The 72,089-nt window shown below is 40.1% G+C and overlaps 2 protein-coding genes across 2 annotated transcripts; one reads left to right on the forward strand and one right to left on the reverse strand.

Moving 5' to 3' along the window:
* Positions 1-7,845: 7,845 nt before the first annotated feature.
* On the reverse strand, positions 7,846-14,100 carry LOC104231393 (uncharacterized). The gene is made up of 10 exons (XM_009784382.2): positions 13,966-14,100; positions 11,920-12,001; positions 10,238-10,312; positions 10,104-10,140; positions 9,731-9,814; positions 9,584-9,644; positions 9,351-9,457; positions 9,084-9,149; positions 8,298-8,438; positions 7,846-8,141 (listed from the first exon to the last, which is right to left on the reverse strand). The coding sequence occupies exons 1-9, from the start codon at positions 14,045-14,047 to the stop codon at positions 8,343-8,345; spliced, it is 690 nt and encodes a 229-aa protein (XP_009782684.1). The 5' UTR covers positions 14,048-14,100; the 3' UTR covers positions 7,846-8,141; positions 8,298-8,342.
* A 19,248-nt stretch (positions 14,101-33,348) lies between these two features.
* Positions 33,349-33,726, forward strand: LOC138880741 (uncharacterized). The gene has a single exon (XM_070160913.1). The coding sequence runs from the start codon at positions 33,349-33,351 to the stop codon at positions 33,724-33,726; it is 378 nt and encodes a 125-aa protein (XP_070017014.1).
* Positions 33,727-72,089: the final 38,363 nt, after the last annotated feature.

Raw genomic sequence — 72,089 nt, forward strand, 5'->3', positions numbered from 1 at the left:
AAAGACTTGGTAGTTATTATTTTAATTGCTTAAAGTGAATTGGAAGTGAGTCGGTCGGCCTTGTCTTCACGAGAGGCGCCATCACGATCGGGTTGGGTTTACGATTGTGACAGTGAATACAATGAAATACATGGAATACAGCGAGATACACTGAAATACAATTAAAAAAAAGACAATGAATACAATGAAATACATGAAAATACAACGAGATACATTGAAATACACTTAAAAAAGGTAATAGAATCTTCAAGTTGCTCAGCCCCAAACTTCGTCGTCTTGTTCAAGAACAACCCTAGTATCGCACCTCCCGTGTATGTTCCTTGAAAATCAGGTTGTTAGTGGGAGGCAAAGAAACATCGTAGATTTTTACAGAACCATCCACTACAAGAAAAGTGCTAATTACCTGAGAATTTTATTTGAGAATTTTATTCGCAGATAATACCTACGTATTTTCATGGGAAACATTAAAAATCCTAAATTTAAAATATTTTACATGCAAAAAATATTTTCCTAGAAAAATCCTTGGTAACTTTGGCGCCATTATGCGCCAAAAATATTACCTTGGGAAACGAATTGGCAAGTACATTTCCGTAGGAAAATCCGCATGTAAACCAATAAAGAAAATGGGAAAAAAATTCTATGTTAATCCGAAGAAAAAATCCGTAGGTAATTTTACATGCGAATTTAGTTGGGGATATTTTCTTGTGTATTTACCTGGGAATTTTCTTATTTGAAAAATTACTTGGGGATATTGTTGTTGCGAATTTATCTAGGAATTTTTTCTTGGGGATTTACTTGGGAATTCTCTTAGCTGGGGAATTACCTGGGGATGTTATTGCTGCGGATTTAGTTAGGCATAATTTCTTGGAAATTTACCTGGGAATATTCTTACCTGGGGAATTACCTAGAGATTTTGTCGATGTGAATTTGGTTAAAATATTTTTCTTGGGGGTCTACTTATTTGGGAAATTGCATAGAGATTTTATTATTGAAATTTTACTAGAAATTTATTCTTAGTGATATAGCTTGGGATTTGTCTAGAAATGTTATTACGTAAGAAATTAACTAGAGATTACTTGTGTGGATTACGTAGGTGTTGACCACTTTTTTTTTTAACCACTTCTATCTCTTCTAATTTTTTAAATATAAATTGAATTTGATAAATTTTATATTACTTCTTATGGTCATGTTATTTAAAAGATGGCGATAATAACTTGATTTTGTAAGACTGTTGCACGAAGATGAAATAAGATCTCTATTCTTCTTTATATTTGATTAACTAATATATAAGACCTTGAATTAGATATTATTTTTGATAATTTATCGTTTATTGCGCGATGAAATTTTGCTGCTTAACTTCAAAATTTATCTGTAGTGCATTTTCTTTTAGTTGATATGTCTAGAATACACAGTACCTATACAATCATTTTCATATAAAGTTTATAATAAAATAAGCGGATACGTGATAGATTATAATCTTTTAAGGTTATCTAAATTATTTTCATACTTAGCTACGTCATCTGTTATTTTATTTTTTAAAAACTAACTAGGATCAATATTTAATATTTTGAAGAGCTTATATTTTTAAATTTTATTTTATAACTCAAAACACATCATTCCGTATTAATTTTATCTATTATATATTTTTATCGATTATTAAGGTAAATATTATTAAAATGTTGACTCTATATAAGACTTAATGATGTATATATTCGGATTGAACATTGCAAGCCATTAAGTATAACATAGTCCGTCATTAAGTTTTAAAATAAATTTAATAAAAAAATAAGTATTATAAATTTTGCTATTTTAAGAACTAAAATTTTAATATGGTCGATAAAAAATGATATAACAAAACTAAGATACAACTATATCTAGCATATTTCAGTTAATATCATCAGAAAATATATTAAATTGTGCATAAGTGTACAATTTAATTTTAATTTTTAAGTAGAGAAAAATATGTTACATTTATAAAAAAATAACTAACTTTTTTTTATCTTAGGTATGTTATTGTTTTTACATGAATTTAAAATGATAAAATTTAATTGTAGTATGTATAAAATGATATTAGTTTGTAAATTTTAGTATTGGAACTTAATTTCAAGTGATCATATTATTTTACTTTTTACATCATCTCTTGATTAACTTCTAACATATTAAAATAACTTAATCTTGTATATATATTGTTAGGATTAACAAAAATAACTCTTTCCAATTATGCTGTACAATAATTCTTGTTAGTCAATATATTATTATATAAAAAGAAATTAATGTGGTATTCCAGTAATACAAATGAAACTTAAAAAAACTAAGAATATTATTAAACTAAAAATAATATAATTGTAATTTAATTCACTTGCTTTTACTTCTAAAAATAATTTTTTGTTTTATTTATGAAATCCTTAATTAATGTATCCTTTTCAAAACAAACCAATAATAATAATAATAATAATAATAATTTAAAATAGTACTACGTTGAAATTACAGTGGGGACATCTTCTCCCATATCGGCCAAGAGATGTGGACTTCTCCGCTTTATAAGCCCAGCAAGTTGGAATTGCGCTCGACGGTAAATGGCTTCTACCACAGAAGCCATCTTGTATTCTTGTGTTATTAACGTAATAAACAAATTTGTATATATATTGAGTAAGTTACAAAATGCAGGAGTGGATTGGTAATTGATTAGTGATTAGTGATTAGTGATTAGTGATTAGTGATTACGAAAACTAAAAGTGTGGGGTGGTGCCATGATATCTCAGTATGTGTGGGGGGCATATACACGTATGGTAGTCTTTATCATAAAAATAATTTCAATAACAAAAATATTATAGCAGTAATTTTAATTCTTTTTGTCTAAAATATTATATAGATTTACTTGGAAATTTTGATGGGGATTTACTTGCAGATATTTTTCTATGAAATTCCGCAAGAAAACTCCTACAACAACGACGACCCAGTATAATCCCACAAGAAAACTCCTAATTTTCATAAATTTTTTGCCAAAAATTTAATGGAATTTTTAGAATTTCCTACGAAAAACTCTGTAAGTAATTTACATGCGAATGTAAATTACATACGGATTCGAAAAGTCGCAGGTACTGTACCTGGGGATTTGTGAATTCCGCAAGTAATAATTACCTACGAAAGGTTTTTCCATCGAGATATTTTTCAGAAGGAAAATCTACATGAAACTAAATTTCATAATCCCCGAAAAATTTCCATGTAATACGTGATTTTCTTGTAGTGATTGCCGCTTGCGGCAATTACGAGGGAATCGTGAGTTTCAAACCAGCAAACGTCGTAAACGCCGTCAGCGGTGTCGTAAGCGGCGATTTCCGATATGGGTCCATTTGGAGTGAGTTGAAGAATGTGAACTCTGCTGTTACCAAGGATGCCGAAATTCTGTGCGGTGGCGACGACGATCTCATTGAACATAACAATACGAAAGTGACTAAGCTTTTGTTTCTCTTAGTTTCTGAGGGCACAATATTTTCTGATTTCGCCTGCTTTTCCAGTAAGGACTCCAATTTTGCTCATCTTTATCATTGATTCTCCAAAATCCTTGAAGAAAGTGGATGCAAAAAATTCCTGTTGACCGCTCAGAAGAACGATTGACGGAGGAACTGATGAGAGAGAATCCATGAGTTTGTATTCATGGAGAAAACGGTGTTGAGAGAGAGGAGGTGATCATAAATAGATATTTAGCTATAAAAATCAAAAGGTAGCTATGGAATATAATTTTTTAGAATATTATTTATTTAAAATAAATAAAGTATCAACCTTTGTTATAGGAGATAAAAATTCCAAAGAAAAAAGTGGAAATAGAAGAAACGAAGTAGAAATGACATAAGGTAGCCACTTTAAAGGGCTGTTATTTAGGAATTAGTCAGTACGTCTTGAATTGTAATGTTTCAGCTTAATTTTTTTAGGACAAAAATATCTTGAATTGTCCCAAAGTTACAATTTTTTGTTTAAAATATCAAAACAAAATAAGTACTAGTTAATCTCTACATAGCAACCCTGAGAATGACTATATGTGCACTTGCCCTCGAAACGGAATTGTACTCCCAAAAAAATAAATAGATGAAACCTCATTAAATAGTAACAGTATTAGAAAATTAAAGGGATGAAACCTCATTAAATAGTATTCTAACAATATCAGAAAATTATAAGAATGAAACCTCGTTCAAATAGTAACAAAATCAAGATAATTATTAAAAGAATGGAACCTCGTTAAATAGTATTCTAACAATGTCAAAAAAATTAAAGGTATGAAACCTCATTAAATAGTATAACAAAAATCCCGAAAATTATTAAAAGGATGGAACCTCGTTGAATAGTATTCTAAAAATATCCAAACATTAAAGGTATGAAACCAAATTAAATAGTAACAAAATCCAGATAATTATTAGAGAAATGCAACCTTATTAAATAGTAATGAACAATTAACTCTATATAAGCTATCCAAATGCTTCATCCTTTCATTATCAAAATTCAAATTTCAAGAAAAACAAAAAGTATGGAAAAATCTTCGCCTTTGTTTAAAGTTCTATTTCTCCTTGTGTTGTTTTTCATGGGAAGTGCAGGTACAATCTCTTTACTCTTTACACTTTTTATACAAATCAAAAATTAAAAATGAGAAAAGAAACCTTTTTATTAAATAATGTCACAATTTTTAATCGAATTATTGTTGTGTCTCAAAATAATTCAGGAGGTTTTGTATTCTCTCTATTTATTATTCAGAAGTTCTTTTTATGCTACGACCTTGTTTACTTAATCGTCGACTTATAGCATGTTTGCCTAAGTTTCTAAATTTCAGTTAATGCACTTTTGAGCAGTAATTAGTGGTTGACCAAATTTTTAAAAATATTTTTCTCAAAAGTGCTTTTGGGAAGAAGCTATATATATATATATATATATATATATATATATATATATATATATATATATATATATATATATATATATATATATATACTTTTTTTTGCTTCTAAAAAGCTGCTTCTGCTTCTATTCAAAAACATTTTTTCCTTCTAAGAATTTGGTCAAACACTTTGTAGGCGTTTGGCCATAAGTTTTGGAAGTTTTTTTTCAATTTGTTTTCTTTCAAATATGTGTTTTTTTTTATAGAATTAATCTACTTTTTGGAAGATTTTGAAAATCAAAACTTCAAATCCCAAATATAACTTAAGACCTTTTTTTAGGCCAAATCATGATCATTTCGGACTTTTTAGCTAAAAAAAAAAGAGAGAGAAAAAAAGTACTTTTTAACATGTCAAAACTTGCCACAAAATTCATGTTCAAACACATTTTCAGTTTCAAATCGAACTTCACCCAAATCAGTTTTTTCAAAAAATAATTGAGAATCTATGTCCAAACATGTCCTTTAACTTTAAAAATAGCACTTTTGGCCAAAAAGAAACTTAGTCAAATACGCTATTATTGCAACTTACCGAATTTTAATCAGTTATATTAATAAAACTAAGTTTGAGAAAGAAAAATAAAGAGAAACAAAAAAGAACTTTATTTTTTTTTGTATTATTTTTTTTCATTTTAATCTTAATTATTTGTATTTTTTTAATTGTGACAGATGCAAGGGTTTGTATTGGATTTAGCAAAACATACAAGGGACCATGTACAGAGAAGGTAGACGCTGGAAAATGTACAGATGCATGCAAAAAAGAGGGTTTTGTATTCGGACAATGTACTAGCTTTAGCCACAAAGGCCAATGTTATTGTGAAAGGCCATGCCCTCCCAATTAATTAATATCTCCCTTAATTAATAAAAAAAATTCTTATTACGTTAAAATTATGTAATTCTTTATGAGGCATAATTAAAAAATTAGCCTCTAATCTAATGTATCCTTTGATGATCAATTATAGAATGGTAGTATTTGGGAGCTTATTAATACTAATATATCCTTTCTCCATATTAATATTGTTATTATTATTTTAGTATTATCTGATTCTTCAACTTTATTGTTATTACTTTTTTTTTACTTTGATTATTTTTACTATTTTTTTCTATTAATATCTTTCTTTTCTTCATATTTCATAATAGCCTTGTTTTACTATTTTTTATATTTGTTTTTGAAAACGCTTTTCTTGAGCCGAGGACTATTGAAAACAACCTCTCTATCTCACACAAGGTAGGGATAAGGTGTGCATTGCGTGCTCATATTCACTTTTGGAGTCACTCGCCTTTAAATCACTTTTCGCCTAGGTAAATAAGTAAAAATTAGAAAAACATGAGAAAATAACTTGTAAATTTTCTATATATAAATAGCCCTTAAATCACAAAGTCCATGATAAGAAGCATACGAACAATATATTATCAATTGATCTAAAAAGAACTTACTCTATCGTGTCCGGCAATTTATTTTGTATCCTGATGTATCCCTTGATGATCAAGTATAGAATAGTATTTGGTAACTTTTTTTTTATCAGTATTACATTTTTATGGGTCCATCCTCGAGCACTGACGGACAGAGGGTTTGTAACTCCATGGATAATGGGTCCGACCACTACCATTCTTCATTTAAATATTGTATTTTCTATATATGGCAGATTTCAAATTCATGACATTCAATTCACCTAATTTCAACAACAACAACGCAGTATAATCCCACTTAGTGGGGTCTGGGGAGAGTAGTGTGTACGCAGACCTTATCCCTACTCTGGGATAGAGAGGTTGTTTCCAAATAGACCCCCGGCATCATTCCCTCCAAGAACTCCCCACCTTGCTATTGGGGAGACTCGAACTCACAACCTCTTGGTTGGAAGTGGGGGTTGCTTACCATCAGAGCAACCCCTCTTGTCAACATTTATTCAAATTTGGGATTAAGAAAGACAATGCAGGCCTTCAGAAATTATAATAACAATATATACATGGCGCACGTTCATTTCTAAGATTAGCATAAGTTTCAACACCCCATTGATATAAGATCAATCGTTCAACTAAGACATAAATTTTAAACCTGTTCGAGTCAGCTATATGAATTCTCTATATTCAGTCACTCAATCTGAAGTACTCCTGAGTTTAGACGAACCCAGTACCTTCATGTTGCATCTGTCCCTCGCTCTCATCCACAACTTCACAGGTCGAACCATATTTTTCATTAACCAATCCTCAGACCTGTGCACTTCTAAACCTCGTCTTTTTATCGCGTGGTTTTCTCTTTGCATGTTTCAAATATGCGCCTTTATAGGCATAGGAGGTAGCCTAGCTGTTGAATAAATGGCTCTAGCAATTATAATCGTCACGAGAGAATATGGTACTTGACTAGGGTTATATTCTTTTTAGGGTTGCATGAGACGATGTTGTTTTGGTCCAAGAAATTAAAGTGGTGAAGCCAGTGGCGAAATAATATGGTAAATTTTGGCGTCATTGCAGAAGAGGATAAGACGTGGGTTAAGAAGGTGGCTATAGCTATGAGTTTTGGTGGGTTGTGGTGGTGGAGTTTTGAGGGATGAAATCGAGTCTTTAGTTGTTGATTTTCTTGGTTGGTGGTTTGTATTATATGATTGTGGCAATTGGCATGGTTAAGGTGGTGTAGGCTCTCATTTGGTCAATATGTTTCATTTTATTTCGTGGGAATGTGGTTGACTCGGACAATCCTGGCTATTCTACGAAACTCTCACTGAATAATGGAACCCGTCTCTCTACCATTCTTCACTTAAATACTAGGTTTTGTCTACGGTAATTAGAATCAAACCTGTAACTTTGCCCCTAAACCATACATCACGCGCTACGCTCTTATCACTATAATAACGACCGGAGGCTTACACATAGAAAGATTTTGTCTCAGAAGAAAAAGAGAAACAGATAAACCACACATTCAGTTTCACTTAAGAAGCTGTTTTTTACTCCATTCACAGGTATGATTGCCATCCGGGGATCAAATGATGCCCATCACTTTGTAAATTGTTGAAATTTCAAAATCAATTAATAATTAAAAAAAAAAAAGATGTAGCATACATTTTGATTGTAACTCAAAAGAAGAAAGCAAAAAATCAAAAACTTGGTATATCCCCCTTGAAACAAATGTGTCAAACCATCATCAGACATGCAGTATATCAACTCAAAGTTGCAGCTTCCATGAATCGTGCAAGCAAAAATGGCGCGCACACTTCAAATACTATGAGGGAAAAAGAAGCTCAACTTAGTTATTTTCACATTGTTCATTTGTTTGTAACCAAAGAGTACAACAACAACAACAACAACTACAACGACCTAGTAAAATCCCACAAAGTTGTAACCAAAGAGTAACAATTGAAATTAATATGGGGCAAACCTGGTCCTGTTAGCATTGAAGAAGGAACTTGCTTTCATGCGGAGGTCAGTTTTGCTTTTCTTTCATCCAGTCTACAAAATTATCCAATATCACAGGCCATGCTTGATCTGTATCATAGTTTTTAAGGTCTGGAAAGCTAATCTGCAAAAAAGTGATGACGACGCCCACCAATTAGTGTTTGAAAAGCCGATTAGTGTTTCTCAAAGCACAAATAACGAAAGTTAACTAGATACATCTATAGGTGCTCCCATATGCGTCTGATCATAGTGCAAAAACAGTTGACAGAAACAAAAGAAGGATGCCAGAAAGTTAAATGAAATCTTTATTTCCGTTAAATTAGCATTTGAATAAAACTACTTGTGTGGTCCTCAAAGTTTGGCCAAAGTTGGAATTTGGTCTCCCTCCTCTAATCATATCACCCTGAATTACATAGTTTGAGATTGGTGTTTAATCAGTGCCTTAGGTCATTGGCAGGCAAATCGAATTCCATTTCTGGTGAAACATAAACTACAATTAGATGAATCACAAGTGCAAAACTGGAAGAAGAATGTCATAATGAATACTGACAAAAAGGAAGGAGAAACCGGAAAAAATGAACTAGGAACCGAGAGGAAGACTTGGAGTATCTTTTTACCATATAAAACACACACACACACAACATGCACGCGCACACGCACACTCTTTGGAAAACTACAGGCTTAAGTGGCATTATTATGAGTTGCCGCGGAAGAAAACAACTAGAGCATCAAGTAAGCTAGAAGGAGCTATACAGCAAAAATAGTTTACCTCTTGGCAAAATCGAAGAAAATTCGTCCATTGATCCATGTTGATAACTTTATAATCAGTCTGATTCTAGTATGACGGAAAATACAGAGAATCAGTGCTTTCAAATAAATTAATGAAACCTAAAGACTAACATCATTTTCATAACAATATAAAAGCCTAAACTATAGGATCCTTCAAGCAATTATATGAAGAGTTAAGCCTCTGAACCTAGGCACATTTCATTATCTATTGGCGTACACTATACAATTTACAAAGGTGAGTACTTACCTTGAGAAACTCAGTGAATGAGTCGACCTGACTCCGGAATTGGGACCCCAGAACAAGGTCAATCAGTAGACAAATGCTCTCAATGTCCACACACTTCTGCTTATCCTCTGCGAAAGACAAACCAGGCACATGTTAGTAGTGGATCAGCTAAATCAAGAGTTATGCACCATAAACGTCAAATAAAATATGAAACCTACTAGGCTAAAAAATTGCCTCTCAAAGAGACGTTTTACCGGTAAGGCAGTAACGAAAAGCGTAGCAATAAAAATCCTCAAAGTTTTCAGGCATCATGACCTGGATATGCAAATGAACCAAGCTCACCATTACGAATCTTGAAATCAGCCCAGCTAAGTTACTAAAGAGAGTTGACAATAACATACCTCTGCTTCCAATTTTGGCAGCACTTTTTTCAATTTGTTAATAGTATCAACCCCGAGATCTTTTAATCCTCTTTGCCATTCATCCTGACAATTGGAAAAGAGACCCCCGACACATAGAGAGAACTAGATTAGTCACTGAGGAAGAATGCACCAAGAGCATATCAAGGATTAAAAGCAAAAAGCCAAAACCAACTCAGATGAGAATTTAGTTGAATCAACAGAAAGAACAAACAAAATATAGGCAATCACAAAAGAACCAAATGCCAGACAATTCCAATGATACAGCATCCGTATGAATACATCACAAAAATAAAACATATTGAAATGGTTTATAGTCAAAAGAAAGCTGAACAAATAAAGAGCAGTAACTTACCTGAGTAAAATATCCCTGCTTTTCGGCTTTCATTTTCCTGATCCATGTGAATGGTCAGTCATGTATTACAGAAACACAACATTTCCTTAAATAACGACTGATCACAGAGCACATATTGGCAGCAGATGGCTTACCAAGCGAGCATCAAAATTCTGACATTAGTATGATCCACTCCTAGATCTGAGCATAGTGCCTCAATCCCCTCTGGACTGTGAAACAAAATATATAGAAACTCAATGAAGATTCCAACATCCTTTACGCCTCTTGTCAACACGCATATGCAAAGCTAGGTAAGTTTCAAATGTTAACTAAAAGATAGCGATGACACAATCTACCTCTGATACCATAATTGCAATCAATTGTTAAAACTTCATTCATAAATTTATCATATCTCAGTTAAATGCTAGGATTAAAGAAAGAAATACTAGATAAGAGGTAATTCTGATATTCTTTTTACTATCAGCTAATGCCTAGTTGACTGGACCAACAACTACTTGGTCTGAGTGGACCATAGTAATGTTGCTAATCAAGAACATCTATTTTAGGTAATCTTGGTTTCACAAAATTGGGAATCAAATCAATCGACTTCCAAAAAAATCCTAAGACAACAACAACAACAACAACCCAGTCAAATCCCACAAGTGGGGTCTGGGGAGGGTAGTGTGTACGTAGACCTTATCCCTACCCCGAAGGGGTAGAGAGGCTGTTTCCGAAAGACCCTCGGCTCAAGATAATAAAAAAACAAAAGGAGAGAATATTAGATTCACCACGGAGATCATAGGGAAAAAGGAACATAAAATGCAGAAGAAAAATGCAAAGCAAAAACGATAATTAGTAAATGGATCATGCGTCGAAAATAGAAAATAGTATGACACGACATTGCCCCTAGACAAAACCCCACCGGACTAGGCTCACAAAGGTACAAAATAACGTAAGACTCAACTGTCTCCTAGCCTACAACCGTAATACTCGACCTTCACAACTTCCTATCAAGTGTCATGTCCTCGGAAATCTGAAGCCTCGCCATATCCTGCCTGATCACCTCTCCCCAATACTTCTTAGGCCTCTCTCTACCTCTTCTCGTGCCTTCCACAACCAGCCGCTCACACCTCCTTACTGGAGCATCAGGGCTTCTCCTCTGTATATGCCCGAACCATCTGAGTCTCGCTTACCGCATCTTGTCATCAATGGGGGCCACGTGCACCTTCTCCCGAATATCATCACTCCTAATTTTATCCATCCTAGTGTGCCCGCACATCCACCTCAACATCCTCACTTCTGCTACTTTCATCTTTTGGATATGTGAGTTCTTCACAGGCCAACACTCAGCCCCATACATCATGGCCGGTCTAACCACCGCTTTATAGAACTTACCTTTGAGTATCGTTGGCACTCTCTTGTCACACAAGACTCCAGATGCTAACCTCCACTTCATCCATCCTACCCCAATACGGTGTGTGACATCCTCGTCGATCTCCCCTCCCTCGTGGATAACCGAACCAAGGTACTTGAAGCTGCCTCTACTTGGGATAACCTGTGACTCAAGCCTCACATCCACGTCCAAAGAATGACGTAATTATCAGTTGTTGCTTCCGTCAAAACTAAGTACTTAAGGGCCGGTAAATTATCGTGTATCCGTTGTTCGGCTAGGTAAATCATGGATCAAACAATTAGCAAAAGGTGAAATTAGTTTTAAAGTAGAAAAGCTTGGGAAAATAATTTGTAGAATTGCTATATATATGTAACCCTTAAATCACAAAGTCCATGAAAAGAAACATACGAACAATAATTTATCAATTGAAACAAAGGAACTCACTCGATCATGCCTAGCAACTTATTGGCATACTTCTGAAAAAGATTATCAACAGATATTCCGAACTTCGAAGTCTTGCCTAAAGCTGAATAAAACAACGAAATGGTCAGGAAACTATAAGTGAATGCAAAGAACAATATAATTGTAAAATACTAAGAAAGAAGAGAATAAAAATTAAACAAAAATTACAAACATCCAGCTAGAGAAAATTTCTTTCATGGAAAGAGAACTTGTTGAATCAACACATAATACAACATTCATGGTCTTCGACATTGTTAACAAAATTTTATTTAAAAATGAGCAGAATTTGGACCAGAACTTGCAAATTAAGACAGAAAACAATTTTATGCTTATTCCAAACAGAAATGAAATAAACAAGGACCAAACTGTAAGGTGGGACATCCAGAAGTTACATACTCAACATGTTTATACATAACGAAAGAATTTGAGACTACTGAAGCATGATAAATCTCACTTCAAATATAGAGTTAGAACAATTACCAGGAAACAATGTATAGAACGATGCACAGTAAGTAAAATCAACTTTCCACGCTTAGTTTACAAAAGGCACTTTACTTATAGTTCATTAGCTTCCAGCAATCCCATGTGAAGACCAGAACCTAGACTCAAGTGCCATATCTAGTGTTCTACAAGGGTGTTTTTGGATATCATTAACCTCAAACAAGCTATAGAAACTAAAACAGAGTATGGACCTGCATTGTGTAAAAAAGGGCAGTCTATGCGCGGGGTCCGGGGAAAGGCCGCACCACAAGGGTTTATTGTACGCAACCTTACCTTGCATTTCTGCAAGGTTTACAATGGACCTACATTGTGTCCTCGCGCATTTTTATTTACCTAATTTCAAGATTTATTCAAACTGGGGTTTAAGAAAAGCAATGCAGGTTGATCTTACGCTTCCTTCAGATATTACGATCACAATATACATGCATGAACATTTCTTAGATTAGCAAAAGTTTCAACATCCCCTTAATATAGATCAACCATTCAACTAAGACTCATATTCCAAACTGGTTAGGATCGGCACTATGAATCCTCTATATCCATTCATTCAATCCAAACTAGTTGGAGTTAGCTCTATGAATCCTCTATATTCATTCATTTGATCCAAACTAGTTGAAGTCAGTTCTATGAATCCTTTTATGAACGGTATGCCCCATTCGGGCCCATCTCATTCCAATGTCCACAAACACTCACTTGATATAAATGCAAGACGGAAATATTCAGTTAGGCTGTTTCTTGGGACCCAATCCCCATAAGCGAAAAACTTACCTGCATCTGATGTTTACACCAAACCAATAAATGTAAGTAGACACGTGCCTTTCACACACATTTATCACTTAATCATGTTTAAGTGATATACATTCTCACTTAAATTTTTAAGGGCCAAGGTTAAACTGCTTGATTTGGTGTGGGTAAGTATTTACTTACCCAAATACACATTTTCAAAAAAAAAAAAAAAAGTATAATATCCATCTTATTAAGCAAATCTTAATATTCAAACTACTTTGGTCGATTATAGGAATCCTCTATATTCCTATCCTATAGAGTTAGATACCCAATTGATATTCTTTTTTTTAAGTCCGAGAAACCCACTTGGGGCCAATCCATAGGACCAACCATAGCCTTGGAAACTCAGGAACAATCGCCCCCCTCCTCTACCTCTACCCTTCTCCACTTAAATACCGGACTTGTAGGACTCGAACATATGACCTAAGTTCCCTCAACCTTTGCCACTTGAACTGATCCCTGGGGCCACTAGATACCCAATTGACATTGATGCAACAATAAAAGTTTTTATTCTTTTATATTTCTTGGGACCCAAATCCACAAATACCCATTCAAGTACCAAGAAACAAGATAAATCCAACTCATTAAACAAAATTTGAAATTCAAAAGCTCCCCCACCCCCAATAAAAGAAAGAGCTTTCATCAGCAAGCAAATAAACCCAAAAACACTTAAAATGAACAGTAACTACTGATCACATATACAAGATATGGTACATAGAAAAATGGGGGAAAAGAATTTACCAGAGTTGACAGATTCAGTGCGGGAAGATTTGGCAGAAGTGGATTTGGGTGAGTCAGACTTTCTCTTAGATGCTCGAGGCATTATTGGCAGTACGATTTGAAAGCCTCTTAAGGGGGAATTTGGAGAGGTTTTTGCTTCAGAGAATGTGGAATATATAAACGTATAGGGGTGGGTGGGTTTGTGGGGTAGGTAGGGGGAGGGGGTGGTTAGGCTGTGTACCCACTGGGATGTGTAGAAAAGAGAAGGTTCCACCCACGGTAAAACTAAAAGGACAGAATAGAAGTTGGTGAGAAAGAAAATTATGGGAAGTAAATACGTACCCAAGTACAATTTTAGTAGGCTTTTGGCCATAAGTTTTTGGGTGTCCAAAACTGAAATGATGTATTTTTTGATACAAAATATGTTTATACAATTAAAAGAAATTACATTTTTACATAATATGTAGTATAATATTGTATTTTACTTTAACGAAAAGTTAGCCGTTAAAGTTTTAAAAAATTAATATTTTTATAGGAAAACGCATTATAATACTGCGTTTAAGGAAAACGCAGTATAACTATAATAAAATATAGGGCGGTCCTTCTTCTTCCCCAACTCCACGACAGACTCCATTTTTAAAAAAACCCAACCCCACCACTGCTGGTCCCTCCCCCCCTCGTGAATAAAAGATAAAAAAAATCTTGGGCCCCACCTATCACACAAAAAGTGAAGAGCGTAGGTCTCGCATACAACCCAAGCTTTGGATTCCTTCTTTCGGGGTCAAAATTTCGAATTTTCGATATTTCAAAAAACTTAAATCGAGGTATTTCGATTTAGTTTATGTCGAAACTCGTAGAGCATATGCATATTTGTTTTGTTGAATGTGTTTCCACGTTGCTTTATGTTATGTTTGCGATTAAATTTGTATGTTATTTTTACCCGGATTGAATTATTAGCCTTGGGACAAAAAATAGTTAAAACTTGATAAATAATTTTTATTGTTAATGAAATTGTTCACAAATATCTTTTATTGTTTTATATGTAATTTTGTGAATGCTATGTTCATATGTTTGTTGTTTTTATTTATTTTAGATTATTTATTTGCTTAAAGAAGAGTGGCTTTTTAGCGTAGTAAAATATAGAGCCTTATAGCGTAGTAAAATATAGAGCCTTATAGCGTAGTAAAATATAGAGCATTTTAGCGTAGTCAAATTAATTATCCAATTACACTTTACAAAATTAATTATTTAATTTATAAATAAACTAACAAATTAATATATGTTGTCAAATTAAATCAATTATCGAGCCTGGAACCCATAGATAATTACTCTGTCCAATTTTAAAATTAATTATTTTATTTATAAAACTAACAAAATTCTAAAAATGTTGAAATTTGACACACATAATAATTAAGGATAGCTTGGTGCTACTGGGCCTCAAATATCGAGCCTGGAACACATAGATAATTACTCTGTCCAATTATAAAATTGATTATTTAATTTATTATAACACACAAAATTCTAAAAATATTGAAATTGACACACATAATAATTAAGGATAGCTTAGTGCTACTGGGCCTCAAATATTGAGCCTGGTACCCATAGATAATTACTCTGTCCAATTACAAAATTAATTATTTTATTTATAAAATTAACAAAATTATAAAAATGTTGAAATTGACACACATAATAATTAAGGATAGCTTGGTGCTACTGGGCCTCAAATATCGAGCCTGGAACCCATAGATAATTACTTTGTCCAATTATAAAATTAATTATTTAATTTATTATAACACAAACACACAATTAATATTGTTTAAATTATAGTAGACGACATGGACTTGCCACATGTGCATCCTGGACCAGCGGCAGATCAGGTATTAGTGTTACAGGGTGAGCATAGGTCCTCCTATGTATGGGAGGGACATCTATTGGATTAGACTCTCCGCGCCAGGAGACCGGACGACTTGTGGGACTTTTTGAGGGAGAGAGTTTTCCATGCCCGTGTAGTCCATCGCCTGCGTGCAACGGGCTTCCTTAGGATTTTTGAGATTGGGCAGATGCAGCTCGACTGGTCTCTTAACATGGCGTTGATAGAGCGGTGGCGACCGGAGACACACACTTTTCACCTGCCCACTGGAGAGGCCACCATCACGCTTCAGGATGTTCAGGTTTTGTATGGGATACGTGTAGATGGACTGGCCGTTGCACTGCCCCAGTATATGAGAGCTATGATGTGTCCCTAGTAGTTGGATTTGCTGGGGCAGTATACTGGTTTCAGACCACAGGGTGAGGCTGCACTTAGAGGGGGCAGTCGTATTTCTGTGACAGCTATCAGAGAGCATATGGAGGTATTGCACCCCGATATTACCGGCGAGACAGAGGATATCCATATTGACCGGTACACGAGATTGGCGTTGTTCCTTCTTTTTGGGGTGTCTTGTTCCCGAACACTTCGGGAAATCTAGTGAGTATGCGCTTTCTCCATCATCTACAGCAGCTAGATGAGTTACCCCAGTACAGCTGGGGTGCTGCTATTCTAGCATACCTGTACAAGAGTATGTGCCGAGCGAGCATGGGCACCCAGGTGGACATATATGGTTTTCTGCCGCTTCTACAGGTGACAACATTTTCGAATACTCTGTTCATTACTCCGAGTTCTATATAGTCAAAATGACTCTGAAATTTTACATCAACCTTTTAACTTAGGTTTGGGCCTGGCAGCGGATCCTGCCATTATAGCTACCTCTACCACCACTAGAGCCGGGTGTAGCACCTTCGTTTCTCCCTCTAGCTACGAGGTGGGTTCTCCGGCGTGGGAACTACCAAGGGACTGATGCTCATCATAATCTCCCCCTTGTCAGGGATGTGTTAGATATGCTGGTGGCCGAATAGGTAAATATGTACCTAAACTTACTTGTTATAAATTCACTTGTGTTGCGCATACTCACTTTTATGTATTATTTGATAGTTCATCTGGACGCCATACAGCGACGAGTTACTAGCTCAGCTGCCCGATTATTACTCAGTCGACTGACTGCTTTAGAGCACTTCCGTCCCGATGATCTTCTTCGATGTGGTGGAGCATCATACCACAGAGTGTGTGCTTCGCCAGTTTCACCGTCCCCAGACTATACCAGGGGAGCCTGCATGGGTGCCTACACATTATCAGCGGGATGACCATACCAGGGTGGACGATGAATTTGTAGGATGGCTAGAGCAGCAGGTCCATATTTGAGACCAGCGAGAGTACCATATTACGCCACCACCTTCATATATCCAGGAGGCCACTATTGAGCTGTATACTTCATGGTACCGCCGTCACATCCGACTAATGATCGGGAACACCATTCATGTACTTGGCGATCGGTACAGACCATACGCCGGGAGGCACGAGGCACTAGTATATTTTTGTGGCTTATTAATATCTTATAATTGTGATTTAGCGTTATTTAATTAATACTTTAAATGCTGCGCAGGCTATTGGGCATCACATGTTCTACCAGTTGGGACAGGAGATGCATCAGCATGGCGACAATGCTGCAGTCGTTGGGTATGGCCGGCGGGTGGAAGAGCTGGCTCGTCGGATCCTGTATCAAGCGAGAGATGGCACGAAGCTGAGTATGCGGTGCCAGAGGAGTACCATCGGGGTAGGTTTGTCTCACGAGGCAGGGGTAGGTCATGAGGCAAGGCTATTCTACGAGGTAGGGGTACCCCACGGGGTCGCGGGGATGGCGAGGAGGTGGTCCCCAGCAAGGGGGCGTTGAGACACCTGTCGACCCACCTGTTGAGGTACATGATGAGGATCTTGGAGATGATCAGTAGGGTTATTTCCCTCAGCTAGATGAGCCTTCCAGCAGCATATCGTCGTACAGCCTTCAGCTATCTCTGCCAGCATCGCAGGTCACCCCGTCAGATACATTGTTGATCACGGGTACATTCGACGGAGATGTAGACCAGTTCTTTTTAGGCCCATCCACCGCAGCTGAGAATCGGCCGACCCGGGACGTGGATGGCGGGTGCAGGTTGAGTTATGCCTCATCCCCGACGATTGATGCGGATCTACCACAGGCGCAAGTATGTTTGTATTACTATAAAATTTCAATTTGTTTTCTTTTCCTTAATGATATGCAATAAATTAATTTTTAATTTTCTTATTAAGGCTTCGTCCCAGCCCATCACGGAGGCCACTGTATGCGCTGATGAGGACACTACGGATGCATATACTCAGGAGGCCGACGAGACCATGGTGAGAAAATGTTTTTGACTTAACACGTACAATACTAGTATACATTTTCACATGCTAAGCTTCGTACTTGTTTTGTAGGTTGCTGACGGCCCAACTACCTCTTCTACCGATCCTGCCAGTTATATTGTCGATGCTGCTGCGCATCCTCACATAAAGAGGCGACTTGATGATGATGATCCCGATAGTGTACCCGGGCGACAGGGGATGCGACTCAGGCCAGCAGCAGCACTGAAGCACACAGGTTGCGGGACTCATTGATTTACTTTTATTTGTACTTTGTGTAAATACTATATTATATAAATAATGGCAACAATTCTGTCTTAACAATAATTTTATTTTAACTGCGGTTGAACAACAATTTTATTTTAACAGTACAACACAAACACAAACATAGCAAACCTAACACAACACAAACAGTACAACTAATGAAAACACTTGACAAGGGAAACATAAAGATACACTACTATGCTCAACACGTACATGCCATTGTTTAGTCACGACCGCCTAGTATTCTCTACTCCAACCACTTGAGCTGGTCTTCCAGCTTTTTTTTCTCTTCTTCCACCTCCTTGAGTTTCGCCTTCAACTCCGTAATTTCTTGCTTGGATTGGCGCTCTCTGTCCCACTGCCTCGATCACACATTATGAAGATGATACAACTTGTCTTTGTAGTATTCCTGCTCACATAGTTCATCAATCCATACCTCAAAATTGCATGTAGGTACGTCGGGTTGCCTATAAAACTTGTTCATACACGCCCAGTAGCGGCATTCAGCTTCTTCCCAACAATCGTACATCATGCTTTTGTTTATGCAGTCACACTTTGGGACATAAAGGGGTTGTTGAGACATTTCTTAAAGAAAAACTTTGGTTTTATGGAAATACTTGCTATAGGTTGTTGTTAAGCGCAGAAAATAACTAGAATGCGCCCGTTATTTATAGGCAAGATTTCACATAAAACGTAGTATTATACCACGCTTTACATATTAAATTTTTCTGAAACAAAACAGCTTTTTCACATGGTTTTCAGCTTTTTCAGAAAGCCAAGACAACTCACAAAACGTAGTATTATACCACGCTTTACATATTAAATTTTTCTGCAATAAAATAGCTTTTTTGCAGTCGTTTCAGCTTTTTTGAGAACGACAAGACAACTCACAAAACATAGTATTATACTACGTTTTGCATATTACAAATGTAGTATTATACCACGCTTTGCATATAGTTTTTTTTTTAATTTTAGATTGGTCTTCTTTAGTAACACCAATAACTTGAATATTTGAACAATTCAATGAAGAAAATACTACATTATGTAAATAATGGCAACAATTCTATTTTAACAACATTTTTATTGTAACAGAATTTGAACAACAATTTTATTTTAACATGACAACACAAACACAAATATAGCAAACCTAAAGATACACATAACAAAAACAAACAGTACAACTAATGAAAACACATGACAAGGGAAATATAAAAATACACTACTACGCTCAACACGTACAAGCCACTGTTTAGTCACGACCGCCTAGTACTCTCTGCTCCAACCACTTGAGTTGGTCTTCCAGCCTTTTTTTCGTCTTCCACCTCCTTCAGTTTCGCCTTCAACTCCTCAATTTCTTGGTTGGATCGGCGCTCTCTTTCCCCTTGCCTCGTACACAAATTATGAAGAAAATACAACTGGCCTTTGTAGTATTCCTGCTGACAAGGTTCATCAATCGATACCTCAAAATCACATGTAGGCTCGTCGGGTTGCCTATAAAACTTGTTCATACACGCCCAGTAGCGGCGTCCACCTTCTTCCCAACAATTGTACATCATGCTTTTGTTTCCGCAGTAGCACCTTAGGACATAAAAGGGGTTGTTGAGACATTTCTTAAAGAGAAACTTTGGTTTTATGGAAATATTTGCTATTGGTTATTGTTAAACGCGGAAAATAACTAGAATGCGCCCGTTATTTATAGGTAAGATTTCACATAAAACGTAGTATTGTACCACGCTTTACATATTAAAATTTTTCTGAAATGAAACAGCTTTTTTGCAATTGTTTCGGCTTTTTCAGAACGACAAAACAACTCACAAAATAAGATGTATTATACCACGCCTTACATATTAAATTTTAAGAAGGATAATAAAGGATGCCTTGATTTTAATTTTTTTTTTTTGATTGGTCTTCTTTACTAACACCAATAAGTTTAATATTTGAACAACCATATCAACATCCCAATTTAAAAGGTCATGTTAAAAAACAAGATGTAACAAGATTGTGGAACATAATTTTATTTGATAAATATTGCAACATAAACAAGTACAGACACGTATTACAAAAAACAATACGAAAACAAAAGACTAGATGCATCCTTGATAGTTGGGTATATTCAACGAACTTGCACCAGGAGCTGGATTACCACCGCCACGCACACCACCTGAAGGACATTTACGACGGTCGTGTCCTGTTTGCGAGCATATGCCACATTTATGCGCATAAACGATGTCACCAACATCCATTTGGTTCCGTATACGCGTTCTCTTTTGCACTTGCAGCTTGCGCAAATAGTCCTTGTTACACACCATCTTAAAAGGTTCTAGCGGCCAATAATGCTCAGCACCTAATGGCTGCAACTGCCCACTATATGTATCTACGTATGCAGCAACACTGTATTGCCTATCAATATAGTTGGTTGCCCCTAAACCAACTTGTTGAAAGCACTTCAAGGCATGCGCGCAAGACATGTGGTAGATGGTCCATTTTTCACATGAACACAACCTACTGGCTTCATTCACTATCTGTAGATTATTCCCTCGGTGTCCGCGGATAATGGTCTTAACTTCAAAAACACCCCGGTTGTGATCGTACTGTAAAAATGAATGCCAATGTGCTCACCTCCTGTACCTTTCAAATCTTCTCATCGGTATTGGCATAAATTGAACACCCCTTGTCCATCAATGCCGTTGCAGCTCCATGTCTTTCAACAAACCTCTCCGCACTCTGTTTAAATGTCATGCAGACCATGGCAGTGACGGGCAATCAATGGGCAGACTTCAATAAGCTATTGAATGACTCCGACATATTTGTAGGCAGGGCTCCCCATCGTCTGCCGCCATCAGCATACAATGTCTACATGTGAAGCTCATGTCCCATTAGCCAAGTATAGGCTCGTGGATCTAACTACCGGATCGCTTTCATACGCCACATGAATTTGCACTAATGGTGCTCAGTTGCAGCCATCCACATTAAATCATGCAAGGCCTTGTCAGGATATATCTTCTAGAAATTGGCCTTCAGGTGCCTCACACAATAACGGTGGTATGCATAGGGTTCCTACCATTCAGGCAAGTGCGGTACAGAACTTAAAATACCACCATGTCGATCAGATATTAGACAAATACCTGAACGCTATTTGACAACGTGTTGCTTCAAGTGGTTCAAAAATATTTCTTCGCTTTCATTGGGACAAATGGCAAAAGCTAGTGGAAATATTTGTCTGTTGGCATCTACTGCAACTGCAATCAAAAGCTTAATATCATACTTTCCATAGACATGAGTACCATCTATGGAAATTACAGGACGATAATGCACAAAACCATCAATTGCTGGTTTTGAATGACTAGAACACATAGTTAAAAATATATTCGGGTCTGTTTGGACTCCGCTCACGCCTCCATTCAACAACAGTCCTGGGGTTAAAGTATTGCAGTGCGTCCATGTACCTGGGCATAGATGAAAAAGACTTATCCCAGTCGCCATAAATAAGTTCAAAGGCACATTTGCGACCGAGATATGCATTTCTTTTGGTTATAGTACAACCATACTCATGGTGGACGGCTGTAATACACTCTTTAATCTTGAACCTAATGGACACTTCCAAATATGGAATCAAGACAAGAGAAATCAAGTCTACATCTAGATTGTAGTAATTCTCATTGAATGTGTCCATTTCATATCTATGGGTGCTAATAAATTTACCCACTTTCCACAAACCTGATTTCTTCTTGCTGGCACGCAACATCCAGTGACAACCCATAAAGTCTCTATGGCATACAACCTTGTATACCTCCGTAGTTGACTCACTTACCGTTATCTCACAACACTCTCTTATGCTGTAGATTTTTACAGTCCTGATTAGGCGAGCTTTATCAGGGAAATACATGCCTTTTTCAAGCACCGTTGGTCTAGACTCATCCCACATCACTGATCGAAATTCATCATCATCCCTTGTGAGGGCATCCACATCCGGCATACTTGGCAAATTATCAAGGTAGGGAATATTCCGCTCATGAAAGGGCACGTGAGACTCGTACACTCTTCGTCTAACGGGAGGTGGAGGTGCATGCTCCCTCGCCAGCTCAGGTTCGGCATCCACTTACTCCTTATCATCATCCTCATCATGGAAGGGTGTGTCATCTCCATACTCATCGTCATTGTTGTCATAATCACTATCATCTTCCTAACTTTGCGCAATCGCCAAATCACGAGTCAGTACGTCGTCTATGGGCAACTATGTGAGGTCAGGAACATCAAGTTGCTCGTTTTCACTGCACAAAAAGAACAAAATGATAAGCTACCCAACTAGATAAATACTTTACATATAGCTATATCACTTTACTTACAAGTCGTACTATGTTGACGTTCCATGATGGATATTTTCTTATTGGTGATGACTCCCGGATGGACCACCGTGGTCCAATATGCTAGAACTACGCATATTCCAACTAGGGGAGGGGTCATAACTTGTAAAATTCATATACGGATGGTACCCCTATGAAAAATATGAGTGTTAATACAAATTCAATTAAAACATAAAATAAACATCGCTAAAGCGTAGAAAAATTGAAGTATACCAGTCGTCTTGTGGATTATATAAAGTCAAAAAATTATTTTGTGGCTGCTCATTCGCCGGTGGTGACAAGTTTAAATCAAGGCAAGCTCTTTCATCAGCAATCTGTCCGGCAAAAACTGCTCCAGAATAACCACCCGATGACTGGGGGTTATCCCTACTATGCGCACCCTCATTATTGGGAACGTCTTCAACCTTAACGTACATTTCCAACAATTTTATTACAATAAATTCCCTGTATTCATCGGAATCCGCAAAAAATCTGTAAGAGTTTCATCATCTTCGATGTTAAACTCAAAATAATAAGCAAACCCCGGCAGAGTCACTGAATACGGAAATCTACCGGTTACTTTAAGGTTCACCGAACGTTTCTCACACTCATTTTTTTACGTAACAACGATACCAATTTATCATACTCCATTGTAAGCGGCAATTAAACATGACACTGTGGAGGTGAGCTATACCTCACAGAGTTATTTTCCATTACAACCTCATCCCCCACCCCCAATATAATGAAACTCTTATTTTTGGCTCTTCAGACATTATAAAAAAATGCTTGATAAGAAGAAAAGAAAAGTATGAACGGAAGTTTGAAAGAAAGTTTTGAATGGATTTTCATAAAAATCAAACGCCTTTAAATAAGGCAAGTCCGAGCTTGGGGTGCAGATTTTTTTTATGTAAAATGTAGTATAATACCACATTTTATGTATTTGAATTATTGTTATGTCAGTTATCCGCATAACACTTATTGATGGGTCCAAAATTTAGTGTACAACGCAGTATAATACAATATTTTAGTGTAAAATGTAGTATTATAATATGTTTTACACTAAAAAAACAAAAATTCTCTGCAGTCCTGCAGAACTCTTATTATTAGTGGGCCCAATTTTATAGGGAAACGCAGTATAATACTGCATTTTCCTAAAATACTGTCACGACCCCAATCCCCGGTCGTGATGGCGCCCAACACGATGCTAGGCAAGCCCGACCAATTCGTCACTCACAATCCCTTATGTAGAATTCATTACCAATTAATAGGATTTAATGCCAAATTAACATGATTATAACTCTGTAGTAATAGATAAATAGTACGGAAAATCAATAAAATATCAATATAAATCCCACTGATCTGGTGTCACGAGCCAAGAGCCTCTAATACAAGTCTGTGTAGCAACCTATACATAGAGTTGTCTAGAATGCAAAAAATAAAGAGGATAAGGGGAGAAATCGGGTCCTGCGGATGCCATGCAGCTACCTCGATGACTCCGGAATAAGCTGAACAGCAGTAGAAAGCTCAAACTATGCCTCCGAGATACCTGTATCTGCATACATGGTGCAGGGAGTAAAGTGAGTACTCCAACTCAGTGAGTAATAGCAATAAATAATGACTGACGGAAAGAAAACTCGTAAAACACTACGCAGTTCTATATTAAAACAGTGAGAATATCAAAAACAGCAACTGAATGAAGAAGTTAGTTAAAAGTCCTTTAAGCCAATATTCATTTCATTTACTCCTCACGATAACCGAATTCATATTTGTACTGCTACGGAGTGCAACCCGATCCATATAGTATACTGCTGCGATGCGCAGCCCGATCCATATATATATATATATACTGCTGCGACGTGCAGCCCGATCCAAGAATAGTCGACTGCGCTCACTGGGGGTGTGCAGACTCCGGAGGGGCTCCTTCAGCCCAAGCTCTATACTACTGCGGTGTGCAGTCCGACCCATATAATATACTACTGCGGCTTGCAGTCCGATCCGTATAAATATACATACTGTTGTGGCGTGCAACCCGATCCATAGCATATCAAATACCCTCACAATGGGGTTCTCGACCCCTCTCAGTCAATATAGACTTGGCCTCTCGGGCACACTAAGATAAGACGGGGTTCTCAACCCACACGTTACTCTCATTAGGATTTAACAATTTCTAAAGCTGGTTCATATTATGTTTATCAGTTAAGAACATGACTGAGGGTATGATTTCGACAAGAAAAGTGAGGTCAACCAATACAAATGCCCCCTAAGGGTTCTACAGATCGGCACAAGGCCCCAAACATGGCAACCGACCCATAATATAATGATATTAATTAAGTCTCAGTCAAAATTACAGTAAAGTCATCAAACGGGATGAACCGAGTCCAAATCCCCAGTAGTAACAAACCCACACTCATCATACAGCGTGTGTCTCATCTCAACATAGCACCACGTTGTGCAAATCCAGGGTTTCAAACCTTCAGAACATCATTTATAACCATTACTCACCTCAAGACGGTCAAAGTCTAGCTCGCAATGCCCTTGCCTCTCAAATTAGCCTCCTCGTGCGACGAATCTGCTCAAAATCACAACGAATATGTCTCATTATGCTAAAGAGACAATACCCAATCGAAAACACTCGAAAAATATCAAAATTAACGAATTTGACAAAACCTGAGCCCCGGGTCCATGTCTCGAAACTCAGAATTTTTTTTACGTCATCGGGTTCCTTATCTCGCCACGAGTCTATACATACAAAAATCTCTCAAATCGGACCATAAATGGCCCCTCAAATCCCAAATTTAGAATTTCAATTTCAAGCCCTAATTTCTTACAATTTTGCTATATTTTCATGAATTTCAAGGATGATTTCACAATATAATCATGTATTTAGTTCATAGGACTTACCTCCAATCACTTCCCATCAAAACCCCTTCAATTCCCGTCCAAAGCTCTCAAGGTTGCTCAAAAATGGTGGAAAAATGAGTTTGGTTCGCGGATGAAATGTTTTTAACATTCTGTCTGGGTACTGTAGCTAACCCTATGCGATCGCGGCTCAATACTCTGCGATCGCATAGCATAAAAATCTGCAGCTCCAGAATTAACCCTATGCGATCGCATAGCACAATGACCTTAGCCTATGCGATCGCACACCTGCTCCTGCAATCGCATTGAACAAATTTCCATGAAAATCCCGGATTAACTTTACACTGTGAGATCGCATGCCTCCCTATGCGATCGTATTGAACAACCAAACAATCCCTCAAAAATGATTCTATGCGATCACAATGCCACTCTTGCGATCGCATAGAGCAAAAACCTACAGCACTGATCTGCAGATTTCTGCAACATCCTAAGTCCCAAAAATCATCCGTTAGTCATCTGAAATCACCCCGAGGCCCTCGGGACCTCAACCAAAAGCACCAACACATCTTAAAACATTATTCAAACTTGCTCCAATAATCAAAACACCTCAAACAACGCCAAAACCATCAAATTACATCGGATTCAAGCCTAAATTTTTTTAAAACTTCCGAAATACGCATTTGATCAAAAACCCGACCAAAACACCTCCGAATGATCTGAAATTTTGCACACACATTCGCCTAACAAAGCTACTGCAACTCTCGGAATTCCATTCCGACTCTCGGATCAAAATCTTACCTATCAACCGAAAATCGCCAAAACACCAACTTCGCCAATTCAAGCCTAATTCTACATCGGGCCTCCAAAATTACTTTCAATCACACTCCTAAGTCACAATTCATCCCCCGAAGCTAACCGAATCATCAGAACTGAAATTTGAGCCCTCTAACACATAAGTCAATGTCCGGTTGACTTTTCCAATACAAACCTTCCTTAAAGAGACTAAGTGTCTCATTTCTTATCAAAACCACTCCAATTCAACTCGTCCACACAAGACATTGATAATTAAGCATAACAAAATAGGTATTGGGGAAAACGGGGTGGTAACTCATGATACGATGGGTCGGGTCGTCACAAACACAGTATTATACTACGTTTTCCTTAAAAAAATAATTTTTTAATAAAACGCAGTATTATACTGTGTTTAACTTTAACGGCTAACTTTTCGTTAATGTAAAACGCAGTATAATACTGCATTTTAGTTAGAAATGTAACTTTTTATTTAAGCTGTATAAAGGTATTTTATGCCCAAAAAAGCATCATTTCAGTTTCGGGCTCAGTGTTTGGAAGTTTTTTTTCAAAAAAATATTTTATGTATGTGTTTGTTTATAGAATTAATCTGATTTTTGAGAGATCTTGAAAACTAAAACTTCAAATCCCAAATATAGCTTAAGACCTCTTTTTGGACCGAACTGAAAAAAGGACTTTTAACATGTTAAAACTTGCCCAAAATTTATGTTCAAATACATTTTTAAATTCACATCAAATTTTACCGAATCAACTTTTTTTAAAAAAAATATTTGGGAATCTATGTCCAAAAAGGTCCTTAGATTGTTTGGTTTGAAGACAGGTTATACTGAGCTTCAGACTAGTTATGTTGCAATTAGCTATACTGAGATTAATTATACTAGTATTATTTTTTATTGACTGTTTGGTATGTTATATTAATCTTGGGATTGCTAATTTTAATGCTTTATGTATAGGTCAAAATTTCTCTCAGTAATTGGGGCAAAGTAACATAGAGAAAAGAGTTAGCCGAGGTCGACCAGGAAATAGTGAGGCTCGTGATTGAGATGCTAGCGGTGGTGGAGGTCGAGCAACGCAGAAAGAGCTGTAACGGCTAGTTTATTATAACAAGATATTAAAGAGAATACTCTATTGAATATTCTCTGCACTTGTACTATTAGGGTTTGTTGGGCATATGTCCCATACAAATAGGAAAAAAGAGAATGACAAAATGTATGTGACATTCATTGTAATAAGGGAGACTTTACAGAAAGATTCTCTCACTCTTGCAAAGATACAAAGACCACCTTTTTTATCAAGATCCTTGTTTATGTTATTCAATATTTTCCCATAAGATCTAAGGATATTTCGAACATTCTAAGATCTATCTGTCACTCATCATTGTCAGGAGGAACCACCTAGTTCATTATTTATCAGGTGAATCCCTTCTTCTATTTACATAAGTGTCATTTATTGCGATTTATTGTTAGTTATATCTCCCTATTGCTAATACTTTTTTGGAACATTTAATAAATGTTATAGCCAACCCCACACCAGATCTGTCTAAATGTTAGCCTTCTATTAGAAATCCTTATGTAGGGATATTATCATTAAATATGTTTAATCCTTCAATAAACAAGTATAATCATTTAAACCAAAAGTTAATACTTTTTGGTTAAATAATTTGGCGCCGTCTGTGGGGATTTCTTAGTTAAATTTTTAGTTTCCTCTAAATCTATAATAATAAAAAGACAAGAACATGATCTTCTTTCTTTGTATGCACAGATCTAACATGGCATGTAACAGAGAAGAAAGAACGAGAGTAATGGGTGACCTCTCAACCAATCTCATGAACACCATCAATGAGATTTCTGAAGCAGATAACGAGTATACAACACCCAACGTCTCCCCTAGGCGAGGCGGATCACCCCCTCCTTACTATAGCATCACAAAGTCTCTCGGTAAAGGAGCTTCCACGTCTGTGGTGGAAGAGATGCCACCAGCAGTAAAAAAACTCCTTGAGGCTTGACTAACTGACACGCTAACTAGCGTCCTCCATAAGCCCTCTCAGGATACGGCTACAAAAAACGCAAGGACTTGCGTTATACCACCAGCAGATGAGCAGCGTGACCAGTTTCCTCCTCCAACGACAGGTATTACTCACAATGTCGTTAATAGTATAGGTGACAACACCCTCGCAGTCATTCTAAAAGGGATGGAGGAAATGGAGAACGAGAACAAAGCACTTCAGGATCAAATGAGAGAACATCAATAAAGGGTCGATAAGATACCGGGCACCCCAAAGCTCTTGCCGAAGAGAGATGCCAGTCGGTTCGTTGAGTAGGTGTATAGTGATGACGCTGCCCCATATGCCATACCAAAGACCTTTAAAATGTCGTCCTATCTGAAAATATATGATGGAATAACCGACCCCGAAGACCACATAACTTACTACGTCACCGCCGTGAAAGGCAATAATCTCGCCAAGGAACAAGTATCCTCCATTTTGTTGAAAAAATTCGGCGAGACCCTCACGGGAGGAGCGTTAACATGGTATTCACAACTACATGCGCATTTCCATTGAGACCTTCGAGGAAATGGTCGACAAGTTCGTAACGGCCCATGCTGGGGCCAAAAAGTCCAAAGCGAGAGTAAATGACATTGTTATTAAACAATCTCTGAGAGAGGGATTTGGGGACTTCCTCGCCAGTTTCAACCGAGTTAAGGATGACCTTGCCGAATGTATCGGAAGGGATGGCGGTTGAAGCTTTTCAGAACGGGCTGAGAAGAAATGGTTCAAGGGCAACGAGAAAGTTATTAAGTCGGTTTATGAAGCACCTCCCAACTACTTGGGATGAAATACACAATGCATATCGCATCGAGGTCCGAGCCAACGAGGACGACCTCAATAGGCCGACTCATCAATTGACCTCGGTACAAGCTGAATACAGAAAATATCGAAGAAATGATATCATGAGGGATCTCGCAGCTTCGCGACCAAATAGGGAACGACATCTACCATACATCAGAAGCGTCATTGTGCCATCCTCCCGCCACGAAGAGGGCCCACCCAGATCAGGGACAGGGACTCACCGGAATGAAAGAGGCATGCCCCCTTTATTATCCGCTCACAATTTTTATGTGTCGCCTACAGAAATAGTCTACGCCTTGGAGAAGCTCGGGCCAAAAGTGAAGTGGCCACAAAAGATGAGGTCAGATCTGAGTACCTGAAAGTCGGATGCCCATTGCAAGTTCCACCAAGAATGAGGACACAAAATCGAGGATTGCATTGCTCTAAAACAGGAGGTCGTAAACATGCTTCGACAGGTACATCTCAAAGAATTGCTGAGAGACCGGGGAAGGACCAACTTTCCAGAGGACGCGAATAACATCAGGGATCGCCGAAACTACCATCACCAACCTTCACCGTCCGCATGATCATTGACGGCAGCGTCGATGCTTCTATCAACAACATGAAGTTCACCACAGCCCACAAGCTCGAATGGTCGATCATCCACGAACGGTATGACGAGCTCGTAAAGAGTATCATCTTTGATAAGTCAGATACCGACGGTTTGGTCTTCCCTCACTATGATGCCCTTGTTATCACTTTATGAATCCTAGATACTGATGTGATACACATTATGGTAGACGATGGGAGCGGTGCATGCATTATCCAGTCTCGAGTACTTACACAAATGAAACTCGAAGATAAGATAGTGTTGCATCGCATCACACTAACGTGTTTTAACAATGCAATTGAGCGAACATCTAGAGAAATCACACTTCCCGTCCTGATCGGCGATGTTACTCTAGAAACCACCTTCCATATCATGGACCAAGACACAACGTACAACGCCATAATAGGCCGACCATAGATACACACCATGAGAGCCATCCCTTCCAGCTTATGCCAAGTCATCAAATTTGCAACTCTATAGGGAATATTCAACAGACGAGGGGAGCAACGCATATCCTGGGAATGTTACCATATCGCGTTGGATTGCACGATCACTTAACAAGTGAAGGACAAAGAAAAAGAGGCATAGCAATCAACATGGTTGAGGTCGATAGGTGATGATAGCGAGGACGTCATCAGAGATCCTGATATGATCGAAGCCGCGGGGTCGACCATAGAAGACCTTGACCCCATCCAATTATATAGCAACGATCACAGCAAGAAAGCTTATATCGGCTGCAAACTTCAGGAACCAAGTAAGTTTCATCAATTGTTAACTACTAACGCAGACTTGTTTGCTTTTAGCAATGCAAATATGCCAGGCATTCCAAAGGAAATCTCCACACACAAATTGAACGTTGATCCATTCCACCCCCACCCTTAGTGAGGCAGGTCCGACGTATGTTCAACTCCACAATCAATGATGCAGTATGCGAAGAAGTGGAAAAACTATTGGAAACCAGCTTTGTCAGGGAGTCAAAATACCCCCAATGGGTCGCCAATGTGGTCATGGTGAAAAAGAAGAATGGAAAATGGTGAATGTGCGTAGACTTCACAGATTAGAATAAAGTATGCCCCAAGGATTCATTTCCATTATCTCATATCGACCAACTCATCGATGCAATGGCCGGGCATGAATTGCTGAGTTTTTTGGACGCCTACTCATAGAAGAGGAGGAATAGGAAAAAGCTACCTTCATCACCCACCAGGGGACGTATTGCTACATGGTCATGCACTTCGGGTTGAAAAAAGCAGGGCTACCTACCAAAGGTTGGTGACAAGGATGTTCATAGATCAGCTCGGTAAAACGATAGAAGTCTATATAGACAACATGCTGGTTAAGTCAAAAATAAAATAAGATCACATTGACCACCTAAGAGAAACATTCAACATACTCAGATGGTAAAAAATGAAACTTAATCCCAAAAGATGTGCATTCGGCATGGCCTCAGGAAAATTTCTAGGTTTCCTGGTGCCGCAGCGAGGGATCGAGCTCAACCCTGATCATATCAGAGCCATCTAAGGGATACTAGAACACCTAACCACCAAAAATAGGTTCAGAAGTTAATTGGCCGTATCACTGCCCTTTCAAGATTCATTTCGCGATCATCGGATAGGTGTTACAAATTCTTCGCCATACTCAAAAAAGATAATGGCCTCCAATGGACTTCTGAGTGCGTTCAAGCCCTAAAGGAATTAAAAGCATATTTATCATCACCAACATCGCTCTCAAAACCAGAGCGGGCAAACGTCTCCTCATCTACCTTGCCGTATCCGAAGTGGCTGTGAGCGCAGTCCTTGTCCAAGAAAGTAAAGGTATGTAGTCTCCTTTCTATTATATTAGCAAAACATTAGTCGACACCGACACGAGATACCTTCACCTCGAAAAATTGGCTCTAACCTTAGTCGTAACTTCACGCAAGCTTAGACCATATTCCAATACCACCCATATCGGTCGTCACTATTTTCCTCCTAAGAAGCATTTTGCATAAACTAGATCTATCAGGCGGGTTAGCCAAATGGGCCATCGAACTAAGCGAGCACGATATCACATATCAGTCACGAATAGCGATAAAGTCACAAGTACTTGCAGACTTCGTCATCGATTTCAGCGCAAAAATAATGTCTGGAGTCAAAAGAGAAGTCGTCCATACTTGTCCCCAAACAGAAGACTCTGGGTCTTGTACACCGATGGCGCATCTAACGTATCGGTATCCGAATCGGGACTTGCACTCGAAGTCCCCACCGGTAAAGTGATTCGTTAATCCATAAGGTGCCCAAATATGACTAACAATGAGGTCGAGTACGAGGTCATAATTGCAAGGTTAAGGCTGGCGCTTAAATACGAGGCAAAATGGTTGATACTACGCTATGATTCTCAACTCATAGTAAATCAAATCATAGGGACTTTCCGAATCAAGGAATAGAGGTTAAAAAATACCAAACTGAAATCTGCAAGCTGCTGCCCGAGTTCGATGAATGTCAACTTGTCAACTCGACCAGATCCCTCGAGCACAGAATGTTGAGGTGGGTAGCCTCGCCAAGTTAGCCACAGCCACCAAAAACATTACAACCGAAGACAGAAGTGTAGTCCACTTTCTCAACTTATCGATAGATATAATCGAGGTAAGAACAATAAACCTAACTTGGGACTGTCGCAATCATCTTGTTACATACTTGCAAGACGGAATACTCCAGTTGATAAAAAAGAGGCTAAGAAATTTCGAATTCAAGCATCCAGGTACAACATCATTCACAACGACATGTACAAGAGAACGTATGGCGGCCCTCTGGTGAAATGCCTTGGTCCAAATCAAATGTGGAGTGTCCTTGAAGAGGTCCATGAAGGCCACTGCGAAGCTCATTCTAGAAATCGAGATTTGATCAGATGCCTCATACGGGCAGTGTATTATGCCTCACCATGAAAAAAGAGGCAGTGGATTTCGTGAAAACATGCGAGCAATGCCAAAAGTATGCCTTAATGATCCACCAATCAGGCAAACACCTCCACTCAGTCACATCCCCTTGGCTATTCATCAAATGGGGAATAGACATCGTGGGCCCCCTCCCAGCGGGGGAGGTAACGTACGATTTCTTTTGGTTTTAACTGACTATTTCTCTAAGTAGGTAGAAGTAGGAGCATTCACTTAAATACGCAAACAGGAAGTGATCGCCTTCATATGGAAAAACATCGCATGCCATTTTGACCTCCCCAAAAAGATTAGCTGCGATAACATACCCCAATTTACAGGAAAAAAGTTCGCCAAATTTTTTGAGAAATGGCATATCAAAAGAATACTCTCAACGTCATATCATCCCGCGGGTAATGGGCAAGAAGAGTCCTCCAACAAGTCAATACTAAACATCATGAAGAAAAAACTCGAAGACGCCAAAGGGCTATGGCCGAAAATATTACCAGAAGTACTCTGACCTATCGAATAATGCCAAAAGCAAGAATAAGAGATACATCTTACTCATTAGTCTATGGGACTGATGCTGTAATACCGGTCGAAGTTGGGGAGCCCGGTTTGAGATACTCCTACGAGAGCAGGCCGAGGAACGATGAAATCGAAAGACATGAGCTCGACGAAGTCAAAGAACGAAGGGATATGGTCTATGTAAGGATGATCGCCCAAAAACAACAGGCAGAACGCTATTACAACAAAAAGGCAAAAGCCAGACCACTCAAAGTCGGGGATTACGTGCTTAAAGCTAAAACACAAGCAAGCAAAGACCCACGGGAAGGTAAACTGGCAACAAATTGGGACAGCCTATATACAAAATCACAGCAACAACAAATAAAGGGTTATTTCATCTAGAAACAATGGAAGGAAAACTACTACCAAACAACTGGAATATCACCCACCTCAAGTACTTCAAATTTTAAAAAAGAGCGTCCCCCAAGTCATACTCTTTTTTCTCTCACTTGAGTTTTGTCCCAATTGGGTTTTTTTCTCAAGGAGGTTTTTAATGAGGCGATGAAGGGGACACTTCAAGTCGAAGTACGCACAGACAAAAGCATAGGACGGCTAGTTCATTGCTCAACCTCTCAAGCTCTCTCCAGATCAACCAATGAAGGGACTAAATAAACTGGGACTGGGACTGAAACGCCAGCCATCACCCGGAAAAAATGTAAATTTCTCCAAGTCTATGGATAGAGCTCAAATGTATGAATTTTATTCCTATTTCTCCAAATAGACAACCAAAGCAACATTGCCTTTACAACGTCGACCTCGTTCGAATTAACACCTAACCAGCCCTTGGTCGTAACTAAATATAGGTTATATTCGACCTCATTCGAATTAACACCTAACCGACCCTTGGTCATAACTAAATATAGGTTATATTCGACCTCGTTCAAATTAACACCTAACCGGCCCTCGAACATAACTAAATATTGGTCATAACTAAATATAGGTTATATTCGACCTCATTCGAATTTACACCTTACTGGCCATGGGCCATAACTAAATATAGGTTATATTCGACCTCGTTCGAATTAACACCTAACTGGCCCTCAGCCATAGTTCAATATGATATGTTCGACCTTGTTTGAACCAGTATCTACTGGCACTCGGTCTTAATCAAACTCAAGTTTTGGTTCAAACTTATTCGAGCTAAGCGACTACGACTAAGAAAATAAAGGCAACCAAGCAAAATCAAAAAGCATACAAACACGAACCAGAATCAGGTACAGGTAACAAACTGCATTTCGTACTTACTATATTTTTACAAAGGCTCGTAAAGACACCCACAAAAATGTACCAAGTTTACAGCAAAACAAAAAAGGAAAAGAAAAACTACTGGTCGCCGCTATGCCCAGCAGTGTCACCAACTTGCACACCTAGGTAATCTCTATATGTTCCATTGCCATTACCACCGCCACTAGGGTACGCATCCCCGTACCAAACATCCTTTTAGAAATGGTACACGTCTACATCCTCCTCATCGTCATCAGTCTCCAATGTAGCGGGATCATAACCACAAGCGACCTGCGCCTCACATGCCTTAGCACGAGCATCTTCGAAGAAGGCTTCTGAAATGGTACCCGCCCTCATCAGATATCTAAATATATCCAGATGGACCTCGGCGTGAATTCACTCCTCGTACAATTCTCGAGGGACATCAGGAAAACCAGAGGTGCGGGAAGAGGTCGGTCGAGCCGGAAAATTGGTCTTCTCGGCCTCAAGAGCGGCGACTAGGTCACAAAGGCTAATAGCCTCTTTTTCCAACTCTCTAGTCTGCTCATCGAGTCGCTCTTCCTTTAGCCTAGCCATCTCCATAGTACTCTCTCGTTCAGAACGAAGAATACGGATCACGATTTCCAATGCCTTCGCCTTCCTTGTGGCCTCCAACCGGGCAGACTCTGCCTTTTCAAGATCCTCTACCTTTTCGGCGACCTCACTACACAAAGAATCCGCTTTGAATTGACATACTTCGAGCTTGGCACGCAGTGAGACCACCTGGGCTTGGAGATCGTCACACTGGGCTTCAACCCCCGCTAACCTCGAGCTCCTCTTTCTTATTTCATAGTGTCCCCTCGAGAACGCTGCATTTTTTGATGACCCTCACCATCTCGTCATTTTTATCCTTTAGCTTATCTCGAAGAGCCCGAAAACTGCCGCTCTCACCAAATCACCTACAAATTTCTTTGTGCTTATCACGGTACTCGCGGTATTTTCACTTTAACTTCATAAAAATAGCCTTGTGCCTCTCCTCTCTCCGAACACTTTCAATTTCCAAAACCACATTCAAAAAAAGAAAAATAGAAAATGGAAAGTAAGAACGAAGTCTAAAACGTTGAACTTGGAAAAAGTCAAAAAACTTACCTTGAGAGCGAGGCTAGCTATGATCCTTGATAAGGTGGCGTCATCCAGCTTTTCAAGGGTTTTACCCTCCACGTCAGAATAGAGAGGACCAAGGGAAGGAACCATATTCTTCGTATTTACCAATAAATCTCGATCAATAGGGATAACAATAGTCCGCGTGGACCCCTCCCATCTCACCTCAAGCTGGGTAAACCCCTCCTGCATCATCCTCATCTCATTGCCATCGAAATGTGAGCCCATCTCGTAGACCTCCTCGGCAACGCCTTTACCCCTCACATCGGCTAACAAAGGAACATCGGTAGCCAGCCACGAAGTTAACGTCACATCCTCCTATAAATTCTCAAAAGCCTCAGTGGCCACTACATTAGTTTTTGCCGGCGCAGGCGGAAGAGCCACGCCCTCAACGACCTCGGATGATATCGGAACATCAGACATCAACTCAACATCATCCTCAAGTATTATGGTCGTCGTCTCATGGATGACAAAATCATCTATTACTGAACCGACTGCCTGGGAGACCCTATTGCCAACATCTACCAACATTCTCTTACGAGGCATCAAGTTTTCATCGTTTGGCGTCGATTCCTCATCCTCGTCTAAAAGGCGGTATAAAGGGGAAGTCAATGTCGAGTAAGCAGTAGATGGGGACTAAGCTCGAACAGACCTGGCCGCAGTCGAGTAGGGAACAGAAACGGAAGAGCGAGGCGGACCCAACCTCAGCTGTAAAAGGAATAGGCACCGAAGAGGAGGCAGTTTTCCTCTTACGTAATGAAGAAGGGGGAGCTTTCGGCCTCTTCGAAGGTCCTCGGCCTGAAATAGGAAGAACCAAAAAAGTTTCGCTACTAGCAAAAGCGAACCAAAAGAAGTAGGAGTCCAAGAGGCCAACAAACAAAGGACAACAAACTAACTCACCGATTAGGGAAGGAGAAGGGTCGAACCTCTTAAAGAAGCCCGACCATTCACGAATTCCGGCAATATGAGTAAGAATCCGGCCAACTCAATCAGAGATATCCCCAACTAAAGGAGGAGGCGCAGACCTCACTATATAAGAGGAACAAAAGATCAGAACATCGGTTTGAGCAAAAATATCAAAATGCCTCAAGAAAAATTGCACTTACGAGTATGGTTCTAAGTTTCGGGAAAACCATCAACATTAGCCACCATGTCTTCAGTTCTGACAAAGAAGAAGTTGTGCCAGAACTCATAATTCGCCTTGTCATCCATCTTTACTACTAGACACTTACTCCCACGATTGCGAAGATGCAACATCATCCCCCTAATGAAACTAGGGGTGAAGAGATGTATTAGTTGTTGAACCGTGATCTCGACCCCGGCCAACTCTGCGAACTTTGCAAGCATATTGATGAGCTTGTAGATGTATGGTGAAAACTGAGTCGGGCAAATGCCATAGAAGCGGAAACTTCTCGGCTAATAGGAGAAGGGAAAAAGTGTAACCCACATGGAAAGGGTAGGCATATAATGCACAGTACCCAGGGCGGTGGACCTGCACATTATCCCGCCCTGCAGGGACCAACTCGATACGAACAGGAATATTAAATTTTTCCCTAAATTCTAATAAGTCAGCTTCCTTCATTGCCGACTCGAAAACCTCGGGCTCAGCCTTAAACATTTTTGAGAAGTCACATCTGATTTTCCCTCTACAAGGAACTATCTCTTCCACCGTAGGGAAATCCTCATCCTCAATGGTAATAGAGACCCCCCCCCCCGCATTAGGAGGAAAAACCATCGCCAAGGGGATCAGGAAGTTTTCCTCATTAGGGCTAGAAGACACGTTAGCCATAGTTCTACGAAAGAGAGGATATTCGAAGTGAAGAAAGATTAAAAAGCAATTTGAGTGAAGAAGAGTAAGAGCAATTAAAATCTGCAGAATCGGTAAAGGAGACAAATAATGGGAGAAGAAGGAGATGTAGAGATTCGATACAAGTAATGCGTAAAGTAGGAATGAATACACCCACAACCCTATTTAAAAGAACTCAAGCATCACAACTGAGAAATCATGCCATCATTACCCAGCACTAATACCGAAGCGGCAAATGCACGGGAAATGATGCAAAACATCAGGAAAATGTGTCATAATGATGCATGATGTCATGACGTCATTCTGACACGATGTGACCCCAAAGGTTGCGGCTCACAAAAGGTCACATTGTCATCTCATCTGAAACGCCACTACTCGACTTGCTTGTCCAATTTTGCCAACTACAATAAACAGAATCCGCTCATCAAGGTCGTTTGAGGCCAACCTTAGTAAGCGGAGGGACTAACTGCATAGTTCAAAATTTGTCTCAGTACTTGGGGAAAAGTAACATCGAGAAAAGAGTCAGCCGAGGCCAACCAGAAAATAGCGAGGCTCGTGATCGAGATGCTAATGATGGTCGAGGTCGAGCAACGCAGAAAGAGTTGTAACGGCTAGTTTATTAGAATAGGATATTAAAAAGAATATTCCATTGAATATTTTCTGCACTTGTACTATTAGGTTTGTTGGGAGTATATCCCATACAAAAGGGAAAAAAGAGAATGACAAAATATATGTGACACTCATTGTAATAAGGGAGACTTTACAGAAAGATTCTCTCACTCTTACAAAGATACAAAGATCACCTTTTTATCAAGATCCTTGCTTATGTTATTTAACGTTTTTCCTTCGGATCCAAGGATATTTCAAATGTTCTAAGATCTATCTGTCACTCATCATTGTGAAGAGGAACAATGTCACGACCCCAAACCCTAACCTATCGTGATGGCGCCTATCGTGGTACTAGGCAAGCTGACATTATCATAACACTTTGAAATTTCATAAAATATAATTCAAAAGATTTTTCATAACAGAGTTTTCATAAAAATAGGAGTTAAACTCAAATACAATGCGGAAAGATAGCCCCAAACATCGGGGTATCACCAAGTCATGAGCAACTAGACCTCCAGTCTAAGAAAAATAGTGCTTACAATAGTCTGAGTCTAAATGTTAATATAGAAAAGAAAAATAGCAAGAAAGGAGAACAAGGACTACGAATGCCTGTCACACCTCCTTTTTCCACCCCCGCGAGGGGTGAAGGGAGTTTTTCCAATTAAAGGACAATCGAAACGGGATTTGTTTATTTATTTCAGAGTCGCCACTTGGGAGATTTAGGGTGTGTCAAGTCACCAATTTAATCCCGAATCGAGGAAAAGAATGACTCTGTTTAACAGTTCGCGAACCAGAAATCCGGATAAGGAATTATGTTAACTCGGGAGAAGGTGTTAGGCATTCCCGAGTTGCGTGGTTCTAACACGGTCGCTCAACTGTTGCATTTAGCTATTATCTAATTTTTCACATGAATAACCTATGTACTGATTCTACTTTTTACTGCTTTTACATATACATATTTATTCGAGAAAGTGAACGTCGTTTAAAGTATGTTTTCGGATTGCGCCGCATCAAATGAACCCGCAATCTTAGGCACTATTCAATGTCTTAGGATTTGAATTCGGGCCACATAAAATGCCCACCCATATTTAGGAATGTAATTTACTAAAGCCACATCTAAAGATTCTAGCGCGTTATTATCTTTTGGGAGGGCCGTGAAATTCGCTAAACGGCCCTTCCCGACTTCTAAAAATCTTAAACCTTTACTGAGGGCCCCGCAATTTTTATTTTTTTTATTTGGCGAAGATCGTCTCATTTATTTTAAAAGGGTAATCCTAAAGTAACTACATTTCTATTTTAATTTGTCTCTAAATTTTAAAAAAAAAAATCCTGGTTAATTACATGTTGGAAAAAACCGTAACTTATTTAATTAATAGGTTACAAAAGATGCTAACGAAAAATTGTACTCGAACTTGTAAAAATGGAAAATTATTTCGCGCCTTATTCCATAAGCTAATATTACTAAAAAAATGGAATTATGTATACAGAAAAACGTAAAAGATTGACTAAACGTTACTACAATTAGCCATTTTTAACTGTGGTAAGGTTAACTAAATGATCAAAGCTATAGACTAATTCATTAACCCTAATGGATCCGCAATTTAACTATACTAAATGCTTATTGAAACTACTCTACATTAGTATAAGTATGCTTAATCATAATAAATAAAATTATCGACTACGGCCTTTATTTTTTTTTTATTTTTTATTTTTATTTTTATTGGAACTACAATGTTGACACTACCTAACCACCTTACTTTCACATTTTTAGCAAGTCCACAATCTATCTATGTGAGATTATTTGTAACATGAATTATTGCCAATACTTATGAGATTATAATCACTTAAGAGGATTAATGGAAGTTAGTTTTAACCACCTAAACGAAATACTAATCGGGATTTGACTAAGTACTCTATCTCGTTTGTGGACTACTTGAATATATGCATGGAAACAAACAACTAACTAGAAATATGCTACTAACATGATCTACCCCATTAATCTAACAAAAGAATTGAAAGGTTCATATTATATCAGCGCATGACCATTTATACAATTCCTTCTCTTTTCAGTCCAATTATACAAAAATTAAAACAGTTCACAAAGAAAAACTAAATAGACCAAATTGCCTACTATCTACTTTATTGAAGCGGTTGGATTTCATTATTGCATTTCAACTTCAAAGCTTTATCACTACAAGATTCGAATGTGTACCTGGAATTCGAATTACAATAAGAGAGAAAAGATGTCAGGAGCAACAATGTACAGCAGTAGCACAACAACAGAATACCACAGCAAATAACAGCAACAAAACCAGCAATAACCAATGTAACAATGGTCAGAACCAAACTGAAAACCCCGGAAAGCTTGACTGAAAATCAGTAGTACTAAACACGATCCACAGAGGCAGTAACAAAATTTTGATTTCAGTAGTAAAGAAAAGGACATCACTTTCAGTTTTTAGCTCTCAAAGACTGACTTTTTAGTTCTGAAAAATTAGCCTATCTCTCACTTTTAAGTTCTAAAAGTTTTTGATGTGTAAATTTTTCCAGTCCTCTTTTCTATATCAACTCCTCCTATTTATAGGCTAGAACTAAACATTATTTATTCAAAGTTTTTTTTTTCACTTTCAGCCTGTATATTCCCTCTCATGTGCATTTATACCCTTTTATCATTAATCTCATGCTTATTTTCTGATTTCCCACCCTTAAAGATACCAGACAGGGTATATTCTGCACTACTAATTCTCTTTTCATTAAATAATTCATTAATTTAATTGTACACTGAATATTCAACTGGCAGATCACTAACACTAAACATTTTAAATCTTTTAACACCCAAAAATACCCCTGAAAACCCCCCATTATTATTGCCTTGCCCTGACTCTTAACAATCTGTATTTAAACCTCTCTGATTTACAACTATACCAAATCACTACACAGCTACAACCAATCCTTAAGTCAAATTCACACAAATGATTCAAGCATCAAAACAGACCAACGAAGTGATTAAGGTTGTACTCGTCCAAACAAAGCAGTCATAAACTAACTATTCGACGAAGTTGTTCAAATTGAATGTAGCTTATAACGCACACTCAAACAAACAGAAGAAAAAAAACTTTGACCAAATAAAAGGTCTTGAAGAAGAAGGAGAACTAATGAACAAGACAAGATTACAAAATAACACTTTAAACAAAGAATCAATAATCCGAAAAATAGAATGAACAAGACAAGATTACAACCAACACTTAAAACCAAAAACTATAACAGAAAATAGATCAAAGGAACTAAATAATCTTGAAAGAAAAATCTGAAAATTGAACGAACCCAAGTCGAACTCGGATTTGAACTATTGGAGGTTGAACGGACTGTTTGTGAGTGTTGAAAAAGGATGAAGCAGAAGCTGGTTGTTTGGACTGTGGCGGACTAGCTGGAGGGACGAGGGTGGTCGTGAGGAGCAGCAGCGGCAGCAGCTGGACTCGCTGCTGCTGATGACGTCGTGAAGCAGTGGTCGACGGGGCAGTGGGGTGGTGGTCGACGGGGAAGGCTCGACGTGAGGGGGTTGGAGTGGATGTGAAGGTGATGGCGTCGAGCAGCTGGAGGTGGCAGTGATGGACTGATGGCTGTTGCTCGTCGTAGGCGAGCAGCTGAGCTCGTTTGGTCGTCCATGGCTGTTTCACGAAAGGAGAAAGAGCAGCGGTCATGGCTGTTTCGTGAAGGAAAAGAAACAATGTTTATGGAGGAGAAGAGGTTGTTTGGCGACTTGAAGACGAGGATGACGGCTGGAGATGATTAGGTTTTTTTTTCTTTCTAGGGTTTCTTCTTCTTGAAGAAGAAGAAGAAGAAGAAGGTGAAGCTTCTTGAAGAAAAAGATACGGCTGATGCATAAGTGTAGGGTTTGGGAATTTGGGTTGTGGACCAAGTAGGGTATGGGTCATGGGTGTGGGCCTGGTATTGTTTTGGGTTGGGTAGAAGTGTTTTGGGCCTATTTTTAATTCCGAAAATTGGCCCTATCCGAGTTTGTTCTTCTTATTTTTTTTGTTTCTCTTTTCTTTTAATTGATAAAACTAAAATTCTAAATTGAGTTATAAACTAAATTAACTCCAAAAATACTAATTAAAATCCTAACAACAAGTATCATACACAATTAAATACCAATTAAAACAAAATTGCACACTAGGACATGAAATGAAAAAACAGAAATGTATTCCCTCGTTATACTGGTGGGCGCCTAGGACATGAAATGAAAAAACAGAAATGTATTCCCTCGTTATACTGGTGGGCGCCTAGGACATGAAATGAAAAAACAGAAATGTATTCCCTCGTTATACTGGTGGGCGCCTAGGACATGAAATGAAAAAACAGAAATGTATTCCCTCGTTATACTGGTGGGCGCCTAGGACATGAAATGAAAAAACAGAAATGTATTCCCTCGTTATACTGGTGGGCGCCTAGGACATGAAATGAAAAAACAGAAATGTATTCCCTCGTTATACTGGTGGGCGCCTAGGACATGAAATGAAAAAACAGAAATGTATTCCCTCGTTATACTGGTGGGCGCCTAGGACATGAAATGAAAAAACAGAAATGTATTCCCTCGTTATACTGGTGGGCGCCTAGGACATGAAATGAAAAAACAGAAATGTATTCCCTCGTTATACTGGTGGGCGCCTAGGACATGAAATGAAAAAACAGAAATGTATTCCCTCGTTATACTGGTGGGCGCCTAGGACATGAAATGAAAAAACAGAAATGTATTCCCTCGTTATACTGGTGGGCGCCTAGGACATGAAATGAAAAAACAGAAATGTATTCCCTCGTTATACTGGTGGGCGCCTAGGACATGAAATGAAAAAACAGAAATGTATTCCCTCGTTATACTGGTGGGCGCCTAGGACATGAAATGAAAAAACAGAAATGTATTCCCTCGTTATACTGGTGGGCGCCTAGGACATGAAATGAAAAAACAGAAATGTATTCCCTCGTTATACTGGTGGGCGCCTAGGACATGAAATGAAAAAACAGAAATGTATTCCCTCGTTATACTGGTGGGCGCCTAGGACATGAAATGAAAAAACAGAAATGTATTCCCTCGTTATACTGGTGGGCGCCTAGGACATGAAATGAAAAAACAGAAATGTATTCCCTCGTTATACTGGTGGGCGCCTAGGACATGAAATGAAAAAACAGAAATGTATTCCCTCGTTATACTGGTGGGCGCCTAGGACATGAAATGAAAAAACAGAAATGTATTCCCTCGTTATACTGGTGGGCGCCTAGGACATGAAATGAAAAAACAGAAATGTATTCCCTCGTTATACTGGTGGGCGCCTAGGACATGAAATGAAAAAACAGAAATGTATTCCCTCGTTATACTGGTGGGCGCCTAGGACATGAAATGAAAAAACAGAAATGTATTCCCTCGTTATACTGGTGGGCGCCTAGGACATGAAATGAAAAAACAGAAATGTATTCCCTCGTTATACTGGTGGGCGCCTAGGACATGAAATAAAAAAAATAGAAATGTATTCCCTCGTTATACTGGTGGGCGCCTAGGATATTAAATGAAAAAACAGAAATGTATTCCCTTGTTATACTGGTGGGCGCCTAGGACATTAAATGAAAAAACAGAAATGTATTCCCTCGTTATACTGGTGGGCGCCTAGGACATTAAATGAAAAAAAAAAATGTATTCCCTCGTTATACTGGTGGGCGCCTAGGACATTAAATGAAAAAACAGAAATGTATTCCCTTGTTATACTGGTGGGCGCCTAGGACATGAAATGAAAAAAATAGAAATGTATTCCCTCGTTATACTGGTAGGCGCCTAGGACATGAAATGAAAAAACAGAAAAGTATTCCCTCGTTATATTGGTGGGCGCCTAGGACATGAAATGAAAAAACAGAAAAGTATTTGGATTTGTTTCCTCGTTCATCCGAGAAATTTTTTGACAACGGCAGCAAATTTTCTGCCCCGGTTTTGGTGATCTTTGTGGGTTGTCTTTCTGCCATCATCAACCTTTATTTTCCTGTAGAAATCAAAAAAAATTTGTTAGTTTTAACATGGTGAGTGATCGTGTCACTCCTACTGAGGGATGATTTTTCCTTTCCCTTTCCCTTGCTTTGTGCTCCCAAAATTGGTAGGGAATAAAGTTGCTTGCTGGGGATGATATTTCTGCTGGGGATGGTATTTCTGTTGGGGATGATATTCCTGCTGGGTATGGTTTTCCATTTATCCCTTCCCCGCTCTTTTGTTTCAAAACATGCTGGGGGAGTCCTCTTCAACTCCAAAACTGCTCCCTTAAAAGTTTATTTTCTCCCAGCACTGCAGGGCATAAAATGTTATCATCTGGGATAATGTTATTGAGGATAGGACTGTTGGGGTTATCTTGCTGCGGATTAATTCTTTCTTCCTCCTTCCCCCTTTCTGTGTTATCTGACTCCCTTGGACCTTGGTCAGTGATCTATCGAAGTTCTGTTGGGGATCTTCTTGGAACTTGGTCCATAAGTCCCTCAACCGTCGTTTCCCGCTTTTCTTCATATTCCCCTTAACTTTCTAGGCCAGTTTATCATTTGGTTTTGCAACAAACGCCTTTTGTCTTATTGCCTTGACTTTGGCCTGTCCCCTTCGCATTTTGCTTTGTACCATTTCGGCCCCTGGTAGTAAACTCTGAAAAATCTTTCTCGAAACAAATTTCTGGAAAAAGTCTTTTTAGACAAAGAAATGAAAAGATAGAAAAAGAGAAAAATCTTTCTGAACAAATGTTGGGGGAGAAGAAAAGGAAAGAACTTATCTGGACGGTATGACTGGTCTCAACGATCATGTCGTGCATTACGGATTAATCGATCCAGTCTATTTGTATCAATCTATCTTCCTGATGGCCTCACTTGCCGGGGATAAATAGGTGCCCACCTCTTCGCAAATGCGGATCCTTTTTGCCAATCTATCTTGTCGCCTTATAGTGCCCTTCGAGGGGTTTTCACTAATAAGACTCTCTCCTTTCCCTCAGCTCCCGTCGCCTTATGGTTCCTGTGAAGGTTTTCACCGATTAGACTCTCTCGTTTTATTTCTCTCATCTTTCGTCGCCTTATGGTGCCTATGAAGGTTTTCACTGATAAGACTCTCTCATTTTATTTTTTTAGCGGGGGATTGGAGTGCTCCCGATATGACTCTCTCTTCTGGAGATTCGTTTTGGCTATCAATTCATTTCCAGTTTATGATCCTCTTCTTGCTGGGGATCAGTGCATTATTCTCGGCTTTCATTTGCCTGACTTAGCACCTCTCGGATATTGATCGGGAGGTCTTTTTTGGACGTCGATGTTGGTTTTGGTGTGGGGCTAAAAGAAAGGCTATCAAAAATTCAAAATAACTTTGATGGGTGAACTACTACAACTCTTGGAATCAAACCTTTTTTGAAACTTTAAAACCTAACTTCTGCCCCAGTTTTCTTTGCTTGGGGAATTTTATTTTTGTTACACTATGTTGAACTATGCACACTATGACCGAGTTGTGAGGCGCCTACGTATCCTCTTTGAGGAATCAGGTCAAACGTAGTTCTCACCGCTTCCTTTGTTTTTCTTATGACCTTTATCTTGTTTTCATTATTTTTTTTATTTTTTTTTAATTCCCTTTCTTTCATATATTTTTTAGTAACTCCAAAAGAGGGGTATGAAAGAATAAATAAGGCTCAAAGGGGGAAGCAAAGGTTAAAAGTGTTTGGATAGAAGAAAGAATTGCCTCCGTCATTTCATTATCCAATAAGTACCAAGTACAAGCAAATGAACCAATAAATATCATAATCAAAGAAATTACGCATAATATCTTTTGACTGCATCAGAATTGATAGCCATGTCGACGCATCTTCTTTCGATATCTGTTAGACATAAAGCGCCGTTGGATAACACTCTGGTCACAACATAAGGCCCTTGCCAATTTGGGGCGAACTTGCCTTTTGCTTCTGTGGGAGGATCCGTTTCAATACTTGCTGCCCTACTTCAAATTTTTTGGGGCACACCTTCTTATTGTATGCCCTCACCATTCTCTTCTGATACAACTGGCCATGACACACTGCTGCCAATCTTTTTTATCTATTAAGTTCAACTGCTCTAGTCGAGTTTTGACCCATTCATCGTCGTCAATCCCGGCTTCAGCGACAATTCAGAGGGACGGAATTTCAACCTCTGTTGGTATTACTGCTTCAGTTCCATACACCAATAAATAAGGAGTTGCACCTACGGAAGTCCGGACTGTAGTGCGATAACCCAACAAGGCAAAGGGTAATTTCTCATGCCATTGTCTAGATCCTTCTACCATCTTCCTCAGTATCTTCTTGATGTTCTTATTGGTTGCTTCAACTACTCCATTCGCCTTGGGACGATATGGGGTGGAGTTGCGGTGTGCAATCTTAAACTGTTGACATACCTCCCTCATCAAATTGCTGTTAAGATTTGCACCATTATCCGTGATGATCACTTTTGGGACCCCAAATCTGCAGATGATATGGGAGTGGACAAAATCCACCACTGCCTTCTTGGTTACCGACTTGAAAGTTTTAGCTTCGACCCACTTGGTGAAGTAGTTGATGGTCACTAGAATGAACCTATGGCCGTTGGTCTCTGCCGGCTCAATAGGCCCAATGACATCCATGCCCCATGCGATAAATGGCCATGGCATTGACATTGTATGCAATTCTATCGGCGGAGAATGAATTAGGTCTCCGTGTATCTGACATTGATGGTATTTCCGCACGAAATTGATACAATCATGCTCCATAGTGAGCCAATAGTACCCTGCTCGAAGAATCTTCTTTGCCAATACATATCCGCTCATATGCAACCCACAAACTCCAGCATGCACCTCTGCCATAACTGTCGTGGCTTGACCGGCGTCTATACATCTTAGCAATCCCAAATCTGGGGTTCTTCTGTACAACACTCCTCCACTGAGGAAGAAACCATTCGACAAGCGCCGAATGGCTCTTTTTTGTCTCCGGTGGCCTGCTCCGGGTATATCCCCATCTTGAGGTACTCCTTTATGTCATAAAACCATGGCTCGCCATCCACTTCCTCCTCTACGGTGTTGCAATAAGCATGCTGATCACGAACCTGAATGTGCAATGGGTCGACATGAATTTTGTCTAGGTGGTGTAACATCGATGCCAAGGTGGCCAATGCATCGACAACCTCATTATGAACTCTTGGGATGTGTCTGAATTCCACTGATCGAAATCGCTTGCTCAGATCTTGCAAACATTGTCGATATGGTATGAGTTTCAAATCCCGTGTTTCCCACTCACCCTGAATCTGATGCACTAGGAGGTCCGAGTCTCCCAAGACCAAAACGTCCTGGACATCCATGTCTGCAGCTAGTCGCAGACCCAAAATGCATGCTTCATACTCGGCCATATTGTTGGTACAATAGATATGTAGCTGAGCTGTAACAGGATAGTGACGTTCTGTTTTAGAAATGAGTACCGCTCCTATTCCAACCCCTTTCGCGTTTGCGGCTCCATCAAAGAAAAGCTTCCAACTTGGTTCCTCGGGTAATTCCAGCTCACTTATATGCATTACTTCCTCGTCCGGAAAATACGTCCTCAAGGCTCGTATTCTTCATCAACGGGATTCTCAGCCAAGTGATCGGCCAACGCTTGGGCTTTCATGGTCGTCCTCATCACATATACGATATCAAACTCTGTGAGCAAAATTTGCCATTTTGCTAACCTCCCTGTAGGCATAGGTTTCCGGAAAATGTACTTTAATGGATCCAAACGGGAAATGAGATAATTAGTATATGAGGACAAATAGTGTTTCAACTTCTGAGCCACCCAAGTTAGGGCGCAACATGTCCTCTCGAGTTGAGTGTACTTGACCTCATATACTGTAAACTTCTTGCTAATATAATAAATGACCTGCTCCTTCCTTCCTGTTATGTCATGTTGCCCCAACACGCAGCCAAACGAATTCTCCAGGACCGTCAGATAAAGAATTAATGGTCTTCTCGGCTCAGGTGGGACCAACACAGGTGGATTTGACAAATACCTTTTGATCTGGTCGAAGGCTACTTGACACTCTGTCGTCCAGTCTACCACATCATCTTTTTTCAGCAGCCGAAATATGGGTTCACAAGTCACCGTGAGTTGAGCGATGAACCTGCTGATATAATTTAGTCTTCCCAACAGACTCATTACCTCCGTTTTGTTCTTTGGCGGTGGCAAATCCTGGATGGATTTGATCTTGGATGGGTCCAACTCAATACCCCGTCAACTGACAATGAATCCTAACAGCTTTCCTGATGGAACCCCGAAAGTGCATTTGGCCGGGTTGAGCTTAATATCATACCTTCGCAGTCTTTGAAAGAACTTCCTTAGGTCTGCTACATGGTCTTTCTGACGCCAAGACTTTATGATCACATCATCTACGTACACTTCAATTTCTTTGTGTATCATGTCATGAAACACAGTAGTCATTGCTCGCATGTACGTTGCCCCAGCATTCTTCAGTCCGAATAGCATTACCCGGTAGCAGTAAGTTCCCCATGGCATAATGAAAGCCGTCTTTTTCGCATCTTCTTCGTCCATTAAGATCTGATGATATCTTGCATAACAGTCCACAAAGGATCCGATCTCGCGCCTAGCGCAATTATCGATCAAGATATGGATGTTCGGCAATGGAAAATTATCCTTAGGACTTGCCTTGTTGAGATTGTGGTAGTCGACACATACCCTGATTTTCCCATCCTTCTTCGGCACTGGTACCACATTGGCCAACCAATCGGGATATCGAGTGACCCGAATGACTTTCGCCTGCAGCTGCTTGGTCACTTCTTCTTTGATCTTCACACTCATATCTGTCTTAAACTTCCTCAGTTTTTGCTTGACCGGAGGGTATGCCGGGTCAGTGGGCAATTTGTGAACCACTAGATCGGTGCTTAATCCCGGCATATCATCATATGACCATGCAAAAACATCTTTGAACTCAATGAGGGCTTTGATTAATTCCTTCCTGATGTTTGGGTCAATGTGGATGCTGATTTTGGTTTCTCTGATGTTATCTGCATCCCCTAGATTTACAGCTTTGGTGTCATTCAGATTAGGCTTGGGTTTCTCTTCGAATTGTCACAATTCTCGGTTTATTTCTTCGAAGGCTTCATCCTTGTCATATTCGGACTCATCATCATAACCGATCTCTTGTATAATTAAGTCAGAGTCAGATTGATTTATTAGACTAGGTCAAAGATCCGTTGTGCATGCCATATTATTAGAACCAGTAAAAAGAGAATTGTTCAGAAAGAGAAAAGAACAAAACAAAATTAAAATGAGACAAGAAAAGAGAATTTTATTAAAAATGTGGGATAACAAGGTTCACACTTTACAAAATAAAATGAGATTTGGATTACACCCTGGAATAATCCGAAAAACAAGAAAGAAAAATCAAAGCCTACTACCAGGACTCCCCCCGGGTAGGAAGAGGAGTAATCGTCCAATTGTTGGTACTGGCCTTAGGCCCCATAAACTGTATGTCTGCTCTGCTGGAACCCTCTCCAACTTCTATTACATGGACATCAGCGAACAACCTTTCGAAGCTCTGATTCAAATCCTCGTCCATCCCAATCAATGGTCCGAGAATTTTTGGGACCGGTGACCCCTTGGCACATGCTCTAATAAAGGATCTGGAGAGGCGCGGAATTGGTTAGGGAAGAACCCAAACTCTCTTCTTCATTTTCCGCGCTCACTTTACATCTGCCGCGGTAGGTTTGAACCCCAATCCAAAGGTCTCTAAATTCTTGGGCAAGGAGACAGGTTGAACAATCCCTTGAAGCTCAGCCCCCAGGCCTTTTCCTGGCACAAACCCATTACCCAGCATCTCTGAAACCATCATGACGATTGAGGAAGCTACCCTGGGGTGTGGAATGCTTTCACCCTCGGGAATCTTGTTTGCTGACACTACATTGAAAATCTAGTAAACCCAGGGACCTTTGTCATCCTTGGTTTCTATGAAGGGCATAATGGTTCCTCCCATGGTGCATGCACTGTCTTCCCCATGCAGCACGACATCTTGTCTGTCCCATTTGAACTTGACCATTTGATGCAAGGTGGATGGCACCGCTTTGGCCGCGTGGATCCACGGTCGTCCCAATAATAGGTTATAAGATATCGCGGCATCCAATACCTGGAACTCTATAGTAAACTTAACCGGGCTGATGGTTAACTCAAGTATAATATCCCCCACGGTGTCCGTTCCACTTCCGTCAAATCCTCAGACGCAAATGTTGTTCTTGTGGATTCTACCATGGTCAACCTTCAACTAGTTCAGGGTGGATAATGGACAAATATTGGCACTTGAGCCATTATCCACCAATGCCCGAGTAACTGCCGAATCTTCACATTTGACAGTCAAGTAGAGAGCTTTATTATGTTCTGTGCCTTCCACTGGCAGATCATCATCAGAGAACGTTACCCTGTTTACCTCAAAAAATTTGTTGGCAATCGTTTCAAGGTGGTTTACTGAAATTTCATTGGGCACATGAGCTTCATTCAGTATCTTCATTAGGGACCGGCGATGTTCATCTGAATGGATCAGTAGTGACAACAACGAGATTTGGGCCGGTGTTTTCTTCAATTGTTCGACAACAGAATAATCCTGCACTTTCATTTTTTCAAGAATTCCTCTGCCTCCTCTTCGGACACGGGTTTCTTTGTCACTGCTGGGTTGGACCTTCTCAACTCCACTGGAGCAAAACACCGTCCCGATCGAGTCAGTCCCTGCGCCTCACAACTATCCTCCTCCACTTGCTTTTCCTTGTACATTACCACTGCCTTTTCATACTTCCAAGGCACAGCCTTGCTATCAACCACTGGCAATTGGACTACCGGCTTTATAATGACTGATTCCCTGCAGACCCCCTTCACGACAATTACGGGCGCAGATGATGCTCCCAATACTACCAATTTGGTTGGCTCTGGTTTCCTTGTTGCGGTGGATGAACTCTTCCCTAATATCACCACTGGCTTGACATCTTCCCCCTTCAACTGTACCCCTGCTTCCCCACTGGTCGGCTTTTCTCTCGGAGTGGAACGGATCATCATCACTGTCTGTGAGGGTTTCTTGGGTTCCCCTCCTTTGTGCACCAGCTCGATCATGCGAGCTTCGTGGTGCACTAGCAATGAGTTCTAGTTGATATTGGGTGCCTCCGGCGTCTGGACCTCGATCTTGTTGGCATCAATAAGATCTTGTATTACATGCCCCAACCTCCAACATTTTTCGGTATCATGCCCTAACATTCCTGAGCAGTACTCACAACTTATCGATCGGTCCAAATTTTGAGGCGGGGGGTTTGGCCCCCTAGGCCCGACAGGACTCACCCAACCTAGCTGCCTCAATTTGTGGAACAAGGCGGTATAGGTCTCTCCTAACTCAGTAAAAGCTCTCTGTCTCTGTAGCCTGTCATTTCTAGCAGCTTGATTTCCTCGAAAGCTCGCCCCTGGAGGGTTCCTGTATGCCCTTGGTGGAGGGTAGGCATTTGGGGTGGGGGGTATGTGTTCTGTGGAGGTGCATATGCGTTTTGGGGAGCCGGCGCGCGCCATTGCGGGCGAACCGGAGGCTGAGTGTATGTCTGGGCTTGGTGCACAGAGAAGTGTGGCTCTTGAGGTGGATAATAGTATTGTGGCGGGCTGTATGGATAATTTGGACTGTGGAGTCTGGATTGGTTGTAGTATGGTTTGCCGGACCTGGACCAACTGCCTGCCTCAACCGTGGCAACTTCTTCTTTCTTTTTCCTTCCTAGCGTACCTCCCATGCCGCTCTGAATAGCCTGGGTCATTGCCTTGAGCGCTGAGTAATTCAGGATTTTATCGGACCTCAGTCCCTCCTCTATCATAACCCCTATCTTTACTACTTCATTGAAGGATTTTCCAACCGTCGTCACCAAGTGACCAAAGTAAGTTAGATCTAGCGTTTGCAGGAAGTAGTCCACCATTTCCCCCTCTCTTATGGGAGGATCAACCCTGGCTGCTTGTTCTCTCCAGCGGAAACCAAACTCACGAAATCTTTCCCTAGGCTTCTTTCCGGTCCTCAGTAATGTGAGACGGTCAGGGACTATCTCGAGATTGTATTGAAAGTGACCCGCGAAAGCCTGCGCTAGATCATCCCAAGTGTACCATCTGTTGGGATCTTGTCTGGCATACCATTCCAATGCCGATCCACTTAAGCTTTGACCAAAATACATTATCAGTAGCTTATCTTTGCCGCCTGCGCCTCTCATTTTGCTGCAAAACCCCGTAAATGTGCCATAGGATCACCGTGCCCCTCGTATAAGTCAAACTTGGGCATCTTGAACCCTGCTGGTAACTGGACGTCGGGGAAAGGGCATAGATCTTTGTAAGCCACACTAACTTGATTGCCCAACCCATGCATGTTCCTGAAGGTTTGCTCCAGGCTTTTGAACTTCCTCATTACCTCATCTTGTTCCGGGACCTTTGTCGGCTTCTCAATCTCCGCCGGGATGTCCAAGCGAGGATTATGGGGTTCTGGTGCATTGAATGTGGGTTCTGGGGGATAATATTGGGCATCATGAGCCTGAAACAATGACTCACTATTTGATCTCTGCAGCGTGGCTGGTGGGGGTCCCATAAAAATAGGAATGTTTGGTGGTGGAAAATGTTGATTGGGAGGTGGAGCTTGGGTATCATAGGGGCTTATCCCCTGATAATAATGATGATTCGGTAGGCTTGTTGAAGGGCCCAGGTGAGGGTATTCCGGTATATGCCCTAATGTATGAGTAACAGGTGGTTCCGGGATCTTCTGCACTTTAGCCAAGGCTAAGTGCATCGCATTCATTTCCAACCCTATCCTTTCTATCTTCTCCATTGCCTCTTTCAGCAACTGGCTTACTGGCCTCTCTTCCTCGACGCTATGTTCTGAAGTAGTCATGCTTATTGGGATAGGTCCTTTGGATCTGGTCTGATAGCGATGTGATGCCAAAACGCTTTAACAACTAACTGTCTGGTATTTGGAAAACAACAAACTTGTTAGCGTTAGAGTTTAACAGATTTGGTAATTACACGTTGGGGATGCAATGTTCCTAAGCAGTTAACCATTTCTAACATGTTTTTGCTCCAACCGCATGCGTCATCCCGGCTTGTTTTAATCATGCCTTTAAAGTGTTTTGGGAACCCTCCACTTTCTCTCTTTTATTTTCTTTTCTTTTTTTCTTTTTTCTTTTTATTGGTGGTCGAATACTATGTGGATTGCCTACGTATCACGTCCCCGCGTGAATCAGATCGGGCGTAGTTCTGCCACAAGTAAAGACACAAAATTCTTTTGAAATCATTCAATTCATCACCAAAATTTGCTATTACAAACTACTTATTTCAAACGAAGAAATAGCATAAATACAGATTCCAAAATTCTTAACCTGACTTGAAAAAACAACATATGGGAAGACAATGGACCCATAAAGCCAACAAACAAGACTCGAACTAGGGATACATTAAAGATTTCAACTTAGGTACTCGCGAGGCATCATTCGGACTTTCCGCGGGTTTTGGTGTAAGACCCCTCTGCAAACTCTTCAACTCATTCATGATCTGGTGGACGTAGCCCATGATGTAGTCAAGAAGGGTATCACAAGGTATTTGCTCACAGGCTAGGCATCTCATGTAGATGTAGTGCCTAATCTCATCAATCCTACCCCGGATGTTATCCCTTTCCCTGAACAGTTGTTCTATTTGCCGGTTCTTTAGCCCCAGCATTTGAGCATTGTCGGCGAGTCAATCTTAAAACCTCTCCATTCGTTCTTCCATTATGGCCATTAAATCATAACAGCGCCTTCTGTCTGCCCGGGCATCTCGAGCTTGTTTAAAGACCTACTCTTGAAGAGTGGAGTTTGTTTCTCTTAATAGTCCAATGCTTATTTCAGAATCCCTTATGACTTGTTGTAGATGCTTCCTCCGTGCCATTGTCCCTTTTGCCCATCTGACCCGCATTCTTGCTATGCAAGCCTCGGATCTCTCCAAGTCCTCTCGGCTTTTGCCCGACTTGATTTCTCAACTCTTCTATCAACCTTTCATCGGAGCGACGTTTCTGTCGATCGTTGTTACTCTTACTGACTTGGCAAATTCGGGCTTTCAATGCCTGGTTTTCTTTGGTTAATTTATTCTTTCACCCTGTTCCAAGGTGACTTGCACGCTGTTCTCAAATATAAGCTTTTCAACTTGTTGCTTCAGCTTCCCGATTTCAACCCGGTAACCTTCTTCTCTTGCCAACCAACCCCACTGCTTTCGCGAATCATCCGTAAATTGTTGTACATGAGCTCTTTTAGCAGGTCTCTGATAAATCTGGAATCTTTTACCGAACCAAGTATTGTATTTTGGGTCTACCTCACCCTTAGCCAATTCTCAAACCATAGTTTTGGGCTCCAGGAATCTACATTCGTGCCACAACTTTCTAATTTTTCCTTCGAGGAATACGACTCCTGGGCTCAACTCAATGGCGTGCTTGCTTAGATCCTCATCAGTGGGAATTACCTGAAATCTTCCTAGCTGGCGCAATAACCGATGAGGAGCATATGGTTGGATACTGCGAACTCGTATCAAAAGAATATGACATTCCTCGGCCGACATGTATATTACCTCAGAATCAGGCAACCACCCAAATGTCCATTCAATTTGGTCGGTCGTCATTGAACTTAATCGTGCAAGCCATGCTTCGACACTTTCGGGGAATACAACGCCTATCATCCGTTTCTCAAAACCACTGATACAGTTTTTTCCGGTCAACCCGTGATTCATGTATCCTACTCGGTGACAGAGGTGTTCTTGCATCCACAACTGGAGTAATAAATTGCATCCCTGGAAGAAATTGCCTCCCTCTCAGCATATAGTCAAGGCTCGGTAGATTTCAGACAAAACCAAAGGGACCACAGTACTGTTAGTTTTTTTTATTACAACATCAGTCATCCCTACAAGGCCTATCTCTATTTTCTTATCTTTGCGGGGACAAACCAAGATTCCCAAGAAGGCTGTTATGAATGCCAAAGTACGTCTTGCCTCCCACTTGTTTCTGTCCCCACCATGAGTTAGTCCGAGGTTTGGTTCCTCGAAACCCTGAGGAGTACCATACCGTTGATATAAGAATTGAAGAGCACAATAACCTTTCGACAAATCGTCATATTGCACCTTCCGATTAATGTGTAGCAAATTCAAAAACCCATGTGGAGACACTGGTCTAAGAGAAAGCAAATATTGCCCCCTCAATTTTCCATCCAAACCTGCATAACCCGCAATCTCCTCTAATGTAGGTGTAAGCTCAAAGTCTGCAAAGCGGAATACATTACGGGTTGGATCCCAGAATGGTATTAAAGCTTTAATGACGTCTGTCCTTGGCTTGATATCTAACAGACTGACGAGGCCTCCCAAAATTATTTCCACTATTTTTTTACTATCATTTCCCAAATCATTCCACCATACGTGGAGCTGTAGAGGGACCTTGCTAAAGACTGAGAACGGTTCAATTTGATTTGTGCTCATCCTGCACATTTATTAAGGTGATTAAGAAAAAAGAGAGACTTTTATTCGACTCAAAAATAAAACTATTTATATGTTGTTTTGTGTGTTTTCAAATTGGGAAAAATAAAAAACTCGATTTTCAAACACGGCCTTTCAGCACTTCGGAAACGAAGATTTTAAGGTTGTGTAGTCTACCGGTCAAAATCCTAAAAAGAATGACCCACGGTGGTCGTTTATGCAAAGTCAATCTTCCGGTGTTCCTTTAGAGAACATTCGGCTATTTACGACAAAAACGGCATCGCCCGACTTATTTATGACGACTATTAAAATTTTGGCATTTTCGAACTATATTTCGTAAAAGGGAGGTTGGACCCGATGAGGGTTGCCTATGTATCTCACATCCGGTGAGAATCAAACCAGCGTAGTTCAGGCGAATTAACCGAACTATTTTAAAATAGGACTCTTTTTCGTTTTCATTTTTGACATTTCATAAGCAAAAATAAAAAACTACTTTTAAAAGCAAGACCCTTTTTTTCTCTTTTTCAACAGACAACCTATTTTCCAATTAAAATAATTTCTTTTTTAACAAACAATATAACAACCTATTTTTCAAACTAAAAAACGACTCTTTTTCCTTTTCTTTTCAGCAAACAATTTCCAAAAACGAAACACTTTCTTTCTCCTATTTTCCTTTGCCTTTTTTTTAGTAAAACAAACCATTAAAAATAAAACATTTTTTTTATTTTTCTAGAGTTTCGACAGTACTTGGGCATTGGGTTTTTTCAAAACAATCAGTTAGCTCTCCAACTGCTATTTTTCTTTTTCTCTTTTTCTTAATTTTCTAACATTCCCGAAATTCAAAAACCGGTCAACATCCAGGCCCGAGCAAATAAATGCACAGAAAACAATTAGGATGCATCAGGATGGTCTTTTCGTTTCAGGTTGCTAGCCCTAGACGGACCCAACCCCTGTGTTGAGTCCCCTGAGTCAAAATGCACATGAGGCAAACAAGCGTTCCTACTAGGGATCTGGCATGAGGCTGAGTTATTCTAGGTTCAAAATATGGGTGTTTGTTCTAGACCTGGCTTACCCGAGCGGACAACTCGAGCCGAGGAGGAGGCGACAATCCGGGAATACAGAAGCTTCACCGGCTTTGCGACTTATCCAAACCTCGTTCTAAATTGGGACTTGACACTAGACAGAAAAGAAGTCGTACACCGTACACCCTTCTTCACAATTCAGAAGACTCAGAGAGGAGATGTGTTTCGGCACAATTTATATACAGTTCACAAAATATCAAAACGGTAAAAACAGTTAGTTAGCACATTATGCACAGATCATGTAACAAAATCTGATAAAGCTGAATACAACAATTATTCCAAGCTCGAATTTTGAACCCTGAACCAGAGATTCTAGGTACACATTCCCCAACGGAGTCGCCAGAGCTGTCACACCTCCTTTTTCCGCCCCCGCGAAGGGTGAAGGGAGTATTTTCAATTAAAGGACAATCGAAACGGGATTTGTTTATTTATTTCAGAGTCACCACTTGGGAGATTTAGGGTGTCCCAAGTCACCAATTTAATCCCGAATCGAGGAAAAGAATGACTCTATTTAACAGTCCGCGAACCAGAAATCCGGATAAGGAATTCTGTTAACCCGGGAGAAGGTGTTAGGCATTCCCGAGTTCCGTGGTTCTAGCACGGTCGCTCAACTGTTGCATTTAGCTATTATCTGATTTTTTACATGAATAACCTATGTACTGATTCTACTTTTTACTGCTTTTACATATACATATTTATTCGAGAAAGTGAACGCCGTTTAAAGTATGTTTTCAGATTGTGCCGCATCAAAAGAACACACAATCTTAGGCACACTCTATTCAACGTCTTAGGATTTGGATTCGGGCCACATAAAATGCCCACCCATATTTAGGAATGTAATTTACTAAAGCCACGCCTAAAGATTTTAGCGCGTTATTATCTTTTGGGAGGGCCGTGAAATTCGCTAAACGGCCCTTCCCGACTTCTAAAAATCTTAAACATTTACTGAGGGCCCCGCAATTTTTTATTTTTTTTTATTTGGCGAAGCTCATCTCATTTATTTTAAAAGGGCAATCCTAAAGTAACTACATTTCTATTTTAATTTGTCTCTAAATTAAAAAAAAAAGAAAAAAAAAAGAAAAATCCTGGTTAATTACATGTTGGAAAAAACCGTACCTTATTTAATTAATAGGTTACAACAGATGCTAACGAAAAATTGTACTCGAACTTGTAAAAATGGAAAATTGTTTCGCGCCTTATTCCATAAGCTAATATTACTAAAAAAAATGGAATTATGTATACAGAAAAACGTACAAGATTGACTAAACGTTACTACAATTAGCCATTTTTAACTGTGGTAAGGTTAACTAAATGATCAAAGCTATAGACTAATTCATTAACCCTAATGGATCCGCAATTTAACTATACTAAATGCTTATTGAAACTATTCTACATTAGTATAAGTATGCTTAATCATAATAAATAAAATTATCGACTACGGCCTTTATTTTTTATTTTATTTATTTTTTTGATTTGTTTTGGAACTACAATGTTGACACTACCTAACCACCTTACTTTCACATTTTTAGCAAGTCCACAACCTATCTATGTGAGATTATTTGTAACATGAATTAATGCCAATACTTATGAGATTATAATCACTTAAGAGGATTAATGGAAGTTAGTTTTAACCACCTAAACGAAATACTAATCGGGATTTGACTAAGTACTCTATCTCGTTTGTGGACTACTTGAATATATGCATGGAAACAAACAACTAACTAGAGATATGCTACTAACATGATCTACCCCATTAATCTAACAAAAAAATTGAAAGGTTCATATTATATCAGCGCATGACCATTTATACAATTCCTTCTCTTTTCAGTCCAATTATACAAAAATTAAAACAGTTCACAAAGAAAAACTAAATAGACCAAATTGCCTACTATCTACTTTATTGAAGCGGTTGGATTTCATTATTGCATTTCAACTTCAAAGCTTTATCACTACAAGATTCGAATGTGTACCTGGAATTCGAATTACAATAAGAGAGAAAAGATGTCAGGAGCAACAATGTACAGCAGTAGCACAGCAACAGAATACCACAGCAAATAACAACAACAAAACCAGCAATAACCAATGTAACAATGGTCAGAACCAAACTGAAAACCCCGGAAAGCCTGACTGAAAATCAGTAGTACTAAACACGATCCACAGAGGCAGTAACAAAGTTCTGATTTCAGTAGTAAAGAAAAGGACCTCACTTTCAGTTTTTAGCTCTCAAAGGCTGACTTTTTAGTTCTGAAAAATTAGTCTATCTCTCACTTTTAAGTTCTGAAAGTTTTTGATGTGTAAATTTTTCCAGTCCTCTTTTCTATATCAACTCCTCCTATTTATAGGCTAGAACTAAACATTATTTATTCAAAGTTTTTTTTTTCACTTCCAGCATGTATATTCCCTCTCATGTGCATTTATACCCTTTTATCATTAATCTCATGCTTATTCTCTGATTTCCCACCCTTAAAGATACCAGACAGGGTGTATTCTGCACTACTAATTTCCTTTTCATTAAATAATTCATTAATTTAATTGTACACTGAATATTCAACTGGCAGACCACTAACACTAAACATTTTAAATCTTTTAACACCCAAAAATACCCCTGAAAACCCCCATTATTATTGCCTTGCCCTGACTCTTAACAATCTGTATTTAAACCTCTCTGATTTACAACTATACCAAATCACTACAGAGCTACAACCAATCCTTAAGTCAAATTCACACAAATGATTCAAGCATCAAAACAGACCAACGAAGTGATTAAGGTTGTACTCGTCCAAACAAAGCAGTCATAAACTAACTATTCGACGAAGTTGTTCAAATCGAATGTAGCTTATAACGCACACTCAAACAACAGAAGAAAAAAAACTTTGACCAAATAAAAGGTCTTGAAGAAGAAGGAGAACTAATGAACAAGACAAGATTACAAAATAACACTTTAAACAAAGAATCAATAATCCGAAAAATAGAATGAACAAGACAAGATTACAACCAACACTTAAAACCAAAAACAATAACAGAAAATAGATCAAAGGAACTAAATAATCTTGAAAGAAAAATCTGAAAATTGAACGAACCCAAGTCGAACTCGGATTTGAACTGTTGGAGGTTGAACGGACTGTTTGTGAGTGTTGAAAAAGTATGAAGCAGAAGCTGGTCGTTTGGACTGTGGCGGACTAGCTGCTGCTGATGGCGTCGTGAAGCAGTGGTCGACGGGGAAGGCTCGACGTGAGGGGGCTGGAGTGGACGTAAAGGTGATGGCGTCGAGCAGCTGGAGGTGGCAGTGATGGACTGATGGCTGCTGCTCGTCGTAGGCGAGCAGCTGAGCTCGTTTGGTCGTCCATGGCTGTTTCGCGAAAGGAGAAAGATCAGCGGTCATGGCTGTTTCGTGAAGGAAAAGAAACAACGTTTATGGAGGAGAAGAGGTTGTTTGGCGACTTGAAGACAAGGATGACGGCGTGAAGCTTCTTGAAGAAAAAGATACGGCTGATGCATAAGTGTAGGGTTTGGGTATTTGGGTTGTGGACCAAGTAGGGTATGGGTCATGGGTGTGGGCCTGGTATTGTTTTGGGTTGGGTAAAAGTGTTTTGGGCCTATTTTTAATTCCGAAAATTGGCCCAATCCGAGTTTGTTCTACTTATTTTTTTTTGTTTCTCTTTTCTTTTAATTGATAAAACTAAAATTCTAAATTGAGTTATAAACTAAATTAACTCCAAAAATACTAATTAAACTCCTAACAACAATTATCATACACAATTAAACACCAATTAAAACAAAATTGCACAATTTGACATTAAATGCTAACAATGCAAAAGATTCTTATTTTTGTGATTTTCATTTTTGTAAAACAAACTTAATTACCCCTAATGGTAAACTTGAATCCTAAATGCAAAATGCGACATATTTTTATATTTTTTATTAATTTAACAAATGGACATGCACATACGAAAAAAAATGCAAATAATACATGGAAAATAACAACAAATTCACAACAATTGCAAACAATAAAAAAATGTTTTATTTTGAATTTTTGGGAGTAATGTATATATAAGGCAAAAAATCACGTGCTCACAATGCCGGTAGCTACTTTGTAAATCTTTGTTAATCGACCACGCACGACCTCACTGTCCTCCGTGATCGAACATATCTAGATCTACACACAAGGTGCAGGGAGTAATGTGAGTACTTCCAACTCAGTAAGTAACAGAAATAAATAAGGAGATGAGAAGAAGTGACGAGCTACGCAAGTACAGTTCATTTCAGTAATTTCAGTAAATAATAGACATGCTTTCAAATTCGATAGTTAAAGTCAAGGCAGTTTTATATAGTTTCAAGTTCAAATAGACCGAATATAAAATCTTCCAGGAATTTCACAACAATGACAGATATCAACTAAGTTCAACAACAAATGAAAGCAAGTACAACCTCTCAGGGCAACAGTCACTCAACTCATCTCAACAGCTCAATCACTTGGCTCTCAGCCCTCAGTACTCACACTCAATAGGTACATGCGCCCACTGGGTGTGCAGACTCCGAAGGGACTCCTACAGCTCAAGCGCTATAATCCACATAGACAACTCACATGATGCACGAACAACTCACGTGCTATAATACCAAATTAAGATCCGCACGGACAACTCACGTGCAACACAGACAACTCACGTGCTATGGTATCAATATCTGTCATGACCTCAAAACCCGGTCGTGATGGCGCCTATCACATTACTAGGCAAGCCAACCTAAACATTAATCATGGACTTTTTTCTTTAATAAAACCATTTTCTAACACGGGTTTAAATCTCAAAATTTTCATAAGAAATGTTTAAAACAACTAAAATGTGCGGAAATTAACAAAACAGTAAACCAACACAGCCCAAACATCTGGTGTCACGAGTCTAGAGCCTCTAAATATACAAATCTGATTGTTTGATACAAAGCAAGTCTAAAATGCGGAAAACAAGGATAGAGGAAGAAAGCAGGGCTGCGGACGCCATGCAGCTACCTTGCGAATCTCCGGCAAACTCTGATAATGCTGAGGACCCTCACTCTGCCGCTCGGGCACCTGGATCTGCACACACGGTGCAGGGAGTAATATGAGTACGCCAACTCAGTAAGTAACTAAAGTAAATAAGGTCTGAAAGAAGTGACGAACAGTTAAATTCATATAAAGGAGTAAACAATAGAATAGCCGATGAAACTCCACAGTTTAAAACCAGTTTCGTCATAAAATCTTCAGTTTCAATTGGAATTACTTGAAATCATCTACTTAACAATTTTCAACAGAGGATTATTTTAAAAGGAGAGTAGAATTAGTAAAAATATCATAAGTGGGCCCCTCGGGCAAAATATCACTCAGAATATGGCCTCTTGGGCAGCCTCCCTGTCACTCGTGACACAGATCTCGTCATTCAGTACTCACTCTTAGCACTCAGGCTCATTTTTATCTCATAATAGTAATAATCATAGTAACCGCTGCGGCGTGCAACCCGATCCATAATTTATAGCCGACTACACTCATTGGGGGTGTACAGACTCTGGAGGGGCTCCTACAGCCCAAGCGTCATATCGCTGCAGCGCGTAGCCCGATTCAATATATATATATTGCTACGGCGTGCAGCCCGATCCATATAAGTATCGATGCGGCCCGATCCATAATATATATATATAATCCTTACCATTAGGTCCTCGACCTCTCTCAATCATTAACCTCACAACCATTCGGGCATAACAGTAGAATTTAGGGATACTCAGTCCAAACAGTCCTCACATTTAAGAAGTAGAGTGATAAAACCACTTTTAAACAATAAACAGGTAGAAACATGACTGAGGATATGCTTTAAAACATATAGAGTGAGGAAAACAGTAAAAATGCCCCTAAGGATCTCAACAGGTCGGCACAAGGCCCCAAACATAGCATACAACCCATAATACAATGTAAATGTCTAAAGTACAGAATATTTTAAGATTTCAAACCAAATACGCGGCTTAATAGTCGCTATGGGACGGACCAAGTCACAATCCCTACCGGTGCACGCCCACACACTCGTCACCTAGCATGTGCATCACCGTATTTATCAAAACAATTCGAAAAAAGGGTTTTGTACCCTAAGTTCAGATTTATAATGGTTACTTATCTTAAATCGGATGAAAATACTACTTCGCGATGCCTTTTCCTCTTGCCTCGGTCTCAACCTGACCCCTGGGCCCACGTCTCGAAACTCGATAAAAATTACAACAATGGAATCTTTATCCTCCCACGAGTTCATACATACAAAAAACATTGAAATCGGAGTCCAAATGACCCCTCAAATTTGCATTTTAAGGTCTTTTAATCTCAAGCCCTAATCCCCAATTTTCTTCCTTAATCTCCACTAATACCATGATTAAATAATGGAAAAATGATCATAAACCCAAATAATGAATCTTAGGGAACTTACCCAACTGATTCCCTTCGATTTTCCCTTGAAATCACTGTCCTAGCTCGCTTCCCGTCTTAAAAAATGGAGAACATAGAAAAATTTCGCGAAGGAAACAATATATACCTTTTGTCCCAGGGATTCCGCACCTGCGGCCCAGATACCGCTTCTGCGGTACCGCATTTACGCTCAATCAGCTGCTTCTGTGGCTTTCACTTAAAAGTCCAAAAAAATCGAACTTGCGACCAAGTAGCCGCACCTGCGCCATCGCAGGTGCGCTCAGCCCACCGCATCTGCGGCTCCTGCCCTTCACTTCCTTGACCGCTTCTTCAGTCCTTTCCTCGCATCTGCGCCATCGCACCTGCGGTCCCCAATACGCAAGTGCGGAAACAACAGAAGCAGAAAATTCTAAAGATTCACCAAAAATTCCAACTTTCCGTCAACTATCTGAAAACACCCCGAGGCCCCGGGACCTCAACCAAAAGCACAAACATATCCCATAACCTTGTTTAAACTTATACCAATCTTTAAAAGACCTCAAACAATATCGAATCAACCAAAAAACATCGGATTCAAGCCTAAATTTCCAAAATCTTCTAAATTTCGCTTTTGATAAAAAAACCAACCAAAACCCGTCCGAATGACCTGAAATTTTGCACACACATCCCAAATGACACAACGGAACTACTACAACTCTCGGAATTCTATTCCGACCCATATATCAAAATCTCACCTATCAACCGGAAAACGCCAAAAATCCATTTTTGCCAATTCAAACCTCCGGACCTGCAAAACACATTCTGATCATGCTCCTAAGTCCCAAATTACCTCCCGAAGCTATCCGAACAATCGGAACTCACATCCGAGCCCTCTAACTCATAAGTCAACATACAGTTGACTTTTCCAACTTAAGCTTCCTCAAAAGAGACTAAGTGTCTCAAACCTTACCAAAACCTCTCCGAACCCGAGCCAACCAACCCGATCACAAAAGCTACAACTAAAGGGGGCGGTAACTCATGAGACATAGAAATTGGGGAAATGGAGCGGTAACTCATGAGACGACTGGCTGGGTCGTCACATCCTCCCCAACTTAAACAAACCTTCGTCCTCGAACGGGTCAAGAAACATACCCGAAGCCTCAAACATGTGAAGATATCTGCTCTGCATCACCCGCTCGGTCTCCCAGGTAGCCTCCTCCGTGGGCCGACCTCTCCACTGCACTTTCACTGAAGCTATATCCTTTGATCTCAACTTTCAAATATGACGCTCCAAAATAGTTGTTGGCTCTACATCATAAGTCAAATCACCATCCAACTGAACCGTGCTGAAATCCAGAACATGAGATGGATCCCCAATATACTTCCGGAGCATAGAAACATGAAATACAAGATGCACACTCGACAAGCTGGGTGGCAAAGCAAGCTCATAAGCCACCTCTCCAATCCTCCAAAGCACCTCAAAAGGCCAAATGAACCGAGGACTCAATTTCCCTTTCTTCCCAAATCTCATAACACCCTTTATGGGTGAAACCTTCAATAGAACCTTCTCTTCAACCATGTAGGACACATCCTGAACCTTCCTATCAGCATAACTCTTTTGCCTCGACTGCGTTGTACGAAGCCTTTCCTGAATTACCTTCAACTTTTTAAAGCATCCTGCACCAAATCTGTCCCCAATAGCCTAGTCTCGCCAAGCTCAAACCAACCAACTGGAGATCTACACCGCCTCCCATACAAAGCCTCATACGAAGCCATCTGAATACTCGATTGGTAGCTGTTGTTATAGACAAACTCTGCAAGCAGTAGAAATTGATCCCATGACCCTCCGAAATCAATGACACAAGCACACAACATGTCCTCCAATATTTGAATAGTGCGCTCAGACTGCCCGTCCATATAAGGGTGAAAAGTTGTGCTCAACTCCACCTGAGTACCCAACTCTCGCTGCACAGACCTCCAAAACTACGAAGTAAACTGAGTACCCCTATCTGAAATGATGGAAACTAAGACACTATGCAAATGAACAATCTCTCGGATATAGATCCCTGCCAACCACTCTGAAGAATAGGTAGTACACATAGGAATGAAGTGCGTGGACTTGGTCAGTTAATCGACAATCACCCAAATAGCATCGAACTTCCTCAAAGTCCGTGGGAACCCAACTACAAAGTCCATGGTGATCCGCTCCCACTTCCACTCCGGAATATCCATCCGCTGAAGTAAGCCACCCAGTCTCTGATGCTCATATTTCACCTGCTGACAGTTGAGACACCAAGGTACAAATCCCACAATGTCTTTCTTCATTCCTCTCTACCAATAATGTTGTCTCAGATCCTGATATATCTTTGCGGCACCCGTATGAATGGAATACCGCGAGCTATGGGCCTCCTCCAGGACCAACTCCTGAAGCCCATCCACATTGGGCACACATATCCGGACTTGTATCCTCAACACCCCATTATCACCAATAGTCACATCCCTGGTGTCATCGTGTTGAACTCTGTCCTTAAGGACAAGCAAATGCGGATCATCATATTGGCACTCTCTGATGTGATCATATAAGAAAGACCGAGAAACCACATAAGCCAATACCCGATTGGGCTCCGAAATATTTAACCTCACGAACCGATTGGCCAAGGCCAGAACATCAACTGCAAGAGGTCTCTCCCTAGCTGGAATATATGCCAAACTCCCCATACTCACCGCCTTTCGGCTCAAGGCATCGGCCACCACATTGGTCTTCGCCGAATGGTACAATGTAGTGATATCATAATCCTTTAGCAACTCTAACCATCTCCGCTGCCTCAAATTGTGGTCCTTCTTCTTGAACAAGTGTTGGAGGCTACGATGATCGGTAAACACCTCACAAGACACACCATACAAGTAATGCCTCCAAATTTTCAACGTGTGAACTATGGCAGCCACCTCCAAATCATGAACGGGGTAGTTCTTCTCATAGGGCTTCAACTGATGAGAAACATAAGCAATAACTCTACCCTCCTACATCAATACACAACCAATACCAACTCTCGAAGCATCACAATACACGGTGTATGAACCTGAAGCTGATGGCAAAACTAACATTGGAGCCGTGGTCAAAGCTGTCTTGAGCTTCTGAAAGCTCTCCTCACACTCGTCCGACCATACAAATGAAGCACCCTTCTGAGTCAACTTGGTCAAGGGCGATGCGATAGATGAGAATCCCTGAATAAACCTGCGATAATAGCATGCTAAACCAAGAAAGCTGCGAATCTCTGTGGCTGAGGACGGTCTGGGCCAACTCTGAACCACTTCTATCTTCTTCGGATCAACCTGAATATCCTCGCTGGACACCACGTGTCCCAAAAAAGCCATTGAATTGAGCCAAAACTCGCACTTGGAGAACTTTACATAAAGCTTCTCCTCCCTCAATCTCTGCAACACAACTCTCAAATGCTCCGCGTGCTCCTCCTAACTACGCGAATATACCAGAATATCATCAATGAAGAGTATGATGAATGAGTCGAGATAAGGCCGGAACACACTGTTCATCAAATGCATGAACGATGTTGGGGCATTGGTCAACCCAAAAGACATCACCAAGAACTCATAATGACCATATCGGGTCCTGAAAGCTGTCTTAAGAATATCTTAGTCCCTGATCTTCAACTGGTGATAACCTGAGCGAAGATCAATCTTGGAGAATACTCTCACTCCCTGAAGCTGGTCGAATAAATCATTAATGCGAGGCAAAGGATACTTATTCTTAATTGTTACTTTGTTCAATTGCCTATAATCAATGCACATCCTCATAGTGCGATCCTTCTTCTTCACAAATAGAATCGGTGAACCCCAAGGCAACATACTAGGCCGAATGAACCCCTTATCAATGAGTTCCTAAAGTTGCTCCTTCAACTCCGCTGGTGCCATACGATACGGCAAAATAGAAATGGGCTAAGTGCCCGGCGCCAAGTCAATACCAAAATTAATATACCTGTCTGGTGGCATGCCCGACAGGTCTGCAGGAAACACATCGGGAAAATCTCATACAACTAGGATAGAATCAATACTGGGAGTCTCTGCACCGACATCCCTCACAAAGGCTAGATACGAAAGACATCCCTTCCCGACCATACACTGGGCCTTCAAGAATGAGATCACTCTACTGGGAACATAATCAGTCAAACCTCGCCACTCGATCTGTGACACACCTGGTATAGCCAATGTGACTATCTTGGCATGACAGTCCAAAATAGCGCGACACGGAGATAGTCAATCCATGCCCAAAATGACATCGAAATCCACCATACACAATAATAAAAGATCTGCTCGGGTCTGCAGACCTCCAATAGTCACCACCCACGACCGCTACAGACGGTCTACAACAATAGTATCGCCCACTGGAGTAGATACATGAACAGGTGAAATAAGAGACTCACGGGGCGTATCCAAATAACGGACAAAGTATGATGACACATAAGAAAAAGGTGGAATCAGGATCAAATAATATAGAGGCATCTTTGTGGCAGACTGAAACGATACCTAAAATCACGGCATCTGAAGCAGCAACATCTGGTCTACCTGAGAGGGAATAGAAGCGAGCCTGACCACCACCTGATCGACCTCCCCCTCTAGGGCGATCCCTAGCTGACTGACCCCCACCCCTAGCTACCTAGGCGGGTGGTGAAGTAACTGGAGCTGAAGCCGAGGGCTGACCCCTCTGTTGAGACGGACCATCAAGAAGATAAGGATATTGCCTCATCATATGCCCAAACTCTCCACACTCATAACAACTCCCCAGTACTGGAGACGGGGACTAGAGGGAACACCTGGCACCGGAATGACCAGTAGAAGGACCTAACATGGAAGAACCCTGAACTGATGGAGCACGGGACGAACTTTGGGCTGAAGGGCACTGCGTGATTAATGACCCTGATGAGAACTATGAGATCCATAACCCGACGATGCCCCACGATAACTTGAGCAAGCTGACTGAGCCTGCTTGAATGGACGGTCCCTTGACGTGCTGGAACTGACCCCTCGAAGGAGCACTACGAAAGCTACCAGATCTACGAGGCCTCTTGGCCTCCATCTCCTCTTGCTCCTGGCGATGAACCGACTCAATCTCACGGGCGATGTCAACAATCTCCTCGAAAGTAGCACCTGACACCCTCTCCCTAGTTATGAGAATTCAAAGCTGATACGAGAGGCCATCAACGAACCTACTGATCCTCTCTCGATCTGTGGGAACCAACTAGACCGCCTGATAAGCTAACTCAGAGAACCGCATCTCATACTATGTCACAGTCATATCTTCCTGACACAACTACTCGAACTGCCTGCACAGCACCTCTCGGCGAGACTGTGGCACACACTTCTCCAGAAAGAGAATAGAGAATTGTTGTCAGGTAAGAGGCACTGCACCAACAGGCATATGCCTCTCATAAGCCTCCCACTAAGTAAAGGCAACTCCAGAAAACTGAAAGGTAGTAAATGTTACACCACTGGTCTCTAGAATACCCACTGTACGAAGCATCATCTAGCACTTACCCAAGAAACCCTGGGCATCCTCGCCCTTTGCACCACTGAAAGTTAGAGGCTGAAGTCTCCAAACCTCTCTAATCGACACAGCTTGTCGTCCGGCATAACTGGTACCACGTACTCCTGAGTTGGTGCAACTGGCTGGGCTGGAGGTTCCCCCGGTGTCTTGAGTCCATGCAAAACCTACTCAGGTGTGCGAGCAACAGGAGTTTGGGTGCCTCTTCCGGCCTGAGAAGTAGTTGCGGCCGTAGTAACTGAGACCGCCTGAACCAAACCGGTACACACTAAGAAAATTTGAGCTAAAGTCTCCTGAAGGCCTGGAATCACAATAGACACAGCTGGTGCCTAAGCTGGTGCTGTTGTAGCATTCACAACTGGGACCTGATCCTAAACTGGGGTAGCTGGTGGATCTGCAGTTGCTGCCCTAGCTGCTCTGCCCCTACCATGGCCTCGACCGCGTCCTCGGCCTCTAGTGGCCCCAGCTGGTGGTACTGGTGGTCGTCTATCCTGCCCGGTAGCATGTGTCCTCACCATCTATGAGAGAATGGTATAACACAAATTTAGTACTCGGATCAACAGATTAGCACGACAAGAGTTTCAAGAATATGAAATTTTTCCTAAAGGTTCTGCAGCCACCCGAGGATAAGTACATATGTCTCCGTACCGATCCGCGAGACTCTACTAAACCGGCTCATGACTCACGAAACCAATGTAACCTAGGCTCTGATACTAACTTGTCACGACCCCAAAACCCGGTCGTGATAGCGCCTATCACATTACTAGGCAAGCCAACCCAAACATTAGTCATAGCCCTTTTTCTTTTATAAAACCATTTTCTAACACGGGTTTAAATCTCAATTTTTCATAAGAAATATTTAAAACAACTAAGATGTGCGGAAATTAATAAAACAGTAAACCAACACAGCCCAAACATCTGGTGTCACGAGTCTAGAGCCTCTAAATATACAAATCTGATTGTCTAATACAAAACAAGTCTAAAATGTGGAAAACAAGGATAGAGGAAGAAAGCAGGGCTGCGGATGCCATGCAGCTACCTTGCAAATCTCCGGTAAACTCTGATAATGCTGAGGACCCTCACTCTGCCGCTCGAGAACATGGATCTGCACATACGGTGCAGTGAGTAATGTGAGTACGCCAACTCAGTAAGTAACTAAAGTAAATAAAGTTTGAAAACAATGACGAGTAGTTAAATTCATATAAAGGAGTAAACAACAGAATAGCCGATCAAACTCCACAGTTTAAAACCAGTTTCATCATAAAATCTTCAGTTTCTATTGGATTAATTGAAATCATCTACTTAATAATTTTCAACAAAGGCTTATTTTAAAAGGAGAGTGAAATCAGTAAAAATATCATAAGTGGGCCTCTCGGGCAAGATATCACTCAGAATATGGCCTCTCGGGCAGCCTCTCCGTCACTCATGACTCAGCTCTCGTCACTCAGTACTCACTCTCAGCACTCGGGCTCATTATTATCTCATAATAATAATAATCATAGTAACCGCTGCGGCGTGTAGCCCGATCCATAGTTTATTATTGACTACGCTCACTGAGGGTGTACAGACTACGGAGGGGATCCTACAGCCCAAGTGTCATGTCGCTGCGGCGTGCAGCCCGATATATATATAATCCTCACCATTAGGTCCTCAGCCTCTCTCAGTCATTAACCTCACAGTCACTCGGGCATAACAGTAGAATTTAGGGAAACTCAATCCAAACAGTCCTCACATTTAAGAAGTAGAGTGATAAAACCAGTTTTAAACAATAAACAGGCAAAAAAATGACTGAGGATATGCTTTAAAACAGATAGAGTGAGGAAAATAGTAAAAATGCCCCTAAGGATCTCAACAGGTCGACACAAGGCCCCAAACATGCATACAACCCATAATACAATGTAAATGTCTAAAGTACGGAATATTTTAAGATTTCAAACCAAATACGCAGCTTAATAGTCGCTACGGGACGGACCAAGTCACAATCCCTACTGATGCACGCCCACACACTCGTCACCTAGCATGTGCGTCACAGCATTTATCAAAACAATTCGAAAAAAGGGTTTTGTACCCTTAGTTCCAGATTTATAATGGTTACTTAACTCAAACCGGATGAAAATGCTATTCCGTGATGCCTTTGTCCCTTGCCTCAGCCTCAACTTATGCCGAATCTTCACAAAATCAGAATCATAACATTATAATAGGCTAAAGGGATGAAGCCCATGCGAAATAAGTCAAATTATACCAAAAGTCCCGAAATTGGCCAAACCCGACCCCCGATCCCACATCTCAAAACTCGATAAAAATCACAACAACGGAATCCTTATCTTCCCACGAGTTCATACATACCAACAATACTGAAATCGGAGTCCAAATAACCCCTCAAATTCTCATTTTAAGGTCTATTAATCTCAAGCCCTAATCCCCAATTTTCTTCCTTAATCTCCACTAATACCATGATTAAACAATGGAAAAATGATCATAAACCCAAATAATGAAGCTTAGGGAACTTACCCAACTGATTCTCTTCGATTTTCCCTTAAAATCACTCCCCTAGCTCGCTTCTCGTCTTAAAAAATGGAGAACTTACCAAAATTTGTGAAGGAAACAATATATACCTTCTGGCCTAGGGATTCCGTACCTGGGGCCCAGATACCACTTCTGCGGTACCGCATTTGCGGTCAATCAGCCGCTTCTGCGACTTTCACTTAAAAGTCCAAAAATCGCACTTGCGACCAAGTAGCCGCACCTACGCCATCGCAGGTGCACTCAACCCACCGCATCTGTGGCTCCTGCCCTTCACCTCCTTGACCGCTTCTGCGGTCCTTTCCTCGCATCTACGGCATCGCACCTGCGGTCCCCAATCTGCAGGTGCGGAAACAACAGAAGTAGAAGATTCTGCAGCTTCACCAAAAATTCCAACTCTCTGTCAACCATCCGAAAATACCCCGAGGCCCCCGGGACCTCAACCAAAAGCACAAACATATCCCATAACCTTGTTCAAACTTATACCAATCTTCAAAACACCTCAAACAACATCGAATCAACCAAAACACATCGGATTCAAGCCTAAATTTCCAAAATCTTCTAAATTATGCTTTTGATTAAAAAAACCCTACCAAAACCTGTCCGAATGACCTGAAATTTTGCACACACATTCCAAATGACACAACGGAACTACTACAACTCTTGGAATTCCATTCCGACCCCAATATCAAAATCTCACCCATCAACCGGAAAACGCCAAAAATCCATTTTCTCCAATTCAAACCTCCGGACCTGCAAAACACATTTCGATCACGCTCCTAAGTCTCAAATCACCTCCCGAAGCTATCTGAACAATCGGAACTCACATCCGAGCCCTCTAACTCAT

The sequence above is a fragment of the Nicotiana sylvestris genome, chromosome 11 (assembly GCF_000393655.2).
Source record: "Nicotiana sylvestris chromosome 11, ASM39365v2, whole genome shotgun sequence".
In the NCBI taxonomy this organism is placed as follows: domain Eukaryota; kingdom Viridiplantae; phylum Streptophyta; class Magnoliopsida; order Solanales; family Solanaceae; genus Nicotiana; species Nicotiana sylvestris.

Coding starts and splice junctions, on each gene's coding strand:
- LOC104231393 (XM_009784382.2), bottom strand. CDS start 14,047: ATGCCTCGAGCATCTAAGAGAAAGTCTGACTCACCCAAATCCACTTCT. Junction 10,141..10,237: donor AGAATTTTGATGCTCGCTTG/GTAAGCCATCTG, acceptor CACATGGATCAG/GAAAATGAAAGCCGAAAAGC. Junction 9,645..9,730: donor TGCCAAAATTGGAAGCAGAG/GTATGTTATTGT, acceptor TTGCATATCCAG/GTCATGATGCCTGAAAACTT.
- LOC138880741 (XM_070160913.1), top strand. CDS start 33,349: ATGCCAAAAGCAAGAATAAGAGATACATCTTACTCATTAGTCTATGGG.